The sequence below is a fragment of the Myodes glareolus genome, chromosome 4 (assembly GCF_982192425.1).
Source record: "Myodes glareolus chromosome 4, mMyoGla1.1, whole genome shotgun sequence".
Taxonomy (NCBI): Eukaryota; Metazoa; Chordata; class Mammalia; order Rodentia; family Cricetidae; genus Myodes; species Myodes glareolus.
In genome coordinates, this window is record NC_142029.1 from 72992807 (window position 1) to 73053060 (window position 60254).

The 60254-nt window shown below is 47.5% G+C and overlaps 5 protein-coding genes and 1 long non-coding RNA gene across 15 annotated transcripts; 2 read left to right on the forward strand and 4 right to left on the reverse strand.

Annotated features, from left to right (window-relative positions):
• Positions 1 to 5769: 5769 nt before the first annotated feature.
• Positions 5770 to 17350, reverse strand: Hinfp (histone H4 transcription factor). 2 transcript variants are annotated; one of them, XM_048416980.3, is made up of 10 exons: positions 17231 to 17350; positions 13699 to 14040; positions 10476 to 10705; positions 10117 to 10228; positions 9783 to 9935; positions 9259 to 9336; positions 9054 to 9174; positions 8831 to 8969; positions 8634 to 8758; positions 5770 to 7374 (listed from the first exon to the last, which is right to left on the reverse strand). In XM_048416980.3, exons 2-10 carry the CDS (start codon positions 13862 to 13864, stop codon positions 6963 to 6965), a joined length of 1536 nt encoding a protein of 511 aa, XP_048272937.1. In that variant the 5' UTR covers positions 13865 to 14040; positions 17231 to 17350; the 3' UTR covers positions 5770 to 6962. The 2 variants fall into 2 exon arrangements, with proteins under 2 accessions (XP_048272937.1, XP_048272938.1); XM_048416981.3 differs by lacking the exon at positions 17231 to 17350 and adding an exon at positions 16954 to 17147.
• Positions 17351 to 22942: 5592 nt separating this feature from the next.
• On the reverse strand, positions 22943 to 33396 carry C2cd2l (C2CD2 like). Of its 3 annotated transcripts, none has more exons than XM_048416814.3 (14): positions 32654 to 33394; positions 30684 to 30779; positions 30188 to 30307; positions 29914 to 30024; positions 29717 to 29833; positions 29511 to 29622; positions 29282 to 29390; positions 28361 to 28425; positions 28145 to 28272; positions 27880 to 28054; positions 27085 to 27186; positions 26810 to 26946; positions 26438 to 26723; positions 22943 to 24004 (listed from the first exon to the last, which is right to left on the reverse strand). In XM_048416814.3, exons 1-14 carry the CDS (start codon positions 33005 to 33007, stop codon positions 23793 to 23795), a joined length of 2124 nt encoding a protein of 707 aa, XP_048272771.2. In that variant the 5' UTR covers positions 33008 to 33394; the 3' UTR covers positions 22943 to 23792. The 3 variants fall into 3 exon arrangements, with proteins under 3 accessions (XP_048272771.2, XP_048272772.2, XP_085544773.2); XM_048416815.3 differs by having other exon boundaries at positions 26810 to 26943; positions 32654 to 33393; XM_085688647.2 differs by lacking the exon at positions 22943 to 24004 and adding an exon at positions 24914 to 25878 and having other exon boundaries at positions 32654 to 33396.
• Positions 33397 to 40585: 7189 nt separating this feature from the next.
• Dpagt1 (dolichyl-phosphate N-acetylglucosaminephosphotransferase 1) lies at positions 40586 to 46882 on the forward strand. 3 transcript variants are annotated; one of them, XR_015001614.2, is made up of 10 exons: positions 40588 to 40913; positions 41258 to 41378; positions 41658 to 41871; positions 42515 to 42661; positions 44160 to 44244; positions 45122 to 45310; positions 45595 to 45682; positions 45846 to 46001; positions 46087 to 46520; positions 46625 to 46882. XR_015001614.2 is itself a non-coding variant. In XM_048417629.3 (9 exons), exons 1-9 carry the CDS (start codon positions 40753 to 40755, stop codon positions 46150 to 46152), a joined length of 1227 nt encoding a protein of 408 aa, XP_048273586.1. In that variant the 5' UTR covers positions 40588 to 40752; the 3' UTR covers positions 46153 to 46611. The 3 variants fall into 3 exon arrangements, 2 of the variants coding, with proteins under 2 accessions (XP_048273587.1, XP_048273586.1); XM_048417629.3 differs by lacking the exon at positions 46625 to 46882 and having other exon boundaries at positions 46087 to 46611; XM_048417630.3 differs by lacking the exons at positions 46087 to 46520; positions 46625 to 46882 and having other exon boundaries at positions 40586 to 40913; positions 45595 to 45701; positions 45846 to 45984.
• On the reverse strand, positions 45844 to 47524 carry LOC125389167 (uncharacterized). The gene is made up of 2 exons (XR_007228405.3): positions 47121 to 47524; positions 45844 to 46998 (listed from the first exon to the last, which is right to left on the reverse strand). It is a non-coding gene; the product is annotated as an uncharacterized LOC125389167 (long non-coding RNA).
• A 44-nt stretch (positions 47525 to 47568) lies between these two features.
• Positions 47569 to 48942, forward strand: H2ax (H2A.X variant histone). The gene is made up of 2 exons (XM_048417636.3): positions 47569 to 48419; positions 48597 to 48942. The coding sequence occupies exon 1, from the start codon at positions 47657 to 47659 to the stop codon at positions 48086 to 48088; it is 432 nt and encodes a 143-aa protein (XP_048273593.1). The 5' UTR covers positions 47569 to 47656; the 3' UTR covers positions 48089 to 48419; positions 48597 to 48942.
• Positions 48943 to 49227: 285 nt separating this feature from the next.
• Hmbs (hydroxymethylbilane synthase) lies at positions 49228 to 58659 on the reverse strand. Of its 5 annotated transcripts, none has more exons than XM_048417632.3 (14): positions 58496 to 58654; positions 54517 to 54570; positions 54081 to 54153; positions 53707 to 53756; positions 53561 to 53616; positions 53165 to 53242; positions 52178 to 52255; positions 51990 to 52065; positions 50845 to 50958; positions 50602 to 50640; positions 50290 to 50409; positions 49995 to 50048; positions 49794 to 49880; positions 49228 to 49708 (listed from the first exon to the last, which is right to left on the reverse strand). In XM_048417632.3, exons 1-14 carry the CDS (start codon positions 58526 to 58528, stop codon positions 49535 to 49537), a joined length of 1086 nt encoding a protein of 361 aa, XP_048273589.1. In that variant the 5' UTR covers positions 58529 to 58654; the 3' UTR covers positions 49228 to 49534. The 5 variants fall into 5 exon arrangements, with proteins under 5 accessions (XP_048273589.1, XP_048273590.1, XP_048273591.1 ...); XM_048417633.2 differs by lacking the exon at positions 58496 to 58654 and adding an exon at positions 54725 to 54871; XM_048417634.2 differs by lacking the exon at positions 58496 to 58654 and adding an exon at positions 54713 to 54866.
• Positions 58660 to 60254: the final 1595 nt, after the last annotated feature.

The following is a 60254-nucleotide window of genomic DNA, read 5'->3' on the forward strand; positions in this document are numbered from 1 at the left end:
AAGGTCAGAGGACAACTTTTAGGAGTAACTTTTTTCCATGGTGGCTTCCAAGGATAAGAGCAGATAAGCAGGTCACAGCAAACCCTTTTACTTATGACGCCATCTCACTGGCCCACTATTCCAACACACTTGTATAATGTATAATGATCTTACAAGAGACACCGGGACTAAGGCAACTCTAGAAAATACAGTTTCAGAGGCTTAGTCCATTATCATCATGGCAGAGAGCACAGGGGCAGGCAGGTGTGGTACTAGAGAAATAGCCAAGAGAGACATCCTGATCTTCAGGGGAGAGAGAAAGAGAGAGAGAGAGAGAGAGATCCACACTGGGCTCAGTGTGAGCTTTTTGACATCTACACAACCACCACAACAAGGCCACACCTCCCAGTCCTTCTTAAATAGTGCCACTCCCTGGTGGCTAAGCATTCAAAGCATTCAAATATATTAGCCTATGGGGGTTGTTCTTACTGAAACCACTGCACCATGGCATATAGTGTCTCCTAATTTATTTATCATTTCTTTTTGTTTGGTATATACAATCTACTAGCTTTTTTGAAATACCTAATTACTGTCACCCACAGTTAGTCTACTGAGTAATAACGCATCAGAAATAACATTCCGCTGGGCTAAGGGCACAATTCAGTAGTTCAATCCCCAACACCACGCACAAAATAGTTATGTCTTTCACTATTGCATCCTGTACCTGTTGACCATCCTCACTCCACCCCCACCACCCCAATCCCACTGGTTTTCCTCTTAGATTCTCCACTTGTAAACTTTATCAGGATCACAAACACAGCAAGAACACAGCATAGCTGGTTAGGCATGGCCTCACATGTCTGTAGTCCTGGTACTAAGATGCTGCAGAAGATCCAGAGTTCAAGGACAGCCTTTTGATTTTCAATAATAGACCATATCGTTTGTATTTTTTTTAATATTTTATTTATTATATACACAGTGTTCTGCCTCCATGTATGCCTGCAGGCCAGAAGAGGGTACCAGACCTCATTATAGATGGTTGTGAGCCACCATGTGGTTGCTGGGAATTGAACTCAGGACCTCTGGAATAGCAGTCAGTGTTCTTAACCTCTGAGCCATCTCTCCAGCCCCTAGACCATATCTTTATCCTCCAGGTCAAGCTGTCCATAGTTCAGGATTATTTACTTTCCCCAGAATAACCCCCTACTTCTTGGCAAAGGAGAAGCCACATTTATTGCATACCTGCTATGTGTTATGAACATGTACAGAGAAAAACTATTATACTGGTTTGCCTTTCTCCCGTGTTCCTAGACTTTTTATGTAGAAAAACATAACCAAAAAATAGCTATTTCTGAGCTGAGCGTGGTGAGACACACCTGTGATCCCAGCATTAGGAAGGTAGAAGCTGGTGGATCAGGAGTACAAGGTCACCCTTACTTCACAGTGAATTTGAAGCTGGCCCTAGTCAAAAGCAGGGTTGGCAAGATGGATCAGGTGGTAAAGACACTTGTCACCAAGCCTGACATCTGAGGTTGAACTCCAGAACACAAATGAAAGAACTGATTCCCACAAATTCAGATTGTTCTCTGATCTCCATATGTATGCTGTAGTTAGTACACATGCACACATACATGCACGCACACACAGAGAGAGAGAGAGAGAGAGAGAGAGAGAGAGAGAGAGAGAGAATATCTAAAACAAAATAAAAATTTTTCTTTTTGTTTTTTTTTGGGGGGGGGGAGTTGTTGTTGTTTTTAGACAGGGTTTCTCTGTAGCCTTGGAGCCTTTCTTGGAACTAGGTCTTGTAGACCAGGCTGGCCTCGAACTCACAGATATCCGCCTGTCTCCCAAGTGTTGGGATTAAAGGCGAGCGCCACCACCGCCCTGCTAACAAAAAAAACTTTCTTTAGGATGTAACTAGATCTTTGCACCTCCTTCTGCACCTCTTTCAGCATTGCAGACAGGAAAACCAAGACTCAGAAACATGAGGTTCCACTGTGAGGGGACACATCCAGCCTGATGATGAACCCAGCTTCAGATCCAGGGTTTAGTGACCCCATTATTTCTACCATGTCAAACTTCTTAAGTTCTATTATCACTTTCCCATCTTTAGTTTTCTTAGACACTGTGCACCACCCCAAACTTGATTTCAAGTTGTGACCCTGCCTAAGCCTCCCAAATCTTAAATTTACAGATGTATACAGCCATGCCATTCCCATTTTATTTTTATTTATTTTTAGACAGGGTTTCATGTAGCCCAGGCCAAGCTCATGCTACTAGTCAAGAATAACCTTGAAACTGTAATCTTCCCACCACCACCTCCTCAATGCTGGTGTTACTGTGATGGGCCACTACACCCTGTTTCATGGAGTGCTGGGGTCAAACCCTATACAAACCCTATACCAACTCCTCTCTCTTTTCAGAGAAAATCCACCTTCCCCTAATATGCTTTCATTCTAGGATATAAACCTTTCTAACTTGGCAGAGATCCACCCACTATTGTAAGTCTTCCCCATTTGGAAGACCCTACCAGAAAATAAACTCCTAGATAGACCTTGTAACTTACTAACAGTGGTTGATGGACTTTAGTGTACACCTCAAATTCTCTAGAGGGTTTAAGACTGAGTCCTGGGTTCTACTCCTGGGGTTTCTGATTTAATATCTAGAGAGGGTCTTTGCTTAGTGTAAACCTCACCACCCGTAGAATAAAGCCATACACCAAGAGTTTCCATGTCAGAATGGATCCTCCCCACTTCCCCAAATACATTCCCTAGGATTTATCTTTTTTTTGTCCTCCCTACACCCACCACACCCCCAATCAAGCAGTTTACTGCCAGAGCAAGTTTCCTTGGGCCAGACATGCAAGGGTTGATAATTCTCATCTCAACTTAGGGCTAGACATTATTCTAACCAGCAGATTGCTCTGGACAAGGATCTGTGAGAGCAGTTGGTAAGATAGTAAAGAGTGTGGTGGGGTCCAGAGGGATCCAGAAAGGACTTAACCTGGAGACTCGGGAACCGGTCCAGCTCTGTCTCCAGTACCCAGATTCTTTGTCCACTGTGACCACTCTTGCCCACCAACTGGTTCAGCTCAAGACTTTTAAATTTGTCGAGGAGGGCACCCTCTGCTGGCCACTTGGGGAGGTGCTACTCAGAACAGAAAGGGGAGATTGATAAAAAGGAGAGTGCTTCCTTCCTCCCTCCCAGCAACAAAACTAATCTTCTCTTCCTTGGCTCCCTAAAAGGAAAGGCAGTGGTGGCCATGAAGGGTGCCTGATATCACCTTTCTTGGACTCTGTCACGACGATCTTCAGAGACAGGTCTTGCTTTTAAAGAGAGTGTCTGTCCCTGTTCTGTTCCCCTCCACCACAGGCCCAGAAAACAGCTGAGCCAGCAGACATGCCCTGAAATCTCTAAAAAATGAGCAAAAATAAATCCTTTTTGCCTTGTATAGCTTGTGGGTTGTTTGTCATAGCAACAGAGACTAACAGACAATATTTTGTTTGTTCTGTTCTTGTTTTGAGACAGTTTCTCTGTGTCACCATGGCTGTCCTTGAACTCACTTTACAAACCAGGCTGGCCATGAACTCAGATATCCTCCTGCCTCTGCTTCCTGAGTGCTGGGATTAAAGGCCTGTGACACCATGCCCGGCTCCAGAACAGTAACTTAAAGGAGTGTTCTACCACTGCTACGTTCATGGCTCCTGAAGCATTCCTTCCTCTCCTGTTATATGATACTATCTCCTTTGATAGGAAAGAAGTCAGCAGTTTTCATCCACACAGCAGAGGAGGGTGCCAGATCTCACTACAGATGGTTATGAGCCACCATGTGGTTGCTGGGAATTGAACTCAGGACCTCTGGAAGAGCAGCCAGTGCTCTTAACCACTGAGCCATCTCTCCAGCCCCAGTCAGCAGTTTTCTTTTTTTTTTTTAAGATTTATTTATTTATTCCTTATGTATACAACATTCTGCCTCCATGTATACCTGCATGCCAGAAGAGGGTGCCAGATCTTATTACAGATGGTTGTGAGTCACCATGTGGTTGCTGGGAATTGAACTCAGGACCTCTGGAAGAGCAGCCAGTGCTCTTAACCTCTGAGCCATCTCTCCAGCCCCAGCAGTTTTCTAAAGCTGCAGAATGTAGAGTTCTTTGCAAAAGTCTCTGTTTAAGAAGATTTTTATTAATTAATTAATTTTATTTTTTTTCAAGACAGGGTTTCTCTGTGTAACAGCCCTGGCTGTCCTGGAATTAGCTCTTATAGACCAGGCTGGCCTTGAACTCAGAGATATGCCTGCCTCTGCCTCCCAAGTGCTGGAAGGCATGCACCACCACCTGGCATTAATTTTTTTAAAGACTTTATTATCTATTTAGTGGTTTGCATGCATATACACCTGTGGGCCAGAAGAGGGCGCAAGATCTCACTACAGATAGTTGAGTCACCATGTGGTTTTTGGGACTTGAACTCAGGACCTCCAGAACAACCAATGCTCTTAACCACTGAACCATTTCTCCAGCCCTGATTTTTATTAATTTACGCATATGGGTGTTTTGTCCACATGTATGTGCACCATATGCACATTTGGTGCTCAGAAGACAGAAGAGGGTATCAGGCAGACCTTTAACTGGAGTTATAAGATAGTTATGAGCCGCCTGTGTGGGTTCAGAATTGAACCTGCATCCTCTGGAAGAGCAGCTAGTGTTCTTTACCACTGAGCCCTCTCTCTGGGCCTGCATATATGTTCCTGTCTATTAGTTTCATTTTCTGTTGCTGACAAAATATCCTGCTAAAAACACCTTAGGAGACAACGGGTTTATTTGGCTTATAATTCCAAGTTACAGGCCAAGCATTTCAGGAAGTTGGGGTAGCAGAAACTTGACACACATCCAGTCAAGAGCAGAGAATGAAAGCACACATGCTCACCAGTGCTCAGCTCGCTCTACAGCAGGTTTAGAAGAGCACCTGAACAGTAAATGAACAGTGCTCAGGATTGGGAAAAAATGAAGAGCATGTCCTTCCACGTATTGTAGCAGGGAGTACTTCCTTTATGCAGACTGGTAGAGCCAAAAGGGTAGTATGCTGAGGAACGGCTGAACAGGGTTAGGGAGATGGCTCGGTCAGTACATGCTTGCCCTACATGAGGATCTGAGTCCAGATCCTCAGCATTAACATAAAAATTATAAGCAGGATTGGCATGTCAGTAACCTAGTACTGGCACAGGGAAACAGACAGGTAAATTCCCAGAGCTCACTGGACTATATTCAATAGGTGAATTTGAGACTCAGTGAAACTGTTTCAAAAATAAAGCAGACATCAGCCGACACCGATCTTTAGCCTCCACACAACTGCAGACCACGTACCTGCTCACATATACGCTACATAGCTTTTTGTTTGTTTTTTTAGGACAGGGTTTCTCTGTGTAGCCCTGGCTACCCTGGAACTCACTCTGTAGACCAGGTTGACTTTGAACGCAGAGACCCTCCTCCCTCTGCCTTCTGAGTGCTGGGATTAAAGGCATGTGCTATCCTGTACAGCCAACTTTTTTTTAAAAAGTTCTTATTTTGAGGAGTTTCAGCTTCTTTAAGGATCCAATGAAAGGCACTGGAGAGATGGCTAAGCAGGTGAGAGCACTGATTGCTCTTGCAAAGACGCAGATCCAGTTCCCAGCTGTCTGTAATTTAGTTTCAGAGGATCAGCCACCTTCTTTTGAACTCCACAGGTACACCTGTGATACACTTACATACGTGCAGGCAAAACACTCAAACACATAAAAGTAAACGAACATGTAAGTGTAATATACATAAGAACTTTTTTAATTCGATGAAAATAGATCCACTCTCTAGGAAAATGTATAGACACAGTTTTCTAGCTTGACTCCTGGCCCCTGAGCACCTGGCAGTCTCTGGGTGACCTCCCAACCCACCTCTACTTCAGATCCCTTGCAGTTCCAGAACCCCAGTCTGCCCTAGAGGCACAGGGTTCTAACTAGGACTAATGGTGCAGTCCCAGGGCCATTCATATCCATTCTGTAACACTGCTAGTATTCACTCATGGACAAGTACTGGGCCTCCTTCCACAAAGCTGAAGCAATGGACAAACTCCAAACAGGTACATGAGGGTTAAAGAAACCACCCTGGTCACTAAAGGGGTAAGCCTAGTTATCCAGCCCCACTTCTAGACAGCTATATCTCTGTCATCTAGGAAACTGCCACCGAATTTGAGAAATAAGTAATAGCCCAAGTGGTTTTTTATTACCAAAAAAAAAAAAAAAAAAAAAGAAACAACTGTCATACATACAGTGTCTCCAATCCTGTCCCTTAAGAAAATCACAAGTGTTCCTGGAATGTAAAAAGAAACTTTGAGAGAAATGGCACCTGGTTCTCAATGTGTAACTTTCTTTGGGGGGGGAGGCAGTTTCAAGACAGGGTTTTCCTGTAGCTTTGGAGTCTGTCTACCTGTCCTGGAACTCACTCTGCAGACCAGGCTGGCCTCGAACTCGGAGAGATTCACCTGCCTCTGCCTCCTGAGTGCTGGGAGTAAAGGAGTGCACCACCACTGCGTGACCTGTGACCTCTCAAGGCTTAACTTATATGAGGAAACAGCTCTCAGCAGGAACAGTCACTCATCATCCCTGGGGCAATGGACCCCTAAGGACAGGAATAGATGTGAACTAAACACTTACTCACTGCATCTAGCATGGCAAGGGAGTATGCTTAAATCTGGTAGCAGCTCTGCTAATGAGAACACACATGTAGAATTTCTTCAATGAATCCTACTCCTCAGGTTCCCCACAAAGAACAGTGTGAAGAGGGGGAGGGGAAGGATTACTCAGAGTCCACAGAATGATGCTGCCTGAGTCAGACTGGAACATACTATTCTCAGCACCACTTCTAAAGGCATCAAAAACAAAGGCTGCCCACCAGGGGCAATGCTGCCTGGCTGGCTCAAACGCCAAGGTCTGAAGAAGGTCAGGCTCTGCAGCCTCACGGTATCTGGACCTCTGGCTTCTCAGGTACTCCTTGAAGCTTGTCCATCTCTCTCGAGGGTAGCTCAGAGACTGGAGGGGGCTCTCCTGGGGCTTCGGACAGCACGTAGTAGACAATTTCTCGCTGGTCTTGGCTGTCTGTCTGAACGTCCATATGGATGGCAGAGCTGGAGTTGTCCTGAGAAGCTGAGATGGCTGTCCCTTCAACCCTATCTTCCTCTTCCATCTCTTCCTCAGGTCCTGCCCCCCCTAGTACTGTTTCTAGAACAATGCCCTGCAGGCTGCTTTCATTCAGTGCCACTCCTGGATCTGAGCCTTCTTGGAGCTGCTGGAGGAGCTGCTGTGTCAGCTCCACACTCTCATAGCGAACCAGCTGCAGTCGCATGTAGCCATCTTCATGCTCCTTGTACCTGGAGAAGAAGGCAGCAGAGCAGCAGAGGATGAAGAAATGGCCTGGAGACAGAGGGTGAAGATACAGATACACTAGCTGGAAGAAGTCTTAGGATTCCATGCGACAGAACTAAAGATTAAGAAAAGCTTTTTAATGGAACATGAAGAAGGGTCAGAGGAGGACTCAAAATGGAAAAATTAGTGCAGAAGCCCAACCCAGTAGAGACTGACTGACTCTGTAGTAGGATAGAGTGTCAAAGTTTATGAGAAGGCCATGAAGCTCACAGTCAGGATTAAGTCTTGCTCTGGCTATAGGACTTCTGGCATTACTTGTTGAATCTGAAACCAAGCTTTCATTAGAAAACGCACAGCCTTGCTGGGCGGTGGTGGCACACACCTTTGATCCCAGCACTCAGGAGGCAGAGGCAGGCGGGACTCTGTGAGTTCGAGGTCAAGCTGGTCTACAAGAGCTAGTTCCATGACAGCTAGGACTGTTACAGAGAAACAGTCTCTAAAAAAAAATTTAAAAAAAATAAAAATAAAAATCACAGTCTTGAACGGTGGCACACACCTGTAATCTCACTAGAAGCAGAGATTGGTGGATCTCTGTGAGTTCAAGGCTAGTCTGGTCTCCATAGCAAGCTTTAGGCCAGTCAGGGAATATGGAGATCTGGATGGAGATCTGGTCTCAAAAACAAACAAGAGCTAGGTATGGTGGCATGCACCTTTAATCTCAGCACTCAGGAGGCAGAGGCAGGTGGATCTCAGGGAGTTCGAGGTCAACCTGGTCTACAAAGAGAGTTCCAGGACAGGGACGAAATAAAATAAAATAATAAAAACCCCCAAAATAATCTTTGCTCCACCATTATTTTTAAGGTTGAGCCTAAACATAGATGGTAGGCATCAAAATACCTTAAAATTCAAAGTTGTTTTTTTTCTTTGTTAGTCTATCATCGTTGGGCGTTGATGACACACACCTTTAATCCCAGCACTCAAAAGGCAGAAGTAGGCAGATATCCATGAGTTCAAAGCTAGCATAGTCTACAGAGCGAGTTCCAGGTCAAGACAGACAGACAGGGTCTGTCATATGACTCAGAGTGTAAATACTTGCCATGCATGCCTGATGACCTGAGTTCAGTATTTGGAACCCACACAAAGGTAGGAGAGAAACAATTCCACAAGTTGTGTCCCGACATTTACAGGAGCACTGGCACCCCCCAAATACACACAGCAATAAACAGAAACAAGGAAAGTATCATGGGGAAAGATTTATACATACCGAAAACGAGGGTGTCCCGATGGCCACTTGAACTGGTGCTTCTTGCGAAGGTGCACAGTGAGGTTGTTGCCACGTGTGAAGCATTTGTCACAGACATGACATTTGTACCTTGGCTCTGAGTCTCCCTGATGAGGGAGAAGGCAATGAGGTCAGCTCTCCACTCACACTCCTGAGAAGCCTCCCCACCTGGCACTTACTTCATGCACTCTGCGGTGATGGGACTTGATGGAGCTGAGAGAGCGAGCACTGAAGCTGCAGTTCTCGAACTCACACCTGTAGGCTGACTCCTTGCTGTGGGTGTCCAGGTGCTTTCGGAGATCAATCAGATTCTTGCAACTGCCAGGAGAAATCAGGAGGGGTTGAAGAACAGAGAGAACCCTAAAACCTGAACCCTGGATTTTGACCCCCAGGTCACCTTACCTGTAGTCACAACAATCACATTTAAAGGGCCGGTCGTCACTGTGTCGAAAGCGCATGTGATTTCGGAGGGAGGAAGGCAATGGGCAGGTCATGTCACACAAAGGGCATTTATAGTGATTCACTGAGGAGCAGAGAAGAAGCTATGACCTGTGCATTCACAGGACCTTGAAGAGAGGGCAGGGAGGCTTGGGTGCAGGCCACTCACCATGATTCCGCATGTGGTCACGCAACAGCCTCTCTGTGGCAAACCTCTTAGAACAGTGAGAGCACTGGAAACGCTGCTCTGGGATGGAGCGGACAAAACAAAGGGCAACTGAAGAGAACAGTGAGGGGCAGAGGAGGGGGAGCCATCCCAGATAGAAGGGAGCCACCCAAGGGTCAAAGGGAAGCTACGGGTGGGATATGGAGTCCAGACCTGAGTTAGAAGCCCAGCTTTACCACTTACTAGCTGTATGATCTCAGGTAAGTGATTTAACCTCTCTGAGCCTCAGTTTCCTCATCTGTAAAAAGGGGAATAAGAAGCCTACCTCATGGGGCTGTTGTGAGGATTCCTGAGATAACTGATACCACAAACAGTAAGTAAGTGCTAACCAATGTCTAAGAGAGGTCTAGGAGGTGCCTGGTCCCAAAAGGAGAAGAGGGCCAGGACACAGATCTCTCAGCAGCCACCTCCCCTGGGAATATACTCTCATCTTTAAGTAGGAGAGCCCACAAGCTCCAGCTGCTTACGATCCAGCGAGGTCTGGCGACGGATGTGATCTAAGAACTTGGTGTTGTTGGCAAACATGCCCCCACAGGTGGGACAGGCCACCACCTTCTCCTGGGTATGGCTGCGGAGGTGTTCTCGAAGTTTACAGCGGTCTTTGAAGGTACAGGTACAGTCTGGGAAGGAAGATCTGATCATGTTCCATTCCTCAATCCCCTATCCCAACTTGGCTTTGGTACCCCCAAGTTTCATCAGCCAGCAGCCTTTGCCTTGTAGGATGGTCCCATCCCTGGCTCCTCTAGACCCTTAACACCTCCAGAGTTTAAACCAGAGGTCAGAGCAGATGGGTGGCCCTACCTTTCCAGCCACACAGCACCACATGGTTGTCCTTGCTGACAGCTTGGTATTCACAGCACAGGCTGTGCGCATCCACGTGCCGATAGAACCACTCAGGATTGTCGAAGGTACTCTGTGCCAGGGCAACTTGGGGTGAGGACTCACAGTGGTTAGAGGGACTCTCACCCATGTCAAAGGGGGACTTTTAGCTTTCTCCCTAATTAACTTCTGGGAATGGGAAAGTTTTAAAATAAAGGTGTTACACAAGAATAAAGGGAAGATGCTAGCAGGAGTCTCTGAAATATGAGGCACCCCAGAGAGATCTTGAGTCCAGATTCCCCAGCTTCCTTCCACCCCTATTTCTGGCACTGTCTGCTGACCTCGCAATGTTCCCATAGACACAGGAAATGGTCAGGGATGTCAGGGATGACGTTCCGGCTCTGGAAGTCCAGGATGCAGGGGCTGAGGTCAGCTTGGCTTTGTAAGGCTTGCAGCCCCCACTGTTTCAGCTTGGTGTGATAGCAGTGGAAGTAGACATGGCGAATGAGGTCAGCAGAATTGTCCAGAGAGCAAAAGCCACATTCCTGCCACAAGCAGGAGAATTCTTCTTCTGCAAAAAGGGGTTTAGAAGGAATGGTCTGATACTTTCCAAGGCTCAATTCACTTTCTATCTGAGACATTAAGCAGGACTCTGACCAAGTTACCAGTTCATTCAGTATGTAACAGTGTTTAATGACTTTCAACTGAATCAGGTATGGAGTCCCAGTCCTTGTCCTCACATGGCTTTCAGTCGGAGAAGATTTAGTAAACACACCTACAAAATTGCAACTAACGGCAAAGGATACGGGGTAAGGTATGTGGCAGCAGACAGGGATTACTGGGCTAGATATGCTGGCTCTGATCTATAAGGCCAGTGCTCAAGAAGGGTAGGCTGTCATGATTCTCATGCCAACCAGGGCTAGAGACTAAGACCCTGCCACAAATGAAGTGTTAAACAGAAGTGACAATGCAGACTGATGTTAGAAAGAGTCCCTGCATTAAAAGTGAACGTAAACGAGAGGTATAGTCTAGGCTTAGGTTAAGAGCGTGGACAAGACCCAGGGGAGTCAGAGACCCAGGAAGAACAAGTTGGGATCCCTTAGCAAATGTACAACCTCTGCTCAGTTTCTCGTAGTCCGAGTAAGATAGGGCCTCCCAACACTGGTTTTCCAGTTCTCCTTTCCCTTCTAATCAGTTTACTTCAAGGTCCATTATTTCAACCCACTTCTTATATCTCCAGCACCTCTAACTTAGCACCACATTTTCAATGTTTGACAGGAATCTGCTTATTTTGAAAAGCTGAAACTTCAGAAAGTAAAATCAGCCCTTAATTTCACTTTTGTGTATTATTTGACTTTGGAAATAGGTTTGGTATATAACTATGATAATCCCAGAATCTCAGAAGGACCAAGTTCAGCCTTAGCTACATAACAAGTTTAAAGTCAATCAGGGCTAGTTGAGAATCTACAAAGAAAGGGAAAAAAGAGCAAACAGAATGAGAGGAGCATTTTTGAGTACACTGAATAAAGCTGTTCAATTATTCTCTTAGTTTGGGATATACAGTTATGGTATAAATTGCTCCAAAACCTGTGTAATAGCTCATGCTAGAAATCCCAGCATTTGGAATGACTTTGGTGGTATGAAGCTAGACTAAATTACTGAGATCTATCTCAGGAGTAAACAGGGGCAGGGATGGCTCAAGTGTTAAGGGTACTTGTTGCTTTTGCAGAGGACCTGATTTTGGTTCCCATATGTTGGATTACAACCATAACTCCAATTCAAAGGAATTGAACATCCTCATCTGATCTCTGCAGGCACCAGGCACACTCATGGTACACATACATATATGAAGGTAAAACATTTAGACACGGGGGCTGGAGGGGCAGTGGTTAAGAGCACTGTCAGCTCTTCCAAAGATCCTGAGTTCAATTCCCAGCAACCACATGGTGGTTCACAACCATCTGTAATGAGATCTAGTGCCCTCTTCTGGCCTGCAGGCATGCATACAGGCAGACCACTGTATACTTACTAAATAAATTTGAAAATAAAAATTAAAAAAAATTAGACACATAAAACAAAATAAATAAAAAATTGTAAATAATTAAGTTAATAAAAAGGGAAAGGTGGACGGTGGTGGTCTATGTCTTTAATCCCACCACTTGGGAGGTAGAGGCAGGCAGATCTCTATGAATTAGAGGCTAGCCTGATCTACAGAACAAGGTCCAGGGCTATCCATAATAACCCTGTCTCAAAAATAACAACAACAACAAAAAAAAAAAAGAAGAAGAAGAAGGAGGAGGAGGAGGAGGAAGAGGAGGAAGAGGAGGGAGGTTGGACATGGTGACACACACCTTTAATCCCAGTACTTGGGAAGCACAGGTGGCTGGACACCTTTAAATTCAACACTAAGATAACTATGAATTCAATGCAAGCATTGTCTATATAGTGAATTTTATGCCAGCAAAGAATACAGTGGGTCACTGTCTTAAAAAAAATTGAGAGAGTACACTCGGGAGGCAGAGGCAAGCAGATCTCTGTGAGTTTGAGGCCAGCCTGGTCTACAAGAGCTAGTTCCAAGATAGCCAGGGCTATTATGCAGAGAATTCCTGCCTCAACAAACAAACAAAGATGGTTCACCAGGTAAATGCACTTACTGCCAAGCCTACTAACCTGAGTTTGATCCTCAGAACCCATATGGTAGAAGAAAAGGATAGACGCTCACAAGTTGTCCTCTGACCTCTACACATATGCTATGGTGTGCTCACACATTACATACACACACAAAATAAATAAATAAATGTGTCCTCCCCCCAAAAAAATGTTTAAGGGAAGAAGTCCAGCAAGGTAAGGTTGAGCAGGTCAAGCAATGGTAGCTCATGCCTTTAATCTCAGCAATCAGGAGGCAGAGGCAGGTAGATCTCTGTGAGTTCGAGGCCAGCCTAGTCTACAGAGCAAGTTCCAGGATAGGCTCCAAAACTACATAGAGAAACCCTGTCTCAAAAAAACCAGCTTTCGGGCTGGAGAGATGGCTCAGAGGTTAAGAGCATTGCCTGCTCTTCCAAAGGTCCTGAGTTCAATTCCCAGCAACCACATGGTGGCTCACAACCATCTGTAATGGGGTCTGGTGCCCTCTTCTGGCCTGCAGGCATACACACAGACAGAATATTGTATACATAATAAATAAATAAATAAATATTTAAAAAAAAAAAAAAAACCAGCTTTCCATTAACAAAAAAAGAGATAGTTTAGTAGGTAAAGGAGTAAGTGTCAAACCTGCTGACATGGACCTATAACAGTGGAAGAAAATAACTGACTCCTACAAGATGCCCTATGCTCTCCATACTTGATATGCATGTGCCCCCCCATACACAATCACAAATTTCTTCTAATGGTGATCAACCTTTACATTTTCAATGACTGAATTCTCTAGATATAACAACTTCATAATGTTTTTATGAATGAAGCAAACATAATGAAGAATTTAAAGCACTGTTTCCCCAGCCGCCCTCTTTCTCTAGAGGTCTGACTTCCCACCTGCACTTGAGCTCTTCCCTGTTCCCTTACCAAGTGGGTCCTCTTCATCCTCCTTGGAGCCATGCACATGTTGCTGCAGGTGCTGAGTGACATGCTCGAAGAACTCCTCCATGGCCGAACATACAAAGGAGCAGGACCCCCATTCACACTGGAGCCCCAGGTTCTCTTTCCGGGGACCTTTTCCAGGAGGTGACATGACCTTTATCTTAGAGCGAGGGGAAGAAATCCAGAGCTATAAGATTGTACTCTGATGCTGCTGGAGGCAAAGAAATGGCAGCCTGCTGAGAGTCAGCAGGTATTCTTCAGTATCCTGTGCTTTTCTCAGTACGGATGGACCAGCAGTTTCTCAAGCCCTGGAGGCTATCTGGTTTCCTGGGAAGAGACAATACCGAGCACGTGACAAACACTAAGCTAAACATTTTAACAGACATTTTCTTAAATAGCTTCAGAGCATATACCCATGGGAATAAACAATGCTCAGTTTCAAAGAGAGCCCTATCACCTATGAGCTGTCTGGCTTTGCCAGAAATACGAATAACAAAACTTTTTGTTTTGAATTTCACACTTACTATACTTCAAATACAATACTATTTATTTTTTTAAACAATTTATTTATTTTATGTATGAGTGTGTCATCTGCATGTACATCTTTAGTTCAGAAGAGGGCATAAGATCCCATTAGAGAGAGCTATGAGCCCCTTTATGTGATTGCTGGGAATTGAACTCAGGACCTCTGGAAGAACAGTCAGTGCTCTTAACCACTGAGCTATCACTCCAGTCCTAAATACAATATTATTTTGTATTCTGGTAGGGCTTAAGATGGCTAGGCGGTTAAGAGCCGTGACTCTCTTCCAGAGGACCTGGGTTAAATTCCTAGCACCCATGTGGCTGCTCACAACCATCTGTAACTCTAGTTCCAGGTGCTGCAACACCCTCTTTTGTCCTTCTATGGCATTGCTGGCATGTGATGCAGATATCCATGTAGGTAAAACACCAGATACATTAAAGTAAAAATAAATCTCGAGGGCTCATTGGTTAAGAATATTGGCTGCTCTTCCAGAAGACCCAAGGGTTCAACTCCCAGTATCCTCATGGCTGGTCACAGATGTCTGAAACTCTAGTTCCAAGGGATCCACACATACATGCAGGTAGGACATTGTATAGAAAATAAAAGTAAATAAGTTAAACAAAACAAAACAAGACACTATTTTGATGTTGTTTTGAGTATTTTTGATACTGAAGATTGAACCTAGAACCTTACGCACGGTATTTTGGGACAGGGTTTTCCCTAATTGGACCAGGCTCGCCTTAAACTCACTCTGTAGCCTAATGTGTTGCAATCCTTCTGCCTCAGACTCTCATGTAGCTGGGATTACAGGTTTGTTCCACCAGACTCAGCCATAGTAAGCAGTATGTGGGGGAGGGGGGCAACCTGCATGGTTCCTCAGGAATCAATCCTCTGAGGGTTTTGTCTGTTTACTTTTGATATAAGGTTTCTCGTTGGCCTGGAGCTCACCAAGTAGGATAGACTGGCTGACCAGTGAGCTCCAAGGATCCTACTGTGTCTATTTCCCAGAGGTAGGATTACAGGTACTCACCAACCTTTTAATAAGATAGGGTCTCTCTATATCTTGTACCTCTGGCTGTCCTGAAACTCACCATGTAGATGAGGCCAACCCTGATCTGCCTGCCTCTGTCTCCTGAATACTGGGATTAAAATGCCTGCGCCACCACTACCAGCTACTGAACTTTTTAAAATGTGGACTCTGGAGATCAAACCCAGGGCCTCCTGATGTTTGTAAAGCAAGCACTTTACTGACTTCCTCTCCAGTCTCATATTAAACATTTTATTTGCATCATGTAATTGTTGACACTACCTTATGAGGTAGACACTATTAAACCTAATGGAAAACCTGAAGCTGACAAAGATGAACTGATTTATCCAAGGCCACCTAATGATGGTAGGTCAGGTTAGGCTGAACCCGAAGCTCATATTCTTATTCCATATAGCCTGCATGGGACCCAGAAGCTTTCCATTCCTTACTGGATTATGTCATTGTATCTCTTGCCAGACTTTCAATGCCACACAAACTGACTTTGCTTTGCCTACCCAATGTTTAATCCCATCACTCCTTTAATAGTAAAATGAAGATTCCAGCCGGGCTTTTGCCTTTAATCCCAGCACTCGGAAGGCACAGGCAGGCAGATCTTTGTGAGTTTGAGGCCAGCCTGGTCTACAAAAGATAGTTTCAGGACAGGCTCCAAAGCTACAGAGAAACCCTGTCTTGAAAAACCAGTGCTGATCTGCAGAACAGGAGACAGCTCAGTGAAGCCTGGGGGTGGTGGTCCACACTGTTTATCTCAGCATTTGGGGGCAGAGGCAGGCAGATCTCAGTGAGTTTGAGGCCAGCCTGGTCTATAAAGCAAGTTCCAGGACAGCCAAAGCTACACAGAGAAACTGTGTCTCAAAAAAACAAAACAAAACAAAAAATAAAACAAAACAACAACAAAAAACACAGAGAGGGCTCAGTGGGGGAAAAAAAAGGCATGTTACAGTAGCCTGACAACCTGAGTTTGACCCCAAGAACTCATATAGAAGTGGAAAGAATCCACTCTATAAAGTTGTACTCTACCCTCTGCATGCACACCTTAGCATGTGTGTGACCATCATAACACACACACACACACACACACACACGCTCACATACACACACTAATTTTCTTTAAAGAGGGTGGTGGGGTTTGGGGTGGTGGTGCTGGCCTTTGAAACGGGGGTCTCTTTAGAGTTTCAGGTCAGTCAGAGCTACAAAGACTGTCTCAAAAAACGAAAGCTACCACGTACTATACATTATGTATATGGTTATGCCTGTGGGGAGAAAGGATCAGACAAATGATGGAGAAGGAAAATGGAACCATTTTTTAGTTTTGACCTTAAATTACTTAACCCATGAAGGCCTAATACATTACTCGGGCTCAATAAGGGTTAACTATACGTATCTTATCCTTGTTTCTGAGCTGACTGGGGAGCGGGGTTAGTACCCAACCCGCAGGATCCCTGCCTAACGTTTTTTACATTTCATCAGTGTCACAGTACGAAACCATCCCTGTCAACAAGACAGTCGCTCGGCACCAATGAACTCCGAGCCGTAATCCAGAAAAAGAAAGGCCCAGGTCCTCAACAAGGACTCATGGACTAGGAGCTGACGGCTGAACACGGTAACCAAAACAAAGCGCGCCGACGAGGGCGATCAGGACACGGTAGAAAGGCCTCCGGGGAAGGCTCACCAAGGCGGTGAGGCCGGGGTTAAGCTTCAGAGGATGGCTAGAACTCCGGGGAGAAAGGAGACGGTCCCGGAGCGCCCAGCCTGGAGGACTTCCCGGAAACCCCGGCGCCAAGCGTGGCACTGACAGAGTCCAGCCGCAGCGACCCCTCGACCGAGAGCGCGGAGGTCGAGGCCCGGCTCGGACGCCTCGCCGAGCCGCTCCTGGAAGCCGGGCCTCCAGCAGACTCCAGAGAGCCGTCCCGGCCGCCAAGCCATCAAAGAAGCAAGCCCCTACTCACCTGCCAGCGCCGCCGGGCTGCCTGCGCCCCACCCACCTCACACCATACACCCGGAGGCGTTTGAGAGACGACCAGCGACAGCCAATCGCCGCTTTCGAGTCGGCCGACAGCCAATGGCCGCTGCGTCGGACGGAACCCGTGCGCACCAAAACACGGAAGAGGCGGGAACGGTAGGGCAGAAGGCTCCGCGTCGCAAGGGGTAGCGTGAGGGACGACCGGATGTGGAAAAAAGTAGCGTCACCCGCCAAGGGGGTTGGGGGTTTTGTCTAGGCTGTGCACTGGCGGGAAGCTTTGAGGCTTGAATGCCCTCTACTGTGCAGACTCCGCGCTTACAGCCATGTACTGGGCTTGAGCCTCGATTGGGCTCTGGTGCCTTCTTCCTGTTTCTGTAATTTAGTTAGCTGACTGGGTAGTGGGTGAGTCTACATTGGGATCCTAGAATCATCGTTGGTTTTCTTGGTCTTCTCTGTTCTTTGTAACCCAGGCTGACCTTGAACTCACAGAAATCCTCCTGTATTTGCAAATCCAAGCGCTGGTATTAAGCAGAGGCCAACACGTCTGCCCAGTGACCTTAACCTTTGGATCTGCCTGTTCTACCACCACGTGGTGAGATTATAGATTTTGCCACCTCACCACATTTCTGTGGTGCTGGGGATTCAATCAAGGACTTGTGCTTGTTAGACAAGCTTTACCCAGCCCTGGATACTTTTTTAAACACCCCATCACGCATATTTCATTTATCTTCGCTCTCATTCTAGTCTGTGAAGGGTACCTATTCCAGATTTCCACATTCATTTAATATGTCCCACTGTGCTCTCTACAAGGCATCCTCCACAGAGCACAGCAAAGTCATCTTTAAGGAAACCAGATCTGACCAAGTCACCACCGTGTGAAAATAAATGTTCAGACATTGAAAGGTCCCAAACAGAACTCCAACATCTGGACCCTGCCTACAACAAATCGTATCTTGAGCCTTCTACCTCATCTTCTGCATCTCAGCCACAAATTTCAGTTTCCCTACCAGGCGGTAGCTGCTTTTACTTCAGAGGATTTGCACTTGTTTTTCCCTGAGTGAAAGTCTCCCTTCCTCTTTCAATTATGCAACTGACTTCCTACCCATTCTTGTTTTCAGTGGTGATGGTTCCTTCTCCAAGAATTGACTCCTTATTATGGTATAGTATATTTGTGTGTTTTAATACTTGGTTGTCTCCTTATGGTTATTATATTTGTGTATTTACTACTCTGCATTTTTATACAGTGAGGAAGAACAGTTGTGTGTATTTCTTCACTTTTTTTTTTTTTTTTTTTTTTTTGGTTTTTCGAGACAGCGTTTCTCTGTGTAACTGTAACTGGCTGTCCTGAACTCACTTTGTAGACTAGGCTGGCCTTCAACTCACTGAGATCCACCTGCCTCTGCCTCCCAGGTGCTGGAATTAAAGGCGTGCGCCACCACTGCCTTACCTCTTTCTTCACTGTTATGCACCAGTCACAGTCCTATCCAGACTATATACACAGTTCAGCGAGGGCAACTCAGTAAGTATTTAAAACCGCCAGGCGTGGTGCTGCATATCTTTAGTTCCAGCACTCCAGAGGCCGCAGCAGGTGGACCTCTGAGTTTGAGGCCAGCCTGGTTTATGGAGCAAGTTACCAGAACAGTCAGGGCTACATAGAGAAACCCTATCTCAACAATTTTTTTAATTAAACTTCTTTTTTTGTTGTTGTTTTTTGTTTTTTGAGACAAGATTTCTCTGTAGCTTTGGAGCTTGTCCTGGAACTAGCTCTTGTAAACCAGGAGACCAGGCTGGCCTCGAACTCACAGAGATCTGCCTGCCTCTGCCTCCCGAGTGCTAGGATTAAAGGCATGTGCCACCACCGCCCAGCTAAACTTTTTTTTTTTTTTTTGAGACAGGGTCTGTTTATTACATAGCCCTGGCTGTCCTGGAACTCATTATGTAGACCAGTCTGGCCTCGAACTCATGCAGATCCACCTGCCTCTGCCTCCTGAGTGCTGGTATAAATGTGTACATCACTACATCTAGTTTAATACATTTGTTAAAGAATGTATCTGAGTAATATTCATTAGGATTAATAATTTATTGCATTATCATTTCTACCTCTTCTAAAAATAAACCTATATAATTTGTGTAATCAGGAAACACATTAAGGTGAGGGGGGAGTCAGAGGAAGGGGAAAGGAGCAGATGGACATGCTTTTAATCCTAGCACAGGGAGGAGGCAGGGTAGACCCTAATTCATTCAACCTGGTCTACGTGGTGAGTTCCAGGTCAGCCAGGGTTACACAGTGAGACCTCTCCTTAGAAAACAAAAACAAAACAAATGAAACCAACCACCACATTAAGGTTGGTGTGTGACACCTACACACCTGTAGCCCAGTGCTGGGGAAGTGGAGTCAGGAAGATCATAAATCTGAGGTCAGTTGGGGAGGAAGTAATGTACAGTATGTGACAGGACAGCCCAGCTGGGCTATGAGACACCTTCTCAAAAAGGTATTTTTAATGTCTCACATAAACAAAAGTTTAAAGACAACATAAAAATAGGTCAAGTTGAGCAAGGTATTCCATCACCTGTAATCCTGGGTCTTCTGCCTCCCCAAGGCCTGTCTAAACAATTTAGAGAGATATTACCTCAAAAGTAAAAAGAAAGCAATTGTGATCATGGTGGCACACTCCTGTTATCCCACATAGACCAGGCTGGCCCTGATTGCACACTCCTGTTATCCCACATAGACCAGGCTGGCTCAGACTCAGAGATCTGCCTCCCGACTGCTGGTATTAAAAGTGTGCTCCACTATTCCTGGCTAGATTTATTTATTTAATGTCTATGAGTGTTTGCTCGCATGTATGTATATACACCATGTACGTGCCATGCCTGCAAAGGCCAAAAGAGGGCATAGGTTCCCCCCTGGAATTGGAGTTACAGATGGCTGTGAGCTGCCATGTGGGGGCTGGGAAGCAAACCTAGGTCGTCTGCGAGAGCAGTCAGTACTCTTAAACACTGAGCTGTCTTCTCAATACCATCTCAAAAACTAAAAACAAAATTTCTCAGTGCTTCACCTAAATGTATGTGCATCACATGTAGCCTGCTACCAGAAGAGGGCATCAGATCCCCAGGAACTAGAGTTACAGATGGTTACAAACCTCCGTGTGAGTGCTTGTAACTGAGCCTGGATCCTCTGAAAAAAGGAGCAAATGTTCTTTTTAAAGCTGAACTTTCTCTTCAGCCCCTCCTCTTCTTGTTTTTATGAGTGCTGGAAACAAAGGCATGTGCCATCACACAGTTATTTTATCAACCTTATTAATTTAGAAATTCATGATTCTAGCACTACTTCATAAGATGCTAGCTCTCGTTTTAATTGTGAGTTATAGCACTGAAAACGGTCCTTAGCCATTTTAGTAATTCCATGCAGAAAAGCTTGTCACGAAAATGTGTGAATTCGTAGTTTTCAGAGTACAAATCTCAGTATTTTTATGGACCTGTATTTCCAGATTTTAATTACAAGGATGTGGTGAGGGTGAGCTATACCTTTAATCCTAGCACTAGGCTATGGGGGTGGGTGGCAGAGGCAAGCGGATTTCTTGATCTGAGTCGGAGGCCCATCAGGTAAACATAGTGAGACTGGCTCAACAAACACATGAATAAATAATGTCCAGATCTTTTAAGACTCACTGACTAGTGTAGTTTACTTTCATCTTTTGTTTGTTTTTGAAACAGGGTTTTTTGTGTAATCCTGGCTGTCCTAGAACTTACTCTGTAGACCAGGCTGACCTTGAACTTAGAGATCCACCTGCCAAATTAAAACAGAACTCTTTATACGTTTTATTTCTTCTTCCTCTTTCTTTTCTTTTCTTTTTTTTTTTTTGAGACAGGGTTTCTCTATAGTCTTGGCTGTCCTTTAACTCTCTTTGTAGACCAAGAGGGCCTCAAACTCAGAGAGATCTGCCTGTGTCTGCCTCCCACGTGCTGGAATTAAAGGCGTGTGCCACCACTGCCTGGCAACTTTCATCTTTTATTGAGAAGAAACAACAATTTTGACTGGATTATTCAGACATTGAGATATATTTTCTAAAAGTTGCACCCCTCTCCATCATCATTTATGCTCACTAAAAGGTGTAGATTGGGTCAGATGTGAGTACTTCTCTTTAATCCCAGCACTAGGGATGTGGAGACAAGAGACAAGGTCATTTTGAGCTACAGAGGAGTTCAAGACCAGCCTGGGTAAGTTAGACCCTATCTCTAAAAGGCAAAAAGGGATTTGGGAGACAGCTAAGTGGAAGAGTTTACATGTGCTAGGTGATGGTGATGGTGGCGCACACCTTTAATCCCAGCACTAGAGAGGTAGATGCAGGCAGATCTCTGTGAGTTTGAAGCCAGCCTAGTTTAAAAAGCGAGTTCCAGGACAGCCAGGGCTACACAGAGCCCTGTCTCAAAACAAAACAAGTAACAGTCAAGTATGATGACACACACCTGTACTCTCAGCACTGAGAAACTCTCAGGCCAATATGGGCCAAATAGCAATACCCTTTATCAGGAAACAAACAAACAAACAAACAAAAAAAAACAAAACAAAAAACCTAAACCACAAACCATCCATGCTGTTGATTCACAAGGCAATCCCGAGTATGTTATACATCAAGGTTAGAAGTGACCTGATTATCCAAGGCCACTCTCATGTTAGAGGTAAAGAAATTGGTGTCCAGAAAGGAGAAGTAGCTTGTACTGATAAAGAGATGCTTGTGGCAGGCATTTCCTTCCTATTGGTTCTGCACTCTGCACAACTTCCTGCAGTGGTTCACCTGGCTCAAGTCCTGTGTGGCATCCCAAAGGAGAGGAGACAGAGACATATCTGTAGGTACCTAAAGCTCACCCAAATGAGAAACAGCACGTGAGGACTTTTTCTTTTTTCTTTTCTTTCTTTCTTTTTTTTCTTTTTTCTTTTTTTTTTTTTTTTTTGCATGGGTCTCACTATATAGCCTTGACTGGCCAGGAACTCACAGAGATCCTCCTGCTTCTGACTACCAGCTAGTGAGATTAAAGGTTTATGCCACTACACCTGGCTCCACCTACTTTATTAAATGATGCCAGAGACAAAACCCAGGGCCTCGGGTAGGCTAGGATAGTGCCCTACCTTTGAGCTATGTCCCCAGCACATAGTCCCCATTTTACAGAAAAACCAAACAGAACGAAACTGGGCACACAGCCAGGTGTGCTAGTACACCTTTGATCCCAGCACTGAGGAGGCAGAAGCAGGGGAATCTCTTGAGTTCAAAGACAGCCTGGGCTACATAAAGGAGTTCCAAGCCAGCTAGGCAACATAGGTGAGAGTCTGGATAAAACACAAACAAAAACAACTGGGTACCCATATTTGGCCATGGTCACCGAGGTAACCAGTGGAGCTGGGTCCCAAATCAAAAATGGTCCAGCCCCAGCGCCCATACTCTGAACTCTGTTGTGACCTAGAAAGAACAGCCTACTGAGAGGGGGATGAAGACAAGGGAACTAGCAGATTTGCTTTTTCTGCAGCAACTTTTCAGAGTGTTGTCACTCAAACCTCTCTACACATCTCTCTGTCTTCTGGAGCATCTTTGTCTCCTGTCCTTCCTCATACCTAGGTCAGTGCCAACGATCCTCTTACTCTATCAATACCACAGCCTCACTGCCCATTTGCTTTTCAAAGGAAAACCAGCAGCTCTCGTTTATAAACTCCAATTTGACTTTAATTAAATAAATTAAATTCCAAGCCATCACACAGCAATGGACATCGTCATCCCCCAACATAGAGGTGCAACCTCGCTCTATGATCGCACAGTCTTTAAAGCTCCTAATGCTACCTCTCTAGGGAAGGCTTCCTACCAGCTTCCTGGCTCCCTCCTAACTGAGCCACTGCTCATGGAGAAGGCATCAAGTACAAAATGGTAATAAAGGGGAAGGAGAGAAGAGGAGCAGTGTGGGAGGTAGGGAGGTGGGGAGTACCTGCCCCCCATCCTGGGCACTAGCCCAGCTTCCTATGATCTGCCAATGTCTTCCTGAGACAGACACTGGTGCTGGTCTAAGTGGGAACCCCCAAGAGAGGTGTAGAAACCCCTCCTGGAGATTGCCTTACCCTCCTGGGACAGAAAAGGGTCACCTGGGAGAGATGCCCTCTAGCATCTGCTGGCTGAGGGTCCTAGACCACACATATAAATAGAAAAGAGAATAAATAAGGGAGAAGGATCTGCAAAAGAGATGAGTGCCCGGGGCTCCTCTGGGGGCAGTACCAGCAGAGGGCACAGACTGCGGAAGAATGTCCACACATGCCAAGACAGAGCCTGCCTCTGACCCCCAGCTGCCAAACTCTCTTCTATGTCCACAACCACGAGTGCCTGCCTCTCAAATGCTTCCCATGTCAAACATCCTTCCAACTTACCCCACAGCCCAGAGTGCCGGGGCTTCTTAGAACCCGAAGGCTTTCCTTGCCCCAGCACTGGGAATCCAGGGAGGGGTACAGAAGGGGATGTGGGGAATGGGCTGAGAGAACTCTTGCCCTCTCCTAGTTCAGTAGGCTCTCAGAGCTGGGGGTTGGGGTTGCCATTGGCCTTGGGTTTGGATTTGAAGGAAAACCGCTTGATAAGGCGACGAGAAAAGCTGCCAGCCTTTTTCCGGACGCTAGGTGCGGCTGTCGTGTTGGAGAGGTCATCGTGTGACTGGCTCAGCCCAGTTTCCTTCTGTCGTGGCCTCCGGCGGAAGATGAGTTTAGTGCCACTGCGCAGGAAGCTCACTGTGGGGAAGAAGGGAAACTGAGGCAGATGGAGGGTCACAGGAATGGGGTAAGGATGGAGAAAAGACTTAGGTCGTTAGGACAGAAGATGAAGAATAAAAAGTCTCTTGCCTACCGCCTGCCTTTCTCAGGAAGTGGAAGCACGTGCGAGCTTTACCCATCCTGAGGAAGGAACAACACTCTAGGGGAGGGATCTGGGTGCACTTCTGACCCGATCCCCAGGAGAAATAACACAGGCAGGGGCTACTGCTGTACTGGGACTCAGCCTCCTTCTGTGGAAAGACAAAGGCTGCACAGAGGGTGTTTCTCAAAGCCTATAAATCATAAAAGGAAAGATGGGTTAACATATGCATCCCAGGGTGTGAGCGGTAGGGAGTCTGGAAACCTCAAAGAGGTAAAAAGGAGTCTGTGAGAGAGGAAGGTGTTCCTGCAGCAGGCTTTGGACTTTAAAAACTCCTTTACCCCAATCAAGAAGTGAGGCAAGCCACAAACTGAAATTCTTTTTTGTTAGTTTTGTTTGAGGCAGAATCTGGATTTGTAGCCCAAGCTGGACTTGAACCCATTATGCAACCCTGGCTGATCTTAAACTCACAGCCATCCACTTGCCGTAGACTCTCAAGTACTGAGATTACAGCCTGCACTACCACACTAGCTTTTAAATTCAAACAGAGCACAGCTGATAGGCTTCTTGGTCAAAGGGTGAAGATGCATGACAGCAAACTCTGTCCTTTGAAGTTAGGAATGCTGTAGGCAACCTGAGTCACTACCAGAGGGAGGATTCCCCCTTTCCTCTTTGACAGCCTCAATATGAGGTCTGTAAACTGATCTTACTCAAAATCCTGCTCCACCCCACATGCCGGGAGTATAGCTCAGTGTCATCATCCCTAACTCAGAGGCAGAGGAACAAGTTTTCCTTTTTTCTTTCTTTCTTTCTTTCTTTCTTTCTTTCTCTCTCTCTCTCTCTCTCTCTCTCTCTCTCTCTTTCTTTTTTTTTTTTTTTTGAGACAGGGTCTCACTACTTTGTATTCATTGCCATCCTGGAACTCACTATGCAGACCAGACTGGCTTTGAATTTACAGATCCACCTGCCTCTGTCTCTTGAGTGCTGGGATTAAATGTGTGTACCACCATACCGGTCTCAGAACAACAACTTTAAGATTGGCATGGAGTAGAATTTCTTATATCCATGCAACTGGGGATACAGAGTAAAAGAGGAGGGAAAGCCAGTGAGTTCCAGGCCAACCCTGGATATAGTGTGAGACCCTGTCTCAAAACAAAACAAAAAATAAACCCACAAACAAAAACAAAAAATAAACAAGAGTTAGCAGGACACTAGAGAGATGGCTCAGTGGTTAAGAGCACTGATTGCTCTTCCCAAGGACCAAGGTTTGATTCCCAGCATTCACATGTCCATAGCTCCAATTCCATGGGGTCCAACAACCTTTTCTGACCTCTTTGGGCACCAGGCACACATGTGATGTACAGACATACATGTAGGCAAAACACCCATATACACTGAAAATTAATTGTTAAATATGTCTCAACAGGTAAAAGTATTTGTTGCCAAACATGACAACTACAGTTAAATCCCAGGAACCTACATGGTTGATTGTGTGCTGTGATGTGCACTCATGAACACACACACACACACACACACACACACACACACATACAATAAAATAAAGAAATAAATGTAATGATTTTTAAAAAGAATGGCTGGGCATGTTGGTGCCTCCTATAATCTTTTTTTTAAAATATTTATTTATTTGCTTATTATGTATACACTATTCTTTCTTCAGTCCAGAAGAGGGCACCAGGCCTCATTTCAGATGGTTGTGAGCCACCATGTGGTTGCTGGGAATTGAACTCAGGACCTTTGGAAGAGCAGGCAATGCTCTTAACCTCTGAGCCATCTCTCCAGCCCCGCCTCCTATAATCTTAAACAACAGCAACTGGGAAGTAGAGGCATGAAGATCAGATAGTTAAGGCTGACTTCGGGTATCTAGCAAGTTTGAGATAGCCTGGACTACATGATACCCAGTCTTCAAACAACAAAAGCAAGTGGAAGAAAACAAGCCTGTTAACTCAGGAAGAAAGGCCAATGTGGTGACTTCCCTTGCTGTCACTCCGGTTTGTCATAATCAGGCTAGGAACTAAAGCACCGAGTTCCTTGCTCTACTGGAGTTGCCCTCAAAGGCAAGTTAGCTGAGCCTACCATGGCCTCAAGTTCTCTAGTAGGACCGAGGTGACAATACATTGATATAAAAAGCAGTAGACTGCTGAGTGTAGTGGCCCATGCCTAGAATTTAACACTTGGGAAACTGAGACAAAGATTTATTTCAAATTTGAGGCTAGCCTGGGCTACATGGTGAAGTCTAGGCCAGACTCTGTCTCAGCCCTGCAGTAGGGGATGAATTGTCCATCGCTCCCTACCTTTGTGATCCTTGAGGCTTCGGGTCTCCAGGGCACCAGTCGACCCTGTTTCTGACTCGACATCATCCACTGATGGCCTCTCAGAGATGTCTGAACGTGTTGTCTCATCTGCTTCCTGGACACTTGTGGGACTGGAGAGGGCATCGAGGGGTCCTGGGGATGTGGCTGATGGGTCTGAGGGAGGTGACGAAGGACCACCACTGGCTCCTGCATCATCTTCCATTGAGGCTTCCAGAGAAGCTGCATAACCCAAGGACAGCGCCAACTCGTCCTGAGCGATGGGCACCTGCCAGAAGGGACAGGTTCCAATGGGCAAGAATGACCCATTAGGCCTTTCTCCCCATCTTTGCTTTCTCCCCAGAGCTCTGTTACCTTGGAAACACCAGAGATGATAAGCGTGCTGCGCTTGGTGGGTGTCTTCTTGGCTGCCCGCCCACTGGGCTCAGTCAGCTGGCGAATTGCTGTCTCTGCTACTGGGTCCAAGCCATTAGAAAGGTGGCTCTCTCCTGCTGGGGGACACAGAGGACGCATAACTTGACTTCTACCTGACTTCTTGGACTCAAACTCCTCTTGCTCCACCCAAAGTAGTTCTTGACGACAGGGGCATTAGGGCCCGCCAGTGCTCACTCATCCCGTTCCCCACTCACGGCTGCTGCTGTGGGAGGCATTGCTGGGGCCGCTGCTCTCGCTCAGCACAGTTGTCATCTTCTCAGTCACCTCCACCTTGGACGGGGAGCGGGAGGGGGAGTCTGGTGGGTGGGGGAGGGGGAGTGAGCTGGGAAGTGCTTTAGAATTTAGAATGGCCCCCACCTCTACTGTCTTTATTGAGATGCAGCCTTTGGTTGACTCAGAGGGCAAGGATGATTAAGGGGGATTAATCACAAGGGTGATTAAGAAGATGCTGTACAAACGGAAAAGATGCTAGAGGGACCAATGACAGTGTGGGCAAGCACCATGGGGCCCACTGACAGTATAGGGAGAATGTCTAGGGGTCCATAAAGATAGGGAAATTGCCATGGGATTCCTAGAGATGGGACAAGCATGAAGTAAGGCCACTGGAGACAGAAAAATGTCACAGAAGCCCCCAGTTTGCTGGGAGAGCCCAGAGACCACATAAGGTTGGGAGTAGAGGTGGGAGAATTAGTCAGTTGGGGCTAGATTCCAGGAAGGAAAGACACCCATGGAAAGATAGAAAGGAACTTAGAGCAAGAGGAGAGACGGGCAGATTCCAAAGGAGTAAATGGGGAGAGGCTAGCTGATGGATGGAGAGGCTAGCTGATGGATGGAGAAAGTGCAAGGGAAGTCTGAGAGACGAGGAAGTAGCTGGGTCAAAGCGAGTCACCAGGAAACAAGATGTGCTGCTGTTAAGGCTTCCCTTCCCCTTTCCCTGTCAGGCAATGGCGCTTTAGTCTAAGGCCATGTCTAGGGCTACTCCTCTTTACCTAATTTGCCATCTACACGGGGCCGGGACTGGACGGTGGTGACAGTCGTGACAATGGTGCCATCGGGCATGATGGTCCGGTCCAACTCAATCTTCTTGGTAGGTGTGATGCTGGGGCGAGGGGTGGAAGAGGTAGGTGTGCCCAGGTTCCGAGGGGAGCCCTGCTCATAGTGCAGCTGCCAGGTGGTGAGGACAGCAGGGGGTTAGGATCTCAGAGATGGCCCAGGCTCCATCTACTCATCTCCCCAAAGCGGTCACCTTCTCACCTCTGCTGTCATGGTAGCCGCTGGGCTCAGGGAACTCCCTGGCCCTGGAGTTAATGGGCACACTTGTCTTCGTGACAGTGGTTTAGAGGGTGAGCCCACTGGCAGTGTGGCTTGGCCAAGGAGTTCAGCTGGAGACAAGGATGACACTGTGAGCTGGACCCATGAGCAGGATCTGCTAAGTACCCACTCGGAAGCGCCCCTCTGCCCCCCACTTACCGTCTCCACAACCACTGCTCCTGAGCACTTTGAGGGTCAGTTCCCGGCTCTGGGGACCCAGATCCCTGAAGGCCAAAAGAGGATGGACATGTCAGGGAAGAATGGGCGTAGCAAACTGAACCTACCCTCGAGTCAGTCAAAGGCTAGAAACAGAGACGTCGGTAAGAAAGCACTAGGGCTCCAACCAAGTCATCCATTTTCCTAGGAGCATGGAGCAAATCATGCGTGGAAACCACTTTCCTCAGCCAGACAGTCATATCCCCCAACACTCTTCTACCTCGTGTCTCTCTCAGTCTGTAGCTGCCATTCATTTTTTTGTTTGTTTGTTTTCTCCTCAAACTGTTCCCATAGTCAAGACTTTCACGTTCTGGTCAATGCTATGCTTGCTTGAAGGTATGGTTTAAATGTACCTCTTCCATCATCAGATCTTTATCTCATCATAAGAATTCTTCTCGCCGGGCAGTGGTGGCGCACACCTTTGATTCCAGCACTTAGGAGGCAGAGGCCAGGTGGATCTTTGTGAGCTTGAAGCTAGCCTGGTCTACAAGAGCTGGTTCCAGGACAGGCTCCAAAGCTACTAAGAAACCCTGTCTCGGAAACTCCCTCCCTCCAAAAAAAGAAAGGAAAAGGCTCCATCTACCCTACCTAAGCACTCCCAGGTACACTGTGCAAGAATCTCAGCTGGCATTCTGCCCTATCTCCTTAGGTACACATCTGTCTCAGCTTCAGACCTGTGATCTACCCAGAGGCAGGGCCATATCTCCTCCTCCTCTCTATCCCCAGGGACTTGGCACACAATAGAGGTCTACACTAAAGTTTACTGAAAGCAGGGCTGGCTAACTCATGCCAAGACTAACCTAGAAAGGTTTCTAAAACCTGACTGCCTATGAGAACAGCGGCTGGGAGCAGGGCCTGACTTACAGCGCCAGGTCCTCTGTCCATTCCACTTCAGGACCAGCCTTCATGGGTTTGGTCCACTTCTGTTGCATGGGGTTGTCAAGCTCCGCAGCACAGCACAGCTCCTCAGTACCTGAAAGGAACCAGAGGTTAGAGGATGCTCAGGCGGAAGACACACAGTCCAACGAACAGAGAGATTGTGTCACTGGCAGAGAAGGGGCTGCCTGTACCCATGGCAAGGGCAATCTCTTACCTCCCAGCTCACTCCCCAGGTGAGATGCTCGAAGCTGCCGTAAGAATAATCGTGTAGGTCTGGGGATGGCTGGCTGGGCCTGAGACAGCATGGGCGGCTTCTCACTGGGTCCCTAAGAGCAGAAGGCGGTAAAAAGAGCAATACTCCTGATATAGGATCCTGGAGATGGGATACACACCAATCTTTCCCTTTGGGTGTTCACTCACCAGGCCTCCTGGGGCAGAGCAGGCCCTGAGGTTGACCATCATGGCAGGCTGAGTGCTGACTATAGCATCCTTGATCAGTTCCTCAACTGTTGAAAGTTCTGCTTGTTCCTCATCTCTCTGCAGAGAGGAGAAGAGGTGGAGTCTGTGCTCTGCTCCACTGCAGCAGACAGCCTCTTCTCTGCCTGCCCCCTTCTTACCTCTCTGGTCTGCAGCTTAGGAAGCACCGTTAGGCTGAGATCTGGGCGGTCAGTGAAGGCCCAGGACACCAGCAGCCCCTCATCAGGGATTTCCTCTAGGCTGACTTCCAACTAGTGACAAGAGTCAAAGGGTTAGGGTGACCGGCCTCATTCTTCCAAGGACTCCTCAGGACCCTCCCTTCCCAAAATTCCATCCCAGAGAGCCACCAAAGGAAAAATCCTGGGCCAATTCAACTGTCCTCTGCCCAACTTAGTTTCCCACATTTCCCTCCACCTGTGTTGGTGGCAGTGTCAGAGTGACGTGGTAGGTCTCCATGGAGACGGCAGCGGGAGACTGCTGGGTCACAGAGACGGGGAAGCGCACCTCCTCGGCAGAGAGCTGGCAGTGCAGCACCTGAGAGGGAGGCAGGGTCAGACATTGAGGAAGATGCTTACCTTGCTTTGCCCTGCCCCATGATGCTTCGAAATAAACCCCTCCCCATTTCTGCTTTCTTTGGGATACCACCTTGTTGGGGTCCTAAGCTTCTCAATGAATTAGCTAAAAGCCCAAAACGCCTACACACACACACACACACACACACACACACACACACACACACACACACTGTGTTTTTGCCTATCACTTCAGTGAGATTCTTAGACCTCCTAAAACAAATCCTTAGATCCTTAAGGCATACAGAAACTCAAAATTAAGAACCCTTAGACTTATAGGGGAACCTTGAGGTCAACCCCCCTCTGGACCTAATAGATAGTCCCCACCAGACCCTTACCATGGTACGCTCTGATTGGTCTACGCAGGTCACATGACTTATGCTGGCTCTGGGTGGGAGTTGGGGTATCTCCTCAAAGGCAATTTGGATAGAGCTCTGAGGAAGTAATGTGGGCACAAGATCAAGTCTCTGGAGCTGTCCCCTTCAGGGCTGGTCTGCTCAGTTGCTGGCTGGACTCTAGCACTGCAGAGGCCTCAGCTATAGGCTGGCCTCTGCCCCTCCTTGGCTCAGGACTTTAAAATAGGAGGCATTCCTCTTAAGCCCCACTCTCTGCAGGAACCTGCAGCTTCTAAGCGGCTGCTGAGTACCTGGATCCAGTCTGCCTTGGAAGTGAACTTGACTTGAACCTTGGATACCTCTTCAAATCCCAGGAACCTTCCTGTCCTCCCTCTACCTAACTCTTCACTCTAATCACAAATAAAGGTAAACAACAACAAAAATGGGCGTGTTCATTGCCATCTGTTGCTGGGCAGGGTGGAAATGGTTGTGTCACTTACTATAAAATTAAGATGAAGAAATAAAGCCTGGCCTTTTCACAAATACATAGAAGGTGAATGGTCAAAGGTATCACTCTGCCTAAATTCTTAGACATGAAGGCTGACTTAGCATGGCTTGGGGAAACTTGATCAGAAGTGCTGGGAAGAGAAGCAGGCTTTGAGGGAGAGCTAAAGCGTCCCAGGTCCGGTTAATTCCGTAAGTCGGACATCAGGATGGTAATTAGGGAGCTGAAAGCTGCTTAGCTATCAAAAGAGCCTCTCCTAATTCTACAGCAGTGCAGAGCAGGATGGAAGAACTGAGGAGGGGGCACAGCCTGGGCTGGCAATTTGTCCTCAAGGCTTGAGATAGAGAAAACAAATTCTCAGGGCTCATTCACTTCCCCTGGCAAACCAGGGGACGACAATTTCCCTGCTACGGTAGCTGTCTTCTTCAAAAGTTGTGCCAAAGTGGCCTAGGAGATGAGAGCTTTGTATTTGGACCTCCCCCTCCCCCTGCAAGAGAGGCCAATGTCCAGCTGAGTCAGCTGTCCCACGGAGTTGCTTCTGACCCAGGGACAAGGTCCAGGAAGAGCCAGGTTGGAGGGATAGGGTCAATGTGTAAACTGACAGATGCCATCTGGCTATAGCTGGCCAGCTGGGAAGAGGAAACAAGACAACTTCTTGGAACCACTTCTGTTTCCAGGCATCCAAGCTCTTACGGCTGGAGACAGAGGGAGGCCTCTGAGAAAGGGGCTGACAGGGTGAGGGCCAGGAGAGGTTGCTGGGCTAGAAAAGGGAGATCTCTGCCTTCCAACCTCAGTCTCATGACTCTGTTTCCTACCCACTTCCTGGGAGGTCAGATGTCCATGGTGCAACGGGTGGAGGTAGGCTGAGCTGGTTTATGGCTGACCCTCAAGGGGCAGCCCAAGTTCATTTAATTAGAAAGGACACAGATTATCAGCATTGCCCTCTAACTGAACTCCTTTCCCTTCAACACTATGCTGCAGGCCAGCCTGGAGGAGGAGAAGATGTTTGGCTGTAGTAGTTAAATTGCTGATAGATGGAGGAATGATTCCATTACCTTGGGGGGGGGGGATTCTACCTGACCACCAGGGCTTGGGAGCCTGAAATCTTAACTGGGTGTGGTGGCATGAGGACCAGGCAAATTCCTTTTGCAGGTGCACCTGTCTCTGGGCCAGCCAGCCCAGTCTAGGCGGAAGTGCCCTCAGGCACACGGATTAGCGTTGCTATGAGAACAGTAACTTGTACTAGGTTTGGAACAGGAGTACCTTGCACATAAAAATAGAAAATGTGGTTCATAACTGGACTTCTACAACCCCCAGCCTCACTGCACGCTTTTCTCTGATCTGAAAGAGAAAGCTATGAGGTTCTGTAGGTGATCTCCAGCCCTAATCCAGCCCTCCTAACACGAGCAGGCTCTTCCCTAGAAGGGGCAAAGCTCAAGAGACGACACAGGGACTCCATGCGACTCACCCCGTCCCTGCAGGCCTGCTCGTTCAGGGCTCGCACCCAAGCCCGTTGCCAGTTCTCCCGGAAAGACTTGAAGGCAAAGAGAGAAGCTAGGAGGCCCCGGACGCCGGTTTCCTCAGAGGCGCCGGTCCGGATCGCCCTCAGACGCAGCAGCGAACGCCACACACCCAGCTCCCGGAGTGAACCCCCGGGCTCCGCGGCTGTGGTGGGTCGGGAGTCCTGGCCCCCACCGGCCCGCGACAGCCACAAACCCCGAGCATACTGCAGCAACCAGCCCAATACCGTGAGCAGCGAGGCGGCGAAGAGGACCAGCAGGGCCGCCCAGCCCACGTCCCGCTGCCCCCAGCCCGGATCCATGCTCCCGCGGGCTCGGGTCCCGGCTCGGGCTCAGCCGCTGCCCCGGGGGAGCATGGCCCGGGCGGGCCGCGGGGCGTGGGCGAGCTCCCCCGGGGCTGAGCGCACGGGCTCCGGGGTTCGGCGCCGCGGAGATTCCAGGACCGGAGGGTGCCACGGATAGAGCAGAGGTCCTCCGGGGTCTCGACGCCTAGGCTCTGCCTCCGTTAGCCCGGGATCCGGGTCGCTAGGTCCGGCGATGTGACCCCAGCTAGCCGCTAGCGAGCATCAGACTCCTCCCACGGCGCGGGCCCCGCTGGACTCGGGCGGGGACCGGTCTGCAGAGACACCGGGGCTCGCGGGCCGGCACCGGCTCCGGGAGGGAGGGCTGCGTGCGCAGAACTGACACTGACAACACCGCCAGCGCCCCGCCCCCACACACCCTTAAAGGAGCCGCGCCCGCAGCGGGCGGGGTCTAGTCAGCCTGGCGCTCAGAGCTAGAGCAGGGCTGGGAGTTGAGCTGCACACGTAGAGGGTTCCGGGATGGAAATAGGCGGAGTCTTTAACTGCCCCGCCCGCCCTGAAATCCGGTCGCACCCCTTCAGTACCAGGCAAGGGAACTTCACTTATCTGAGATAGTGCCTGTTTTCCCTTACGCTCCTTAGATTTCTACAGGTTGGACGCCTGTGGGGTTAAGAATGTCCCTGAGTAAAATCACCACCCTCTTCCAATACCTGGCTCAGCAGCTTCTGGTCTTACTCCGTGGTTGAAGCTAGGCCCTGGGTAAGGAGGGGTTAGGTATTCCTCCCAGATAGAGGTGTCTGGCAAAAGTCCAGCTAATATCAACGGCGATAAAAATGAACCTAAATCTGGTAAAGGTTGCAAATAGAACACTACCATCGAGCTCCTTCCCCTTGGAGCTAGGATTCAGGAACCCCCTATTAACCTCCTTGCTTGCGTGGGTTTGTTCTCGAGATATTTCCCAAGCCCAGGGCTGTCTGTTTTTAAAAATAATACATTTCCATAGTAACAGCTCCTGCCTGTGGAGCACGTGTAGAGGGGATGGTAACGAGAAAGGAGCTGGCATTGTAGCACTGGACTATCAATAGATTTGGTCAAAAGACTCTTGTCCAAATATGTGGCATCTCGTGTAGGGCCACCTGACTGTCGTCCTGGCTACTGGGTAGGCTGAAGCAGGATGATATATTAGTTGAGGCGTTTGAAACCAACCTGGGTGAGACCTTGTCATAGCAAACCCCACTTCACAAACCAAATAAGTGACATCCTAGCCAACTCCGAAGAAATGGTGTTCTAGGAACACTGCACACTTATAGGCTCAGGATGGATCTACCCTTTCTCTAGATTCCTTGAAGTCTAGATATCATCTTTGCTTCTTGGGGACAAGGGAGGGTATCAATTAAAAGATTCAGAGGCTGGGCAAGGGTGGTGCAGGCCTTTAATTCCAGCACTGGGGTGGTGGAGACGCAGAGGTTGGAGGATCTCTGTGAGTTTAAGGCCAGCCTGGTCTACAGAGCTAGTTCCAGGACAGATAGAAATCCTATCTGGAAAATCAAAAACTGACAAACAAACAAAAAGATTCAGAGGAATCTATTCTTGGGGAACTTATTTCCCAGGAACCCATCTTCATGACATATAGTGAGGTCTCTGACACAATCCCTTCTACACACAAGATAGGATGAGAAGATGTTAAATATCTCTCAAAAATCCAATTGTCTTAGGAAAAAGCCTGTGAGACCAAACAGTGCTTTACAAGGTCAAAGGTTGTAGGGTTAGGTAAAACACTGACTGTCGGTAACCTTTGACCTGGGGAGGTTATGTAGCTTGAGGTATGCCTGGTTTCACTGTAAGGAATGATGGGCAGTAGTGAGAAGATGAGGCAACTTTATTGTGAGCCTGTCTAGACACAGTGAACTCCAAAACTGATGGCAGCCCCTCAACATGCACAGAAGCGATGGAGGAGAGAACTCTCGGCCAAAGCCTAGGAGGAAGAAGTCGGTGGGAAGAAGAGCTATGATCAGGGAAGCCAGTAATGTAAGAAATTGTTGAAATGCCAGGCCATTTTCCATCAAGAATTCTTGTTTGGGAGCATTTGAAGCCCCAGTAACTCTGTTCTCTAGTAAAGAGTAGGGGCTCACCTGTAAGTCCAGCACCCTGGGGGCCGAGCAAAGCTTGTGAATTCAAGGTCAGCCTGGGAAATAGAGGGATGCTGGGCATGGTGGCATATACCTTTAGTCCCAAAACTTGGGGGCAGGGGCAAGCTGATCTCTATTACTTGGAGGCCAGCCTGGTCTACATAATGAGTTCTAAACCGGTTAAAACTGTGCATTAACACCTTGTCTCAAAAAAAAAAAAAAAAAGATTCTCTACAATCTTAGGTTTATTCCTTCAGCTTCTTTACTGGACACATGGTCCTGTGCTGCCAGATCTTTCTTCAAAATTGTCTGACATGATCTCCCTGGCTTCCACATCTCCCTTCCACTTATTACTTAGCCTTGGCGCGCTTACTTCATTCTTTCTTTATAGTTTAGCTGGGTGCTTATGTGAACGCTCTGTTCTCCTCATCAGGAAACTCAGAATAGACATGATGTCATGATCGACTCTCTTGCCTCATACTAAGTGAATGATGCTAATTATGCGGAGGCAGCCTTTGAAGGCAGCAACCACATTTCTATCACTGTATTTCCTACAGCACTTAGGAGTTTCTTATGCCATAGAGATGTGCTGGTTGTCATTTCAGTTGTTGTTGTTATTTTGTTTTCTGAGACAGGGTCTCACCAGGTAGCCCTGACTGGCTTGGGACTCCCTATGTAGATCAGGCTGCCCTTGAACTCACAGAGGGCTAAAAGGGTGCAACCACCATGCCCCCACCTCAGTTATCTAGAGTTAGAAGTCTAGTTCAGTTGGTCAAGTGCTAGCTTAGCACGCACAAAGCCTTGAGATGAACCTCAGCACCACATAAACTAAGCATGGTGGCACACAACTGTTGATTCAACCCTCAGGCAGTGGAAGCAAGGTAGAAAGATCAGAAATCCAAGGTCAGGCTGACAATAAGGACTACTTAGTAAATTCAAGCCCAGCCTGGGATATGAAAGATCCTATCTTAAAATGTCTTAACAGAAAATGGTGCAGTAGGGTTTGGAGTATAGCTCAGAGGTAGAGGCCTGGCCCCAAATGCACAGGGCTGTGGGTTCCTCTTCCAGCACTGCAAAGGGGTGGGGTAGGCTGCATCAAGGCAACCTACCATAAGTGGTACCTCAGTGGTTGAGGTTCAAATAGCCTCAGAAGTGAGCTTCGCTTGGACAGGACATGGTGGCTCACACCTATAATCTCAGCATGCATATGGGAGGCAGCAGCAGGAGATTCTGAGTTCAAGACCATTCTAGGCTACATATCAAATAAAACAAACAAAAATTAGAGAAGACAAGACATCATACTTCAAAGGGAACACTAGAACCAAATATGAGCAGCATAAAACTAAGTTGATGATTACCACTCATTTTAGATTTTAGGTTGACCTTTGTTAGCATTCAATTTGTCCAAGCTCTTTAAGAGGAAATAGGTGTTGTTGGTTGTAGGTAAACAGAGACAATGTATTGGTGTCCTGTGTGACAAATAATCACAAAGAAACTATATTAATTACAGCACTGTTTAGCTGATGGCTCAGGCCTATTTCTAGCTAGCTCTAACATCTTAAATAATCCATTTCTGTTTATCTGTATATCACCATGAGGCTCTGGCCTGTCAGTAAGGTTCTGGCATTCTTCTCCTTCAGCAGCTACATGACGTTTCTCTGACTCAGCCTACTCTCTCTATATATCTCTGTTCAGATTTCCCACCTGACTTTACTCTGTTAAGTCACTGGCCAAACAGCTTTATTCATTAACCAATAAAAGCAAAACATATCCAGAAAGACATCCCACATCATCTCTTTTCTTTCTAAATAAAAGGTTTCTAACTTTAACATAGTAAAATTACATATAGCAAAACAGTTATCAAATAAGAATTACAGTTACAATATTTCTTTATGAACCTAAAGTTTCATAACTAAGGAAAACTATAACTATCTGTCTTCAATTCTGTCAAAGACCCTAAAAGGATATAATATTATCTAAGTAAACAGGAAGCACATTGTAAGCAACTTCCAAAACTTCAGAATTGACAGAGACATCTCACTGCTTCGACAGTCACCCAAAGTTCTTCTATAACATTGGGGCATCCATCTTCAGCCTACAGGCCCATAGTATCTGGCAGACTTTTCCATGAAGCAGGAAATTTGAAAGGCTGTTTCACACATATGCAGGACATTCCACATCAGGTTGTTTTTTACTCTTTTACTTTTTTGGCTCTTTTGAGGGACCTGCCACTCAGCTCCCAAATAAATCACACATGGAGGCTTATTCTTCCTTATAAATGACTGACCTTAGCTTGGCTTATTGCTATCCAGCTTTTCTTAACTATAATTATGCTATCTACCTTTTGCCTCTGGGCTTTTCCCTTTCTCTTACTTCTGTGTATCTTACTTTCACTCTTACTCTGTGGCTGGCTGTGTGGCTGGTCCCTACTTTTCTCACTACTTGAGTTACTTGATCTCTCTTGCATCCCAATCCCCCTTTTCTCCTATTTATTCTCTCTGCCTGCCAGTCCCACCTATCTTTTCTCCTGCCAGGCTATTGGCCATTCAGCTCTTTATTAGGCCAATTAGGTGTGTTAGACAGGCAAAGTAACACAGCTTCACAGAGTTAAACAAATGCAATCTAAAAGAATGCAACACATCTTTGCATCACTAAACAAATATTCCACAGAATAAACAAATATAACACATCTTAAACTAATATTCTGGACTGGAGAGTTGCCTCAGTGGTTAAGAGCACAGCTTGCTCTTCCAGAGGTCCTGAGCTCAATTCCCAGCAACCACATGGTCACTCACAACCATCTGTAATAAGATTTGGCACCCTCTCCTGACCAGCAGGCATACATGTAGACAGAACACTATATGCATAATAAATAAATATTAAAAAAATAATATTCTACAACAAAAGGTATCACTTGAATCCATACTTTTCTTCCTCTATTTGAGTAATATTAGAAATTTCTGCCCTGTTCAGAAATCTGTCTGAGCGTCTTTCCCAGCCTCTTTATTAGCCCTATGGTCAGTCAAGTTTAAGAACCAGAACTCTAGGCTGGATGTGATGGCATGTATAATACCAGCATTCAGAAGGGAAAGGCAAGAGGATTGCACAAGTTCAAAGTCAAGCTACTCTATACAGTGAGTTCCAGACCAGCCAGGTTGAAACTAAGCATTTCTGTATTATTCCTAATTTTCATAATCTATGTCAGTCCATGGAATGGGAGATGTTAGGTTTTACTTCCTGATGATGAGCTTTGCTAGCTAGAGTGAATGGAGAAAGGTAGGAAGAAAAGGACGGGGCCACCGGCAGAGCTTGCAAGTCTCAGGGCCCCAGACTTTGCAGAGCTCTCTCAGGAACCATTTCTGAGGTAGGCTTTGTCAGGCAATCGATTTCCTAGTAGGCTGGCCTTGCTTTCTGGGAGGCACTCCGCTGCTCAGTAGATGTGTGCTGTCTACTCAGCACAGGGACGATTGCTGCTCAGCAGACCTGTGAGTCCCTGACTGATGACTGACTCTTCAGGATTCAGGTGCATGTTTAAACTCTTACCAGGAGAGACACAAAATTTCAAGTGAGCCATGTATTTGTTTCTTTCTCTATTAATCAAGGCAGCACTGCTATCATGGGAGCAAGATTATTCTGATTATATGACAAGTATCCAGGTAACCACTTCTGATGGTAGCATGTCCATGTAACTGATAAATCCCCAGTGCCTTGTGTTTAGACAAGTCTTCTCACCCTCCTAGGTGGGTGGTGGATAAGATAGTGATTTCTGGAGAAGAAAAATACACTAGGATTTTATGGGTTAAGCCTGGTTGGAAAAGATGTACTAGGATTGGACTCCAAATAAAAATAACAATTAAAAGAAAAATGATACAGACTGTCCCTCACCTCTCCAGGGAGTCTCAGCCTCCTTCTGATCAACAAGAAAACTGAATGCTCCCTCCTCTGGGGATCCTGCAAGCTCCACCTTCCCACCTGCTCCCTGTTTGAAAGACCCTTATCCTCTCACTACAGGGCCCTCTCACTTCTGTGTATTTCTATGGCTCTCTATCTTTTCTAAACTAACTCATCATGCTCGATGATGCCTTGGACAGAGGTATCTTTGTGTCCTAACCCTCAGGGGACACCATCGGAAAGGGAAACATTTGCCTCCCTGGTGTCTGCTTGAATGTGGACACACATAGAAAAACAAAACTTAGTATACTATCCAGTAAATTATGTGTGTGTGTGTGTGAGAGAGAGAGAGAGAGACAGACAGACAGACAGACAGACAGACAGATAGGCCTTTAGTGTTAATAAGAGCCATTTTCAAGTAAAAGCGACATTTTAATACCTGGTTTGGAGGAAAAGGAAAGATTATCTTTGACCTAAAAAAATGTCAACGTCACCCTGATTCTAGGAGCATGCTATATTTAAAAGGAATGGACAAAATACCACATTGATGCCAACTCCCTAATTCTCTGTGGTGGATTCCTCTCTGAGAAATGGAAAACATTTGCCACCTAAGAGGATCAATCTGCTACTTGCAGAACAGATGTCAAAAGGCAAGTGACTTGGAGGAAGAAACCTTACTGGAGACCCACTGGCTCACCGGAGGTATGGTTAAGCTCTCCTGCCTCATTAGCTCTTCCCAATGCCTCAGTACGTCTCCGTGTTTTGAGAGCTTGACACACTGCTGTGATCCAGCACCAAGTTAAAGTTCCTGCTCAAATCCAACACCCGAATGCACAAACAGCTCCCTCAGTGGCGAAATGTAGCCGTGGGTTGCCCAGCAACAAACTGCTATCGTGGAGGCATAAGGTGGGTGGGTTGTTGAGGGAAATGTACCTGGATCGTGAACGAGAAAAAGAATGGGAGGGGCTTTTCAAGTGTCTGAGCTTTCGAATTTACAAAATCCCTCCAAATTGTGGCTGCGTTTCTGGAAGCGGTGTTTACCTTGGCTTCCTACTGTGTTGGCAATAGCTTTCCTGCAAAGAGCAGGTGTGGTTCCACACTCTATTCCCTCCTGACGAAAGGCTTTCAGTAGCCATATTTTCAGCCCCGCGGCATCCCAGACTAAGCTCAGGCTGTTAGCCCTTTAAGCCCGACCGGCGGGCGGGGAAGAGGGGGTGGACAAGACGTGGAACCACAGAACAAGCAGTGTCAGCCACGTGGTACAAGGAAGCGTTCATGTTGGAACTGGGCAAAGCGTATTTCCACTTTGAGCTGTATAATATGATGTTCCGAGACTATCCACTTATCCTTTCTTTAGTTGCGCTTCCAAAACTCTGAAGATGTCGCTCCTCTCGAACAAAAGCTTAGTTTAAAATACCACCACTCGTCAGGCTCTGGTGCCCGTTTTAAAAATGGTGCCTTGCTCTTCAGCGGCAGTAGTTCTTTTGCAATTAAGATCCGGGCGGAAACAATGGGTAGGTGCAGCGGGGCAGAGCCGAGGTTGCTACTTAGATCCTCTTGCAGGTCAGGAGGGAGGGTCAGGTCATAGTTGGATTTTGTTCCTGCTGGCGCGGGAATACTCTGCGAGTAGGGAGCGGCGCTGCGGACTGCCGAGGCCTCTGGGATTGTACCCGATTTGCTAGTTAGCTGGTTAGGCGGCGGAGCGGCGGCCCCTGGCGGGTCACCATGTGGGCCTTTCCAGAGTTGCCGCTGCCGCTGCTAGTGAATTTGATCGGCTCGCTGCTGGGTTTTGTGGCTACTGTCACCCTCATTCCTGCCTTCCGTAGCCACTTTATCGCCGCGCGCCTCTGTGGCCAGGATCTCAACAAGCTCAGCCGACAGCAGATGTGAGTAACGGCACACGAATGTGCTGGGGTAGGGTGCCAAGTTGTGCAGGACAGGGGCGAGGACTGAGATGCTTGGCTTTGCTGGAGAAAGCTAACCAGAACTCGGGGTGGGGTGTGTGGGTGTGTGTGATAGAATTGTCTATCCTGGGAGGGACGGAATGGGACCTTTGGGTGTCAGAACGTCTAGCAGTGGTAAACTCTTCCCTGTGCACAAACTCACTACTCCCCAACAAACAAAACAAAATCCCGGGAAGAAGGCCACTTTGGGTTACCGTAACCCTTACTGTAGTGAGTGACCACGCCCCTTTCCTCTTCCTCTTCCACTGCTTGCTGTTGGGCCACAGCCCAGAGTCCCAGGGAGTGATCAGCGGTGCTGTTTTCCTCATCATTCTCTTCTGCTTCATCCCTTTCCCCTTCCTGAACTGCTTTGTGGAGGAGCAGTGTAAGGCATTCCCCCACCATGAAGTAAGTACATTAGTGGGGCCGGGTGGCTTGGGCCGGGTACTTACTTGAGTTGGGGTTATTTGGATTACAGTGGACCCAACTATAGGAATACTTGGACTGGTGATATAGCTCAGTGATAGAACCTCCCTAGTATACCCAAAGCCCCCGGTTCAGGGTTCAATCCTCAACTCCAAAAGAAAAAGACAGGGGAAAAAAAAAAAAAAAGGAAAGACAGGAAGCAAGAATTCTTGAAAGGCAGAATAGCAGGCTTGAGTTGTGACTTGCCCAAACCTTCCCCAGTTTGTGGCCCTGATAGGTGCCCTCCTTGCCATCTGCTGCATGATCTTCCTGGGCTTCGCTGATGATGTACTCAATCTGCGCTGGCGCCACAAGCTGCTGCTGCCCACAGCTGCCTCACTACCTCTCCTCATGGTCTACTTCACTAACTTTGGCAATACAACCATTGTGGTACCCAAGCCCTTCCGCTGGATTCTGGGCCTGCATTTGGACTTGGGTAAGTAGCCCTGTGGCACCATTTCCTCTGAAATGCCAATAGAACACCCTTCCTAGTGGTCCATATTCTCCATAAATATTCCTTTTCTGACCCTGTGTCTACTCAGATTTCTTTTTCTTTCCCTCCTTCTTTCCTTCCTGTATAAGGAATTGAACCTAAGACCTCATGCTTCCTAGACAAGCACTCTGACTATACCAAAGCTTTTCCTTTCTATTTTTTCCATTTTCTAAAAATTTCAAAACAGGAGGCCTGGGGAGATGGCTCAGTGGTTAAGAGCACACACTGCTCTTCCAAAGGTCCTGAGTTCAATTCCCAGCACCCACATGGCAGCTCACAGCTGTCTGATATCTCTTCTGGTGTGCAGATGTAAATGCAGACAAAGTATCCACATACATAAAATACATAAACACATAAGTAACATTAATTACTTTAATTCATATTTAATATTAATAATAATAATAAATTTTTTTTAAAAAATTCAAAACAGGGTCACATACTAAGTTGCCTTGAACTTACTTAGCCCAGGCAGGTCTTAAACTGGTAATCCTCCTATCCCAGCCTTCCAAGTAGTTGGAATTATAGACCTGTGCTACTAGGCCTTGCCTATTCAGATCCTTTCGTTCATCCTGTTCTGTTTCCCCAGGGATCCTGTACTATGTCTACATGGGACTGCTTGCGGTGTTCTGTACTAATGCCATCAACATCCTAGCAGGAATCAATGGCCTAGAGGCTGGCCAGTCGCTGGTCATCTGCGCTTCTATCATTGTCTTCAACCTGGTGGAACTGGAAGGTAGGTGGGATTGGAGATCAGGAGGAAGACACACCTGAGAGCTAAGGGAATTGCCTGGTGTGGGTTTAGAGAATTCCTGGGGAAAAGTGACAACACAAAAGCGATTTTAGAGGGCTGGACAGATGGCTCAGAGGTTAAGAGCACTGACTACTCTTCCAGAGGTACTGAGTTCAATTCCCAGCAACCACATGGTGGCTCACAACCACCTGCAATGAGATCTGGTGCCCTCTTCTGGTGTACAAGACTACACCCAGACAAAACACTTATATACATAATAAATAAATTTTTTAAAAAAGCAATTTTAGAATGGAAGCTATTTACTCTGCAAACCAGCATAAGAAGCTAAGCATGAGAAAGAAAAACAGCAGTGCTGTCATGTAGAGCTTGTTGTGAATAGCTAGACCAGTGATTTCTATCAGACGTACAGTTTCAGAAAACCCCAGCATCGGAAAGGGTCACCCTCTGATCATGTCTGAGTACAGACAAACCCAGAACACTAAGCAACATGAAAATGACCGGGAACCTCTCTTAGCTAACATGAGAGGACACAGCTTTTTCCAGTAACAATTCATTTGTTTTGTTGTTTTGAGACAATCTTGCTATGTAACCTGGCTGGCCTCGAACTCATCATCTTTTCCTGTCTCCAATGTGTGTGGATTGTAGGCGTGTGCACCACACCTGACTTCCTCCTACTGCTTGGATTAAAAAATATATATATATACTAAAAATGACTCATGCCTTCCGAGAGCTCCCAGTGCAGAGCATATCTCTCCTTCCTTTCTTCCTCTCCCAGACCACACAAAACAAATCCTAAAACAAGCTCCTCAGCACCCCTTGGGAAACGTTTTGTGGTTCCCTGTGGTATATGGTTTTGAAGTCTTAGTTTCTAAGTAAACCGAAGTTTGACTACTAGATATTTCTGGTTGTCTTTAGTTGATAGACCTCAACAAGTGCTTAATAAAACTAAGAACTTTGTTTTGTTTTGAGACAGGGCTGTACCATGTAGCCCTGGAGCTCAGAGATCCAAGTGCTGGGATTAAAGGCATAGGCACCATTCCTGCCCCTAGCTAAAGCTCAGTGCTTTTAAAGCATTATCTCAAATGATGACTCTGTGTAACCGGCATTATCCAGTTTGACAGACGGAAGCTTAGAGAAATTCAATGTGTCATATTCAAATCCACACAACTAGGAAGTAAAACTGGTATTCAAACCCCAGCAGGAATTTCTAAACCACATTTAAGACAGTTACTAGCTTTTTTGAAGGCTCAATTGGGAATTGCCTGGGTGGCGTGAAAGGGGAAGTTAGAGCTAGGTGTGGTGGCAAGTACCTGTAATCCCAGCTGGCGGGAGGTGGAGGCCAGTTGGGGCAGGGTGGGGTAGAGTTGGTCTGGAAAGTGAATTGCTTGAGGTGTTCCCAATGGCTGGGAATGTAAATTAGACACAGATGAGACCAAGGTGCCTAGTGGGTACTAACTTTGCTTTTTACTCTGCTCCAAAGGTGATTATCGGGATGATCATGTCTTTTCCCTCTACTTTATGATACCATTTTTTTTTACCACCTTGGGATTGCTGTATCATAACTGGTAAGTAGGCCTGTGGATAAGAGAGAACGTAATTGGCATATGTGGGAGAGATGAGTATTCTCTGGGTTTTCCATTGGTAATGGTTTGCCATTCCTGTTGTTTGTGTGAGTATGAGCATTCGTGTATTTATGGTACAGGGGATTGAATCTGGGGTCTGGGGTCTTAGAAATGCTAGTCAAGCACTCCACTAGTTAGCTGTATTCCTGATCCCCCCCCCTTTTTTTTTCTTTTGAGATGGGTGAGTGGGGTTCTCACTTAAGTTACCCAAGTTGGCTTTGAACTTACTGTATTATCAAGCTGGACCTGAACTTACAATTGTCCTGCCTTGCCTTCAGTTTCAGTTTTCTTTCTTTCTTCCTTCCTTCTTTTTTCCCTCCCTCCCTCCCTCCTTCCCTTCCTTCCTTTCTTTTGGTTTTTCGAGACAGCGTCTCCGTATAACAGCCCTAGCTCTTGTAGGTCAGGCTGACATCAAATGCACAGAGATCCGCTTACCTCTACCACCTCTCGACTCTGCCTTCAATTTCTTTAACAGCTGAGATTATAGGCATGTGGTATTAGATACCACCCCTACCACACGTATACCATGCTGGGGATCAAATTCATGACTTTGTATATGCTAGGTGACTGCTTTATCACTAAGCCACACATCCAGCCTGGTTGTTACTGTAGAATTATGGTTTACCCTGCAGTAGTTGGGAACAAATGCTGTGGCTCCCCTAGGAGTAGATGAATTTGGGGCTTTGGGTCCTGAAGAGTTTCCGGAACAGCCTTTCTCTTAGAAGTCAGGTCAGGACTAGGCTGCTGCCGAGAGTGCGTGATGGGAAGGAAAGGGTCAGTAATGACTCTCGCCTTGGCTCAGATCCTCTCTCCCATACAGGTACCCGTCCCAGGTGTTTGTGGGAGATACCTTCTGTTATTTTGCTGGCATGACCTTTGCTGTGGTGGGAATCTTGGGACACTTCAGCAAGACCATGCTGCTCTTCTTTATGCCACAAGTATTCAATTTCCTCTACTCACTGCCTCAGCTCTTCCACATCATCCCCTGCCCACGGCACCGCATGCCCAGGTAGTCACTCTGGGACTGGAAAGGGTCATTATAGTTTTTCACTTGGGTTAACTAAAGACGGGCCTATCTATCCATTTCCTGTGTAAGAAGTGGAGGGAAAAAAAGGGATAACTCTATGTGGGTAGCCCGTTCTAATTTACAAAGCACATTTACTTCCGTAATGTGTAATGCTTACAACAGTTTCCATCACCCAGCTATAAGCAGCAGAACCATAAACAAATGTCCGTGCTTAAGTACTCTTCTTAGTAACCGCAGGGTTACACGGAATTATCTTCCCTTTACAGACTCAATACGAAGACAGGCAAACTGGAGATGAGCTATTCCAAGTTCAAGACCAAGAGCCTCTCTTTCTTGGGCACCTTTATTTTAAAGGTAACAAGGTAACAAGGAGGTAAGGCCCCAGGCCACCATCCTTAACATGCGAAAAGGGAAACCTAGACCTTCTCAGACCCAAGGGGAGTTTGGAAATGTCAGAAAGATCCACTGTTGATGGAATGTATATAACTGAAGCTGTCTTTACCTCTGGTCTCTCCAGGTAGCAGAGAACCTTCGGTTAGTGACAGTTCACCGAGGTGAGGATGAGGATGGTGCCTTCACTGAATGTAACAACATGACCCTCATCAACTTGCTATTGAAAGTCTTTGGGCCCATACATGAGAGAAACCTCACACTGCTTTTGCTGCTACTACAGGTAAAATTGAGGGTGGGGTAAATTATGCAAATTTTCTTGTCTTTATTTCACCATAGTTCTTATTCCAGTTCATTTTTTCTTCTAGATCCTGAGCAGTGCAGTCACCTTCTCCATTCGTTACCAGCTTGTCCGACTCTTCTATGATGTCTGAGTTCCCTGAAGATTGCCCTTTACCGCAGTCTCCACTGGACCTCACCCAGGACCAGCCTGTCTGGTCCAAGACTGCCTTCTGGTCCAGGCCTCTCTGACTGGCCATTTGTTTTGTTTTCAGCTTCTCCCATCACCTGTGATTATTGACCTGGACCTTATTGGACTTAAAGTTCATCTGTTGGACTTTGCCTATGGCTTTCTTCAGCTCGCTACTGTCTCCGTTTCTGTCCCATCTGCAGTCTCATAAGGGGGTGGAGCAGCTTTTGTGGATATTCACAGCTCAGCTTTCAGAGCCTTGACTCTGAAAGAATTCGCCAGACCTTGAGAGAGAACCTGGGCTAGGGCTAGAGCTAGGGCCCTGACTCCAAGGTAACCTCACACTTGACTTTAAGTGTTCCCATTAGGAAGAGCCAAGGCAGGCCATGTGCTCAAAATGGTGACAATAAAGAATTGTCTTTTACTTTCTCCTGTAGGTGTATCCACTCCCCTCCCTCTTTTTCCTGACCTTTGAGGTGCTTGAGGACTGAGCTCAGGGCTTCCTTGTACCTAAGTGCTGTACCAGTGAACTGTGGCCCCAGCCCCATCTGTTTATTTTCTGGATCAATTGGAAGAATTGGGGTGGGCACCTTCTCCATTAGGATGCCTACCTCTGCTCCATCAGACCCTTTCCTGCGAGAAGCAACAGAACTGAAACCAGACAGACCATGTTGAATAAATATTGAAATCCTAAACTTGTGGTAGTGAAGGATCACAGTTCTCAGTTTTGTGACATAGAATTGAACTCTCGGGTCTCATTTCTTCTCTTTTAAACCCTCCAGATCCGAGGAGGGAGTGGGAGTATCCTGACCTGGAAGGAGAAAGGCGGTAGTGGTTTATAACCTAGACCCTTTCCTTTTAACTTTTTTTTTTTTTTGCTTTATTTTTCGAGACAGGGTTTTCCCGTGTAGCCCTAGCTGTCGGGGAACTCACTCTGTTCAAGGCTGACGTTGAACTCAGAAATCCACCGGCCTCTGCCTCTGCCTCCTGAGTGCTGGGATTAAAGGTGTGCTGTACCACCGCCTGGCTGACCCTTTTCCTTTAAAACCTAGGCCGGCCCAGATTTCCCAGAGACAGTAGAGGGGGCTCCAGACTCCACCCTCCTTGTCTTCCGGTTTTGATGGCGCGCAGTAGCGTTTAAACTTCGCGCGCTTACTACGGATTGGCCGCTTCCACGGCAGATTAGCCTCCAACATGAGGCCTCTCCGCCTTGCTTTCTTCCCCGGGTAAAAGGTTTTCAAATTGGACCAATCGCCGGGCGAGCTCTCTCCGCCTAGGCACGTCACTGAAAGGTTAATTGCAACCAACTAGAGACCGGTATCAAAGAAAAGAGCCAATCGGGCGGCTGCGGGGGCGTGTCCAGGCAGTTTATAAGGGCGCGCTCACCCGCGCGCGGCGACAGTTGACTGCGGCGGTTGGTGGTGTTTGTCTTTGTTGGCTTCGCGCTCTACCCTTCTACCTCGTATACGATGTCGGGTCGCGGCAAGACCGGAGGCAAGGCCCGCGCTAAGGCCAAGTCGCGCTCGTCGCGCGCCGGCCTGCAGTTCCCGGTAGGCCGTGTGCACCGGCTGCTGCGGAAAGGCCACTATGCCGAGCGCGTGGGCGCAGGCGCGCCCGTGTACCTGGCGGCCGTGCTGGAGTACCTGACGGCCGAGATCCTGGAGCTGGCGGGCAACGCGGCCCGCGACAACAAGAAGACGCGCATCATCCCGCGCCACCTGCAGCTGGCCATCCGCAACGACGAGGAGCTCAACAAGCTGCTGGGCGGCGTGACGATCGCGCAGGGCGGCGTCCTGCCCAACATCCAGGCCGTGCTGCTGCCCAAGAAGACCAGCGCCACCGTGGGGCCCAAGGCGCCGGCGGGCGGCAAGAAAGCCACCCAGGCCTCTCAGGAGTACTGAGGGAGCCCGCGCCGTGGCCGCCCAGCCCTCCCCACACCTCCACAAAGGCCCTTTTCAGGGCCACCACCTCCCTCACAGAAAGAGCTGAGCCACTGAGGGCCGGGCCGCCGCGTCCCCGTTCTACCCCCTTTCTCTACCCTCGCGCGTTCTTGCCTCCCTTTCCCTGCACGGCCTCTGGGTCAACCACGGAGGACACGGGCGCCAAGACGCCTGCCCACCCCGGAGCTTCGCCGGTCTCGTCTCGGTCTTCGATGTGCCGCGCGGAGAGGCTGCGACACCTTCCAGAAGTCTCGGCCTTTTGCTGTGGCGGGCGACCGAGATGGGCCTGAAGGTGAGTCTCTCCGCAGCTGCAGCCCGGGCGTCTCTTCAGCTTGGTGCTTAGCCCTCGCCTGGACCTTCGGAAGTGACTTGATTACCAGGCTTTGGTGAAGAGGAATGGGTCATACTGTTTGATCCTGTATGCCCCCCTTGCTGGCCTCTGACCATTCTCACCCATCTTCATTCATAGGCCGGTGTGTGATGTGGCCGGGACAAAATCACTAATAGGAACCGATTTTCTCCAGGATGACTCCTGGAACGGGTCTGGGAGAAGCTTGCAGGCCTGTGGACAGAAGACCTGTGTTCCTGCCGCAGGAGACTGACTGGCTGCCGGGCCTAGCCATTCCCTTTTCCCCCCGGCGACTCACCTCATGACCCGAACACCTAGATACCAGCACACGTCGGTGAAACCCTGTATGGACTGAGCCTGTTGGCTTCTGAACTGGAATTTTGCAGCTATCCCAAGTTTAGAACCTTAGGTAGTGGGGAGTTTCAATGGGCTAATTTTATTAAAGGATTGTTTGGTTTTTTAAAAATGGAGTCTTGATTTAATTTTTGAATTGCTGTAGGCTCGGGGCTGGGGTTCTATAGCTCCGTGGTAGAACCATGTGATGGGTATGTGTTGGGAGGTGGGAGTGGAACTATGGCAAGTTCCCTTGCTTCGGACAGTGGAAGTGGGAACGACTAATACAAGTGGGGTCTGTAAAATGGAGACTTGAAGGCTGTTCTTTGCTTGACACTTCTGGGATACATTTCTGAGAACATAAGGCAGTCACAGAAACTATTTTTTTCTTTTTTACACAGAAGTCCCACATTCAAAATTCAAGTTTAAAAGGGCTTTGAGTTTATTCATATCTTCCCCAACTCCACCAAAACCACATTCAGAGCTGGTTTAATTATTAGTGGCACTGGTTACATTCAAAGATTGGCATGGACTTTTTCTAAAGAGATGAAGCCCCAACTATTGAGGGGGAAGGCAGTCATTGAGGCCCCAAGCTGAGGCACGTCTCTCGAAGTCTCAACACCCTGTCTCCTGGGATAGTCAGCCCCCAAGTTGGGAGCACAGGGCACTTGAGACACGTAGGCACTGGAAAGTGGCAGCCAGGGCTCCTGGATCCTACAGACCAGTTAGCGCACATCATTAAGCTGCCGTGCAACATCCAGGATGTTCTTGGCTCCTTTGTTCAGCAACAAGCTGGCCAGGCTGATGCCCAGGTTCTCAGCAGCTAACTGGGCTCCCCTTGGAATGTTCCGGGCAGTGATTCCAACCAGCTGTGGGTCATCCTCTGGACCCTCTTCATGCTGGGTGACAGAAGAAATTACAATTTAGTGAGAGGGAAGCCTACAAGTACTTTTGTTTATTCCTCTCTCATCTCCCAGCCAGTACCTGGACAGGGACCTGGATGGTGGCCTGCATAGTCTCTTGCATGCTATCTGAGCCGTCTAGACTCCAGACTCCTCCAGTCAGGTACAGCTAGGAAACAGAATGGGTTGTAGCACATATTCAGGAGAAAGTTGTTAGCTGTTTGGGTGTACACGGAAGTGCCACAGCTGCCCCCCCTCCCCCCCATCCATTTTCCCTGCTTACCTGTCCATCGCTCATCACTGTGTGCACTGCTACTGGCACGCTACAGCCCCCTTCCTGCAATGAATGCTCTTTGAGCTCTAAGGGCCTTTAACATCACTTTTTGACCACAAACCTCTAAGGATATTAACTGAAAAGCCTGCTGGGGCCAGACCAATGTTCTCTCTCTGCACTTAACAAAACATTCCACAATTCTTAAGTTACCACTACATACAGAACACTTTTCTGAGAAGTCTTCCTACTGCCCTTCCTGATTCCCCAAGTCCTCGCATCACCACGGGAGGAGCTCAAGTCTTACCAGGTGCCTCAGAAAGGCCCTCTCAGCAATGCAGCGAAGCAGAGTCTCAGGGTCATGTAACACACTCACTAGATCCAAGATATCCTGGTCCTTGGCTCGGACTTCCACTGCTAGGGCTCCCTAAAGGAAAAACAGGCCGATCTTTCTCCAGTCGGGAAGCCGAACATGGGAACAACCCCTCTTCTACCTGCTTCCCAGGGTCTTCTGCTTGCCAAAGCCTGAACAATTTATTTGAGGGGGAGCAGATGCCAAAGATTATAAACGCAGGTTTATGAAGGGGCACATGAACAGAGCCTCTCCAGGCAAACTTACCTGACCCACAGCATACATACATTCCTCTGGATGCAAGATCTGTGGAGGCAGACAGAACAGAGTGGTGGGCAGTGAGCTAGGGTTTGTCAACCGCGACGCCTGGGGGAGGCACGCACAGGAGTCTGGCCTCTAATCTCACTCCCTAGCCTGAGCTTACTTCTGGCTCGTCGTGTTATTGACAGAATGGTCACGAAGATAGCAGGAGAGGCAGATTAAAATAGAATGGAACAGGGTAGCGCCTACCTGCCCCACCCGGTTTTGCCAGCCCATGCGCTGCAGGCCAGCCACAGCCAGGATAATGGCACTGAACTCCTGCTGCTCATCCAGCTTCCGCAGTCGGGTGTTGAGGTTGCCCCGCTGTGGAGAGACGCTAAGGAGAATCGTGACCCACACAGTGCACCCCACCCTCTGCCCCACAGTCTCTTGTCTCCTTCTAGCTGACTTTTACAGACTCTTGGACAGGATCTCAGTGTAGTCTGACTGTACTGGGACTCACTATGTAGACCAGGCTGGACTTGAACTCACAGATATCTATCTGCCTGCTTCTGCCTCCAGAATGCTGGGATTAAAGGCATGCGCCACCACACCTGACTGGTACACACTATTTTTTTGTTTGTTTGTTTTTTGTTTTTCGAGGCAGGGTTTCTCTGTAGCTTTGGAGCCTGTCCTGGAACTAGCTCTTGTAGACCAGGCTGGCCTCGAACTCACAGAGATCCGCCCACCTCTGCCTCCCGCGTGCTGGGATTAAAGGCATGCACCACCACCGCCCGGCTGGGACATACTATTTTTATTTTTTTATTTATTTATTTATTTAATTTTATTTTTATGTGTATGGGTGTTTTGCATGCATGTATGTCAGCAGAGGTCAGAAGAGGGCATCAGATCTCCTAGAGCTGAAGGTAGAGACAGGTGAGTCACCAAGTGAGTGCTGGGAGTTGAACCAGAGTCCTCTGGAAAAGCAGCCAGCTCTAAACCATCTCTCCAGTCCCAGGTCATGCTCTTTTTAAAAATAGTTCTAAGAACCACAAGGCCACAGTAAAAGTCAAAACTGCTTAGTAGCAAATAAAGTAAAAATGGGAGCACCTTTAATCCTGGCCATCCAGAGATAATTACTGATTGTCAATGCCTGTCGTCTCCCTAACTAACATGCACTCTCTATAAGCAGGAACAATGTTTATTTTATAATTATCCTTGTTGCCAGGCACCTGCCAGAGTTTAAGAAAACATTAAAGATGGTTGGGTGGGTGGATGGACAGATGGACGGAAAGAAGATAACCCACTGCTCCCATGGACCACTGCTTTGGAAGGTCCTTACTCAGGACTCTCAAGAGCCCTCTAGACCTTCTCCTCCTCTTTAGTCACTGCCCTTCCCTCTTGTGAAAGGATACAATACTCTTGAATTCCAGATGTGGGAACTTTCTCTGTAGCTGGGCCACTCTCCTCAGGGAGCTGGTTCCCACTGCGCTGTTCAGAGAGAGAGAGAGAGAGTTTAAAATTAAATTTAACATGGGCTGCTCGCTATTCTCCACTGTCCGTCCCTCTGTCTTCTGTCCACCAGCCCCCCCCCCCCACTCACCTTTTCTCTGGTAAGGTTTCTAGAGTCTTCCCAATAAATTTTGGGTGAAAGACAACAGCATCACAAGGATTTTCTCGTCTGGAGAGCAAATGATGAAATAAATTTATTATTATTTGGAGACAGGGTTTAACGCTAGCCCTAAAATTTATGATGTACCCCGGGCTAGTTTAAATTCACAATAATCCTTCTGTTTCAGCTTCCAGAAAGCTAAGGTTATAGGTGTGATCCACCAGGCCTGACTTTTTTTTAAAATATTTATTTATTATGTATACAATATTCTGTCTGTGTGTATATTTCCAGGCCAGAAGAGGGCACCAGACCCCATTACAGATGGTTGTGAGCCACCATGTGGTTGCCGGGAATTGAACTCAGGACCTTTGGAAGAGCAGGCAATGCTCTTAACCACTGAGCCATCTCTCCAGCCCCAGGCCTGACTTTTTATATTCTTTACAAAAGGTTTCTTTCCTGTTTTGCTTTCTTGGTTGTTTACATTTTTATTTATGCGGAGAGTATGCATGCCATGGCATGTATGTGTCCATGGCATGTATGTGTCCATCAGATGACAACTTGTGGGCTTCAAGTCTTCCCTTCTACCATATGAACCAGGGATTGAACTCTGGTCAACAGGCTTGAAAGCAAATGCCTTTACCACCTAGGCCATCATAAGCCAGCCTTCTAGCACCCAACACCTTGAGACACATTCTTACTAAATTCTCAGGCTGGTTGAAATCACTCTAGCCCAAGCAAGCTGTGAACCTCTGATCCTCTTTCTTAGCCATCCCTAGTAACTGGAATTACAGGCCTGTGCCACTGAGCCCAACTCCATGTACTCTAGCTAGCCGACCAACTGGCTTTTCCCAGAGCTTTCTGCTGTGTTTAATGACTGACAACCTTCCCAGCAGAGAGCTAAGTGGCCACGTCCTAAAGGGAAAAAAAGTCAAAGACCCCCATGGTGGGATGCACCCCTGCCCAGCCCCTCGTGCTTACTTGCAGATGGCTCCAATGGTGAAGCCAGGAGGTAGTATAGTGGGCACATCCTTCAGCGAGTGAACAACCAGGTCCACTCTAGAGAGAGGAGGGAGGGCATGCAGAGAGGAGTTGAGTAGTTGACCTCACACTTCTCCACCTACCTGAGCTATAGCCATTCAGGAAGAGGCAGTCCTAAGACCTAAAGACCCTGAGGCCTGCTTTCCTCTCAATGACTCTACCCCATTTCCCAGACAATCTTATGTCTAGGCAATCAGGTTGCTCCAAAATAAGCCACTCCCTGTGTGGACACCTAGGAGCTCCTTATCCTAACACCACAGTCCTGCTAATATTGGGGAGCCACTCTGGGGTTCTAGTGGGAGACTGGGGAGGGCCATGCTCTCCATTCGCACTTACTCATTTTTCTCCAGGGCGTATTCTAGCTCCTTGGTAAACAGGCTTTTCTCTCCAATCTGCCAGGGAAGAGTGAGTCTCAGAGTGGAACCCCTTGTGGGAATAAGGGGGAGAGGGACTGGAAGAGCAGGGACAGGGACGGTCATTACCTTAGAGAGTGCAGTATCGAGAATCTTGTCCCCCGTGGTAGACATGGCAACTGAGGAGAGAGTCAGGTACCCGTTAATCAGTACCTACTGCCACCATTGGATCAGTACGGCACGAAGAGTCCCACAAGCCCCAGCTCCTAGCCTCAAGGAATACCCACATTAACAGAAAAAGCAGACCCAAGGCAGAAGGTATGCCAGGCTAGCCCAGGCAGTTGGAGGTAAACGCGTTCATAGGAAGTTAGCCCTCCACCTGCAAGCAGCTAAAACAAGACTCTCACAAACAGGTTTTGACTGCCCTCAGAGTCCAAAATGCCGCCTTCTCCCATTCGCTGGCCTCCCACTCGCTGCCATTCATTCCTCTCAAGCAAACTTACTGATTTCAAACTGCATGCCCGGGTGCAAGGTTTTCAGCATCGCCACCACAGTGTCCGTCTGTATGCGAGCCAGCTGGGGACAGAGATCTGAATTGTTCCTGCCCTTCCCTGGCCACTGCCCCAGGCTCAAATCCTCATATGGGTCAAGAAAGATAAAAAACGGTCTAGACTTCTCACGTGGGGGGGGGGGGGGGATGAGAAAGAAGGGCCTGGCTTGGGAGTTCTTTCTGTGTCTCTAACCACTTCCTTGGTCCAGGGACTTTCTTTTCAGAGGTAGTAAATGTCCAGCATCAGTAAGCCGCCATTCCCGATAAGACTGACTCCCAGATACTCTTGCGTCCTCTATGCTAGGAACTAGCCCTCTGGGTCCCATCAACGGATGACTTTGTGAGCATTAGTTAGAACTCTTATGGCAACCCCGTACGTCTGTACTTACCTGGCTCTTACGGGTCCCCACGCGAATCACCCTCATCTTTGAGCCGTTTTCTCCCTGCAGAAGAAAGCCCCCAGGTTACAGTCTGTTCCACGACACCTTATCCAAGAACCAGAACCACAGGCTTCGGAGAAAGGATCCCAGGCTCTGGCCAGGGAGTCTTCAAATAGGAAAAGAGTCCCATAACTGGTCCTCTAACCTTCCTTGGTACCTTCTGCCTTCCTACAGGATTCAGAGAAGCAGGGACCAAAGGAAAGTTGTAAGGGGATTCGTTGTGGTAACAGCAGCAGCAACTATGACACTGAGCCTCAAAGCCCAGCCTGGCCAATGCTGTGCTCAGTGGGAGGGTTGCACAGCCAGGTGGAGAAAATGATAAGGCCCATCAGCCTAAGCACAGTGAGGGTGGGCCCTGCCGGAGGGTGGGGCCTGCAAGAGGCTGGTGCATGACAGCTGAAGCCACACACAGAGGACAGGTTTGCTGTCCACAACAACTCAGGTACTTGAGAAAGTCTCACTACCCACTAGGTGAAGCACTAAGGGTTCCTTACCCTGACCTACAAGGACTGAGGTCAGCCAATCTAATGCATAGTACTGTTCACCCTCTTGACTGGGTGGCTTTGGGGACATCATCCATCAAGGTCTTGTTAAATGAAAGGCCACCTGATGCCTCAAGATGTCTCATTGTCCCAGAAGACTATGAGGCTAGTGGCTGAAGAGATGGATCAGCAGTTAAGAGCACTGACTGTTTTTCCAGCGGATCCGGCTTCAACTCCCAGCACCCACATGGCAGCTCACAATTCTCTTAACTCCAGTTCCAGAGGACCTAACACCCTCACACAAATATTAGTGCAAAACACCAATACGCAGGCTGGAGAGAGGGCTCCGTGATTAAGAGCACTGGCTCCTCTTCCAGAGATCCTGAGTTCAATTCCCAGGAACCACATTTAGCTCACAACCATCTAGAATGAGATCCGGTGCCCTCTTCTGGTGTGCAAGCATACATGCAGGCAGAATACTGTATACATAATAAATAAATCTTAAAAAATAAATAAATAAATAAGAGGCCAGGCCAGACAGTGGTGGTGTATGCCTTTAATCCCAGCACTTAGGAGGCAGAGGCAGGCGGATCTCTGTGAGTTCGAGGCCAGCCTGGTCTATAGAATGAGATCCAGGACAGACTTAAAAGCTACACAGAGAAACCCTGTCTCGAAAAAACAAAAACTAATTAAATTAAAAAAAAAAAAAGAGGTCGGTTGGCAAAGACGCACACCTTTAATCCCAGTGCTAGGGAGGCAAAGGCAGGCGGATCTCAGTGAGTTGGAGGTCAGCTTGGTCTACCAAGTGAGTTCTAAAACAGTCAGGACTGGTAGACAGAGAAACCCTGTCTCTAAAAACAAAATAAAATAAAATAAAAGACTATGAGGGTAGTCTATGAGGAACTGCCTAACATTAATTTGTCTAAATGTTTTTGGTTTTTTTTTTTCTGAAGTCAGAGCTGGAGCCAAGAGCTCAAAGGGACACACCTCTTCCTCCTGTCACGGTGCCTTGGATAAAGGTGTTTAGTGTCAAGCAGGTAGAACTGGGTTCTGCAGTCTGACACAAAGGTCTTATTTCTTTCTGCTGACTGGAGCCATTGTAGAAACCGTCCACCCTCCCTGCACTGGGTCCCTCATCTTACAGGTTCTTCTGCAGCAGACACTCAGGTTCTTGGTCACTGGAGGAGGTAAAAATTTACCCTTGGACACCAGACTACTCCACTGTGATAATTCCTCCCTCAAATGACTCTGAGACAGCCTCTTCAATTTAGCTAGGCTTGAAATACTCAACACAGAAATTCCAGGCCACAGGTGCTCACAGGAAGGAATTACTAGGGTCAAGCAATTCCTTAATTGACCCCACACAGCATTTTCAAGTCCAACTGTTCCATTAAAAAAAAAAATGAGTATTGGGTGGTAGTGCACGCCTTTCATCCCAGCACTCAGGAGGCAGAGGCAGGCGAATCTCTGAGTTCTAGGCCAGCCTGGTCTATGAGTTTCAGGACAGCCAGGACTACACTGAGAAACCCTGTCTCAACCACCAAAAAAAAAGTATTGTGACGTGTGGGGCTGGAGAGATGGTTCCCTGATTAAAGCACTAGGTTCAATTCCCAGCACCCACACAGAGGTTACAATATTCTGTAACTCTAGTTCCAGGGGATCTCTGGTTCCCTCATCTGGCCTTTGCTGGACACACAAGTAGTTCACACAGACCTGTATTCAAGCAAAACACCCACACATATAAACAAACTAATTTTATTTTGTTTCCGGAGACAGGGTTTCCCTGTGTGATCCTGGCTGTCCTTGAACTCACTCTGTAAACAAGGCTGGCTTTGAACTCAGAGATCCGGCTGACTGCTGGGATTAAAGTGCCACCACTGCCAAGCATAACAAATTAATTTTTAAAAAAGTATTTGGAGAGGCTGGAGAGATGGCTCAGCGGTTAAGAACGCTGACTGCCCTTCCAGAGGATCTGGGTTCAATTCCCAGCACCCACATGGCAGCTCACAACTGACTGAAAATCCAGTTCCAGGGGATCTGACACCTTCACACCAATGCACATAAAATAAAGTTAAATAAGCCATAAGAAATATTTTTTTTTTAAAAAGTATTTGGAGTTGGGCATGTGGCATATGCTTTTAATCCCAGCATTGAGGAGGCAGAGATAGGCAGATCTCTGTGAGTTTGAGGCTAGCCTGGTCTACAAAGCATGTTCCAGGACAGTTAGGGCTACACAGAGAAACCCTGTCTCCAAAACAAACAAACAAACAAACAAACAAAAATAAGTATTTGGGCTGGCCTGGCAAGATGCTGTACAAACCTGATGACATTAAGTTCTACCCCCAGATATTGTGGAAGGAGAACACACATCCAGAAGTTATTCTCCACTGTACACTTGCATTATGGCCTGTGTCCATGGGCACAAACACAGACACGGTAACAAGAAACAGTAATCAAATAAAAAGCAAAATAAAACACACAGGGCACGGCGGCACACGTCTGTAGTGTCAACACTCAGTAAGTTGGTAACTGGGAGAATCGGCCCAGCCCAGGAATCTGAGACCAGCCTGGAGTATCATTTAAAGGCTTGAGCCATCCTTTCCGTACACTGTCCTCACAACAACCCTACTGCGTGAGACAGGGCAGGTACTTCCAGCAAGAGTCACAAAAGCAAAGATGAAGAGAGGTCAAATGACTGGCTGAAAGTCTCACACTACGCACAGGCAGAAAGTGGATGCTGGAATCTAGATCTTCCTCCTCCTAACCTGAGCTCTGAAACGTCTACACTAAAAAGACTCCCCCGTGGCTCCCAGGCTGGGCAAGAGATAAGCAGGCCCCACAGCTCTGCCTTATCTCAGGCAGCCAGTGGCCTCAGGGCTCAGTGTAAGGCCTGCCCAAAGTCCAGAGCTTTCCAGCAGGCAAGGAATGACAAAGCCCAAGTGGCTCCCATTGACAAGAGTAATTCAGGTGTGTCTTAGCTGGGTGGCTGGGTTTGGGTGACTTTTATAACGGAGAAAGGGAGAAGGCACACCTCCAAGATGTTCGCATATAGTTCTAATTCATGGGGTGGGAGTGGGGTGCTCTCCCATGATCAATTGGTTAGTGTTCAAGGCAGCTGGATTTGCCTTGACCCCTACCTACTTCATGAAAGAATCTTGTCTGTGTATACACTTTTACTAGCCCACTATCCCTTAAGCTTAGGGAAATTCCGGCAGAAGCCCAAAGGTGGACCATCTTTCCACTCCCAACCCTGCCCCAACAGCTCAGGATCACCCCCTTCCCTTTGGAAGGGCAATCTAGTTACTGGCCCTTTAAAATGTCTAGAGGGAGGGGGGAGAAATGACAGCTAGCTGTTCTGACCAATAGACGACGGAGCATGGCAACTCGGGACCAATCGTTGCATCCAAAAAACCCAGAGGCGTGCGGGTCACCGGCTCAGGACTCACCGCCGTTGCAGCCGCGCTGCCGTTACCGGACATGACTCCGCTTAGGGCGCAGGCGCGGCGCTGCCGCTGCGGTGCCCTTGAGGCTGCAGAAGCCGGCGAACTGGGCCGGCGGGGACTGAAGGCACATGGGGGCCGAGCCCGCACACCAGCCGAGCTGCAGGACCTGCCGAGCTCTGCGTCACATCCGCTGCCCTCTCTCGAAGGGGCGGCACCTTCCTCTGGGCGGGAATTAGGGTTGCGACATAGCCAGCCTCTTTGCCGGCATCACCTGGCCCACTGCACAGAATAACTCAGGTTTTTTTATTTTTATGTTTTTAATACTTTTTTGTTTTCCTTTTTTTCATTTTGTTTTTCGAGACAGGGTTTCACTGTGTAGCCCTGGGTGTCCTGGTACTCACTTTGTAGACCAGACTGGCCGCGAACTCACTAGTGCTGGTATTAAAGGCATGCACCGCCACCACCCGGCTATTTTTCATTCTATTTATTAAATGTGTGTAGTGTGGGTGCGCGTCTGCCATGGTGTGCATAGAGAGGTCAGAATAACTTAAGGGAGTCGGTTCTCTTCCCTCCATTATGTCCCAGAGAGTTTGAACAAGTTACCATGTCTGCTGGGGTGCATTCAACATCGACAAATGAAAGGGCTCCAGACGGCTCCTGAGACTTTCACAGCTTCACCTCTCCAGCACTGGCATAAGCAATTAGTGTAAATGTGGTGTTTCTTTTTAAGCAAACTAACTTTGCTATACTGTAAAGTAAGCAAATCTTTTTAAGGCAAGGTTTGGGCTATTAGGAGCTCAGGCTGGCCTTGAACTTTCCACTTCTTCGGGCTCAGCCTCCCACAGTAGACAATAGTTATTGTTTGCTTGTTTCTTTGAGACAGGGGCCTTGTGTACCCCAGAACGTCCTTGAACACCACCTAGATTCGTGTACCACCCTTTGTTGTTGTTGTTGTTGTTGTTGACCCCCTGCAGCTGGAAAGGCTAAAAATTTATGGGAGTGCCTCTGTGTCTTCCTTCCACAGACCGTGTGAATCCACACCCAATACAACAATGCTTGAATTTTTACTTTAAGAAAATGAAACTAGCTGGGCAGTGCTTGCATACGCCTTTAATCCCAGCACTCCGGAGGAGGTAGAGACAGTAGGATCTCTGAGTGTTGACCTAAAATGTGGGTTCCAGGAGAGCCAGGGCTACACAAAGAAACCGTCTCGAAAAACAAAATACACAATGAACGTAGTACAAAAAGGTGAATGGCTCAGGAATTAAGAGCACTTGCTGCTCTAACAGAGGACCTGGGTCTGGTTCCCAGCACCAATATGGGATTCTCAGCCATCTGTAACTACAGTGCTAGAGGCTATTACCTCTTCTAGTCACTGACACCAGGCATGCGTGAGGTACACATACATACACACAGGCAGGCAGGCATTCATATATATAAAATCAACTTTCCTAAAGGAAAAGGCCATGTTAAAACCAGGTCCTGGGTGCTCCTGTAATTTCAGCACTCTGGAGTTGGAGGATCAGGACCTCAAAGTCATCTTCAGTCACACAGTAAATCTGAAGTTAATCTGGGCTACAAGAAACCCGATCAAAAAGAAAAAAGAAATCCGGCTGGGCTGGGTGGTGATACCTTTATTCTCAGCACTCAAGAGTCAGAAGCAAATCTCTGGGTGTTTGTGGTCAGACTGTCTCAAAACGGGTGTGCGGGGTATGCAACCCTATAGACGAGTGGGGTGACAACACGTATGTCGGTGACATTC

Excerpts from the sequence above, each read along its gene's own strand:
- C2cd2l (XM_048416814.3), bottom strand. The coding sequence starts at position 33,007 with ATGGATCCGGGCTGGGGGCAGCGGGACGTGGGCTGGGCGGCCCTGCTG. Across the intron at positions 29,623-29,716 it reads GCTCTGCCCCAGGAGGCCTG|GGACCCAGTGAGAAGCCGCC; the intron begins GTGAGTGAACAC and ends TTCTGCTCTTAG. Across the intron at positions 29,391-29,510 it reads CCTGGGGAGTGAGCTGGGAG|GTACTGAGGAGCTGTGCTGT; the intron begins GTAAGAGATTGC and ends GGTTCCTTTCAG.
- Hinfp (XM_048416980.3), bottom strand. The coding sequence starts at position 13,864 with ATGTCACCTCCTGGAAAAGGTCCCCGGAAAGAGAACCTGGGGCTCCAG. Across the intron at positions 9,175-9,258 it reads TGACCACATGCGGAATCATG|TGAATCACTATAAATGCCCT; the intron begins GTGAGTGGCCTG and ends TCTGCTCCTCAG. Across the intron at positions 8,759-8,830 it reads ATCACCGCAGAGTGCATGAA|GGAGACTCAGAGCCAAGGTA; the intron begins GTAAGTGCCAGG and ends CTCCCTCATCAG.
- Dpagt1 (XM_048417629.3), top strand. The coding sequence starts at position 40,753 with ATGTGGGCCTTTCCAGAGTTGCCGCTGCCGCTGCTAGTGAATTTGATC. Across the intron at positions 42,662-44,159 it reads CAACCTGGTGGAACTGGAAG|GTGATTATCGGGATGATCAT; the intron begins GTAGGTGGGATT and ends TCTGCTCCAAAG. Across the intron at positions 44,245-45,121 it reads GGATTGCTGTATCATAACTG|GTACCCGTCCCAGGTGTTTG; the intron begins GTAAGTAGGCCT and ends TCTCCCATACAG.
- Hmbs (XM_085688648.2), bottom strand. The coding sequence starts at position 58,528 with ATGTCCGGTAACGGCAGCGCGGCTGCAACGGCG. Across the intron at positions 54,154-54,516 it reads TGGGGACCCGTAAGAGCCAG|CTGGCTCGCATACAGACGGA; the intron begins GTAAGTACAGAC and ends CTCTGTCCCCAG. Across the intron at positions 49,881-49,994 it reads CAGTGATGAGCGATGGACAG|CTGTACCTGACTGGAGGAGT; the intron begins GTAAGCAGGGAA and ends TCTGTTTCCTAG.
- H2ax (XM_048417636.3), top strand. The coding sequence starts at position 47,657 with ATGTCGGGTCGCGGCAAGACCGGAGGCAAGGCCCGCGCTAAGGCCAAG.